Here is a 72089-nt window from a genome sequence, read left to right on the forward strand (position 1 = left end):
TAGTCTGTTGCACCGGTAGCAATCCCGAGATTACTATTCTATTCGCCTTGCCTTTTAGCTTCCAACCAACTCCCTATATTCACTTTTCAGGTCCTCATCCCTTTCCTTAGCTATGTCATCAGTACCTATGTGTACCACGACTTCTGGCTGCTCAGTTTCCCCCTTAGGAACCCAGTAGACTTGATCAGAGATTTCTGACCTGGGTACACTGTGGCAATACACCATCTAGGAGTCTCATTTGTGACCACAGAGTCTCATGACTGTTTCTATAACCACTGGATCTCCTTTTACTTTCACACTCCTATTTTCCCCTCTCTCTTCCTGAGTCACAGCTCAGTGCCACAGACCTTTCCCTTGGCAGGTTGCTCCCCCTCAACAGTACCCAAAGCAGTATACTTATTATTGAGGGCAATGGCCACAAGAGACCCCTGCACAGTCTGCCTATTCCCTCTCCTGACAACAAGTTGACCCGTTGTCAGGTAACTTGACAGCTTGGGCTGGGAATGAGATCAAAACAGAAATCTCTACCAGCTCAGAAGCAATTCCCCATAGTCAAAACCCACTTTAAATCTGAAGAAAACAAATTCAATTTTCCTTAAATTGTAGGATGTGACTCTTTAATCACAGAAAACTACAGCGCAGTACAGGCCCTTTGGCTCTCGATGTTGCGCCGATCCAAGCCCACCTAACCTACACTAGCCCACTATCCTCCATAAAGAGGAAGAGTCCACCACTGCTACTGGCAGGGCATTCCATGAACTCATGACTTGCTGAGTAAAGAATCTACCCCTAACATCTGTCCTATACCTACCACCCCTTAATTTAAAGCTATGCCCCCTCCTAATAGCTGACTCCATATGTGGAAAAAGGTTCTCATGGTCAACCCAATCTAAACCCCTGATTATCTTGTACACCTCTATCCAGTCACCCGTAAACCTTCTTTTCTCCAATGAAAACAGCCCCAAGTGCCTCAGCCTTTCCTCATACAATCTTCCTACCATACCAGGCAACATCCTGGTAAACCTCCTCTGCACCCGTTCCAGTGCCTCCACATCCTTCCTATAGTATGGCGACCAAAACTACACACAATACTCCAAATGCGGCCGCACCAGAGTCTTATACAACTGCAACATGACCTCAGGACTCCGGAACTCAATTCCTCTACCAATAAAAGCCAGTACGCCATATGCCTTCTTCACTGCACTATTTACCTGGGTGGCAACTTTCAGAGATCTGTGTACATGGACACCAAGATCCCTCTGCTCATCCACACTACCAAGTATCTGACCATTAGCCCAGTACCCCATCTTTTTGTTACTCATACCAAAGTGAATCACCTCACACTTACCCACATTGAACTCCATTTGCCACCTTTCTGCCCAGCTCTGCAGCTTATCTATATCCCGCTGTAACCTGACACATCCTTCCTCACTGTCAACAACTCCACCGACTTTCGTATCATCTGCAAACTTGCTCACCCAACCTTCTAGCCCCTCCTCCAGGTCATTTATAAAAATGACAAACAGCAATGGTCCCAAAACAGATCCCTGCGGAACACCGCTACTAACTGCACTCCAAGATGAACCTTTACCATCAACTACTACCCTTTGTCTTCTTCCAGCCAGCCAATTCCTAATACAACCTTTTCTAAGTAATCCAGTTGTCTCTCTTGCAAGTCAGTATCCAGAGAATGATTTTGGCTTTCCAAATATTATAAACTATATATATATAGCATATGGACAATCTCATCAACCCCTGGTGAGAAACCACTGAATTTTCTTCCCAGTTTTTCTCCACCCAAAACCTATCTCTGTCTAACTGTAAGGAGGAGTTTATAAAACATTAGATTTAATTTGTATCATTATTTGCTGACAGTTTCTAACTGTTTACTTGTAGCCTAATTATTTGCAATAAATAGTAATTCTTGTTAAGTACAGAAATCTGATTCATGCTTTCTAACAAGCCGGGTCTGGAAAGCAGGTAAACTGGTGGTATCTTTAAATCAAATCTTTTAACTTTTGTGAATAATCTGGAGATAATAGTGCTTGATTTTCAAAGCACTTCCCACTGAGTCATGACACTTGTTAATTAAGACAAGCACTACTTAAAACAGAGGCCAACTGAGACCATATCTCACTTATCTTTGGTAGTAGATTTCAAGAATAACTAATTAGATAAAAACCTTCCTCCTTATTGATTCCGTATATCACATGATGTATAGTACTTTTATTTGAAATTAATACAAATCGAAAGGACTGCCATTAGCCTTGTTCTGAAGTTTACTCTAACCTTTTCAAGTAAATTGAATCGTTTTCATTCATGAAACATTATCCAAGCTGGAAGGCTGAGGACAGTGAACAAAATATTGACTTAGGCCACAATGCTACACGGTCCAGAAACTGCAAACCCCTGAAAAGTCAGCAATCACTTTAATATTCTAATGCAGGTAGATTGTACATTTAAAACACTGATAATCAAAAAAAAACCTGCTCTCCTATTAAATGGCATTAATTTTACAACCTTACTGCTGTCAACGTTTAAGTTTTACAATGAGGTTAACAAATTTACAACACTAAATTTATTACATTTTTTGATCTATTTACAGAAAATTTTGTAGATGTTGATTACAGTGTGAAGCACGAATGAGCCAAAGAAAGGCTGTGGAAGATATGTTTTAAAATATTACATTTTGTAACATGCTCTCTAAATGGTTAATAAAGAAAATCACGGTCACTTGTTCCTCTACCTTGAGATCAGTTAACCAGATTTAACTGTCAGTTCCAGCAGAATCTTCATACAATTCCCTCATTTACTTAGACCTTCTTCACACAAGCGGCAAATTCCACAACTTATATTAGATGCTAGTATTCTCATTTTCATTTAAAAAATGCAATTAGTACATATTGGACATGAAAACTCAATTGCAAGTTTGTTGACACACAGACAGTTCCAACTCTGTGAATAATTTATTCCATCAAAATCTCTCCAGAAGCAGGTTCCCTTCAAAAAGGTCAAGAAATTTGCATTTGCAGAAGCAATGTTACATCCTGGAACAATGAAGTACTTCCATACAATCCATCTAATGACTTACTGATAATATGGCCTATATCGTGTCTGATCAGGGTGATGTGGTCCAGGCAATGGAGCCTGTGGAGGTGGGACTTGAATCCTTGGTGGAGGAGGACCTCTGGGAGCAGGCCAAACACCAATACCTGGACTGTGCCCTCCAGGCTGAGTAAATGGAGGACTAAGTGTTCCTTGGTCTTCTGTATATTGTGGTATTGTGGAGGCAGAATAGTGGTGAGGGGGTGGAGGGGTGTTGACAGGAGGACCAGTATGCTGAGGAGGGGGTGGTCCATGGGGTGGATGGTTCAGATATGGTGGCATTGGAGCCAAGATGTGTCCTGGTGGTGGGTTGATTGGAGGTGGAGCAGCTGACAAAGGTGGAGGTGGAGCCTGGTTGTACACCATGTGGGGATTGGCAGCAGCTTGTGCTGGGTGAGGCATGGGGTGACTTATTGGTGGGGGAGGGGGAGGAGGAGGGGCATAGTGTTGTTGTGGAGGCAGCATGTGATGTGGATGAGATACCACTGGATTGTTCTGGTATTCAGGATGATGATGAGGTGCAGCTGTTGGGGGCTCGCGACTTCCTGTACTTGAAGAGTCATCTTGAATAGGAACAGTGATCAGATTGCTGTGTTTTCTTGTTGTGACGGTCGAAATTCGAAAGGTTTCCTGATTCACTGACCTCGGTGGTGGAGGAAGAGGCATCTCAGTGGGCGGTGGACGAATATCCTCATGCGTCTGGCTATAGTGATCATGTGACACATGCTGAAGAGGGGGTGGTGGCATCAAGATGGCATGTTGTTTCGGAGGAAGATGTGAAATATGGTGCTTATCTTGTGGCATCAGAAAGCGCTCAGCAATTTCTGCTGGAGGTCCCATTGCAGGGTGGAGTGGCTCCGGTTGTGATCTAATGACAGCCTTCCCGGTTCTCATATGTCGATGATTGATATGGGCCTGCAAGTCTCTCTGAGAAAGATAGGTCCGCTTGCAGCCTTGGACAATACTACACATGAATAGGGAGCCTCGTAAACACTGCTCGATGCGCTGAACTGGGTCACTACACCTAAAGAAATGAAAATAGGTTCTGTCAGTTTCTATAATATTATATTTCAATAACCAAAACCATTTGGTGTATTAAACATTTATGCCACAATTTAATCTGTTGTACTCAGTTAGCCAGAAAATGCCCGCAAGGAGAGAGCTGAGAATGTCAGTTAAAAGCGGCAATGGGAAGTAAGTGAGATGAGAATGGACGTTTTCCAATAAATAGGAAATAAAATCAAAGTATCACAGGGAAAGAGGCGATTGCTGCCTGAGAATTTCTCTTTTACATTTTTAAAGGTATTGATTTAAATTGGCTGAGACATTAAATCTTTTAAATAGTGTAATTAAATTATGAAGTGAATTAATAAAATTATTAAAACAGTGGGTTTAAAGGTATTAATTAAAAGTCTAAACAAGTCCTGCAGTAGACTCTAAAAGAGAGAATTTAATTTATTTTTCTACATCACAGATGGACAGCTGAAACTGACCAGCTGACTATAAGAAATTTTTTAAACGCCAGTTAATTGGGTTTCAAGATCTTCCATGTTCCTGTGAAAATAAAGGATAGGGACAGCAAGATTCAGGAATTTTGGATGACCAGAGAAATTGAGAGCTTAGTCAAAAGGAAAAAGGAGGCATCCACAAGGTTAAGGAAACTGATGACAGATAGAACCCTCAAAGAACGCGAAGATAGCAGGAAATAACTCAAACAGTGAATTAGGGGCTGAAGGGGGCCATGAATGTCTTTGGTTAACAGGATTAACGAAAATCCGAAGGAGTTTTACTTGTATATAAGGAGCAAGAAGGCAGCTAGAGATTTACTCAAGGACAAAAAAGGAAACTTAGATGTGCAGCTGGAGGAAGGGGTGAAGTCCTTGACTATTTGTCTGATTAGCAAGTTTGCAGATGACACTAAGATTGGTGGAGTAGCAAAGAGTGAAGGGGACTGTCAGAGAATGCAGCAGAATCTAGGCAGATTGGAGAGTTGGGCAGAGAAATAGCAGATGGAGTTCAATTCGGAAAAACTTGAGGTGTTGCATTTTGGAAGATCCAATTCAAGAATAAACTAAACGGAAAATCCCTGGGGAAAACTGACGTACAGAGAGATCTGTGTGTTCAGATCCATTGTACCCTGAAGGTGACAATGCAGTTCGATAGAGTGATCAAGAAGTCATATGGCATGCTCTCCTTCACTGGACAGGGTACTGAGTACAAGAGTTGGCAGGTTGTATAGGACTTTGGTTCGGCCACATTTGGAATACTGCATACAGTTCTGTCACCATATTACCAAAGGACGTGGATGCTTTGGAGAGGGTGCAGAGGAGGTTCACCAGGATGTTGCCTGGTATAGAGAGGCTAGCTATAAAGAGAGGTTGAGTAGATTAGGATTATTTTAATTAGAAAGACGGAGGTTGAAGGGGGACCTGATTGAGGTCTATAAAATCATGAGAGATATAGATAGGCTAAATAGGAAGAAGCTTTTTCCCAGAGTAGGGGACTCAATTACTGGGGGGGTCATGAATTCAAGATGAGACAGGAAAAATTTAAGGGAGATGTGCGAGCAAAGTTCTTTACGCAGATGGTGATGGGTTTCCTGGAACACATTGCTATCGGAGATAGTAGAGGCAGGCACAATAGTGTCATTTAAGAGGTGTCTAGAATGGGCAGGGAGCAGAGAGATACAGATCCTTAGAAAACAGGCAACAGGTTTAGATAGAGGATCTGGATTGGTGCAGGCCTAGAGGAACAAAGGGTCATTCCTGTGCTGTAATTTTCTTTGTTCCTTGGTATTCACAAAGGAGGTGGTCATGGTGCTGTTGATTCTCAGCAGCGATATATTGATATTCTGGATCATAAAAATAAGTGTCGGGTTTTTTAACAAGCATTAAGGTAGACAAGTTCACAGGATCTATCTTAGAATATTGAGGGAAGCTGGTGAAGAAATTTCTGGGACCTTGTACAAAATCTTTAGTCATAGGAGACGTCCTAGAGGACTGGAGAACAGCCAATGTTGTTCCTTTGTTTAAGAAGAGCAACAAGGATAAACTGGGAAATTATTGGCCAGTGAACATTCCATCAATGGTAGAGAAATTATTGGAAAAGATTCTTTGGAATAGGATTTACTCACTTGTGGAAAAATATGGATTTATTAACAATTAGCATAATGGCTTCGTGTGGGGTACAACGTGATTCAAGTTTTTTGAGGAAGTGACAATGATGATTGATGAGGGCGCGGCATTAGATGCTGTGAACATGGACTTCAGCAAGGCCTTTCACAAGGTCCCTCATGGCACACTGATACAAAAGGTGAAGTCACATGGGTTCCACGGTAAGCTGGTAAAATAAGTGTAGAACTGGCTTAGTCATAGAAGACAAAGACTAGCAATGGAAGGGTGATCTTTAACATGAAATCTATTAGCTCAAACTCTTTAACCCTGGCAACATTCTTGTAAAACATTTTTGAAGCCTTTCACATTTCACAACATCTTTTCTATTGCAGAGAGACCAGAATGGAATACAGTATTCCAAAACCAATGCCCTGTACAGCAGCAACATGTCACCTCAACTGCTATACACAATGCACTGACCAATAAAGTCAAGTGTACCAGATGCCTTCTTCACCACCCTGTCTACCCATGACTCCATTTCACAGATATTATGAACCTACAACCCTAAGGTTTCGTTGTTCAGCAAACCTTACCATTAAGTTTCTAATTCCTGCCTTAATTTGCCCTACCGAAATGCAGCATGTCATATTTATCTGCCATTCCTCGGCCCAATTGCCCATCTCTTCAAGGTCCTGTTGTACTCTGCGGTAACCTTCTTGCCTCTGTACTATACCATCACTTTTGGTGTCATTTGCAAAATTACTAATTCACATCCAAATCCTTTGTATGAATGACAAAAAGCAATGGATCCAATATCGATCCTTGAGGCTCACTGCTGGTCACAGGCCTCTGGCCCAAAAAGTAACCCTATACCATGACCCTTTGTCTCCTATCTCGAACTAATTTTGTATCCAAATGGCTAGCTCTCCCTGTATTCAACGTGATTTAACCTTCAAATATTGTCTGGGAGAGTATCACAGGACAGGGTAATGTAATGTGGGAAGGAATTTCAGGATTGAGTTCAACAGAACTTTCTTGATTGGTGTTCTCAGTCCAACTAAGGAGGAGGTATTACTGGAACTGCTAGTGGGAAAGGAGTTGAACTCAGTTGACCAAATGACTGTGGGGAACACTTAGGTGAGTGATCATTGCATGCGAAGGTTCACGAGCTGTTTCAGGGTATATTCCAATAAGGGCACAAGTCAAAGGAATCAAAACCAGAGCTCCTTGGATGAGGGGGAAGAGAGAGCAAGTGAGAGCCAGCAAGCGAGTGTACAATGCAGGTCAAGTAAATTATTAAAGTGAAGCTATATACCACAAATTGATAAGTGAAATGTGGAATGGCAAAGAGGAATATTATTGTGTACAGCTTTGGTCCACTTTCTTGCCATAAAGGGAGCCCAACAGAGGTTCACCAATTGAACCCTAGGGATAGTGAGATTGTTTTATAAGAAATGGGGGAAACTCGGCCAATATTCTCTAGTATTTCAAGGAATAAATGGTAACCTCAGTGAAGTGGGCACGGGCAGGACCTGGCTATTGAGGCTAGAATAGGGGAACATAGTCTTGGGACCAGAGGTTGACCATTCGAGATGGAGGAATTTCTTTCCTTAGAGGGGAGTCAGATTCTGGAATTTACTACTCCAGAGGCTTGTGGAAGCTCAATCATTGAACATGTTCAAGACAGAAATTGGATACCGTGGGCGGCACGGTGGCACAGTGGTTAGCACTGTTGCCTCACAGCGCCAGAGACCTGGGTTCAATTCCCGCCTCAGGTGACTAACTGTGTGGAGTTTGCACATTCTCCCCGTGTCTGTGTGGGTTTCCTCCGGGTGCTCCGGTTTCCTCCCACAGTCCAAAGATGTGCAGGTCAGGTGAATTGGCCATCCTAAATTGCCTGTAGTGTAGGTAAGGGGTAGTTGTCGGGGTATGGGTGGGTTGCGCTTCGGCGGGGCGGTGTGGACTTGTTGGGCCGAAGGGCCTGTTTCCACACTGTGAGTAATCTAAAAAAAAGATTAGATTCCCTACAGTGTGGAAACAGGCCCTTTGGCCCAACCGACACTCTGACTAATGCACCTAACACTATTAGCAATTTAACATGGCCAATTCACCTGACCTGCAGGTGAATTGAACTGTGGGAGGAAACCGGAGCACCCGGAGGAAACCCACATAGACACGGGAAGAATGTGCAAACTCCACACAAACAGTTGCCCAAGGCTGGAATTGAACCTGGGACCCTGGCACTGTGAGGCAGCATGCTAACCACTGAGCCACCGTGCAGTGCCATGGTGATAGCACAGGAAAGTGGCATAGAGGTCAGGCAAACATACAAGGTTTGGTTTCAGTTCAGAACAATCTAGGATTAGCAGGTTTTTCTAAATTCAAGCAGCAAGTATTTCCGTTCTGTTCATAACACACTGAACTTAAAGTTAGTTTAGAGGATGATTCAGGGTAGTAGATAGAAAAGGTTACCTCAGCATAAGGGTTAAGTTTATGAAACTTCCAGACCAGGGAAGTTGGTTAGAAATTCACTGGTTATTAGAACTGAGAAAGTTTAGGCTTTCAGATTTATGGAAAAAATCATTTTGGGAGATTTGGCAAGGATTTCAGAATTGTCTCAATTCATGGCAAGGAAACAGTCAGGAAATCAATTAAGCAGAACTGTAAAGAGTTGAGACAGGGGTGTAATTTATCTGGAATTAAGTCTCTAATGGATAGTGTTAGGAATCCTTCTAAAAATTTGTTTTGCGATGTGTTTTTTTTAGATTAGATTCCTTACAGTGTGGAAACAGGCCCTTCGGCCCAACAAGTCCACACCGCCCCGCCGAAGCGTAACCCACCCATACCCCTACATCTACATCTACCCCTTACCTAACACTACAGGCAATTTAGCATGGCCAATTCACCTAACCTGCACATCTTTGGACTGTGGGAGGAAACCGGAGCACCCGGAGGAAACCCACGCAGACACGGGGAGAATGTGCAAACTCCACACAGTCAGTCGCCTGAGGCGGGAATTGAACCCAGGTCTCTGGCGCTGTGAAGCAGCAGTGCTAACCACTGTGCCACCGTGCCGCCCTCTAACTGCATTGTGATTTAGACATCCTGGTCTGCTTTTCCTTTTTTCTGCACATCAAGCTTTTTCTGCTGTTCCTGGAGACCTGCAGTCTCAGTGACAAATGACAACATTATCTTAAGACAGGACCATGGGTAGACCACTCAGCCCTTCAGCCCTGCTCCACCATTCATGATGAGCATGGCTGATCATCTAACGTAATAGCCAGTTTCAGCTTTTACTCCAATATCCTCTGATTGCATTAGCCCCAAGCGATATATCCAACTCTTCTTGAAATCTTACAATGTTTTAACCTTAAATGCTTTCTGCAGTAGTGAATTTCACAGGCTCACCATTCTCAGGAAAAAAATTCTCATGTTAAGCGTTTGGATGAAGAAGAATTTGTTAAGTGTGTACAAGAAAATGTTCTGATTCAGTATGTGGATGTACCTACTAGAGGAGGTGTAAAACTTGACCTACTCATGGGAAATAAGGCAGGGCAGGTGACTGAGGTGTCAGTGGGGGAGCACTTTGGGGCCAGCAACCATAATTCTATTAGATTTAAAATAGTGCTGGAAAAGGATCGATCAGATCTAAAAGTTGAGAAGTTCTAAATTGGAGAAAGGCCAATTTTGATGGTATTAGGCTGTTTGGGGGCAGATGTTCGCAGGTAAAGGGACAGCTGGAAAATGGGAAGCCTTCAGAAATGAGACAACGAGAAATCAGAGAAAGTATATTCCTGTTCGTAAAGGCTGGGAGGTATGGGGAATGCTGGATGACTAAAGAAATTGAATGTTTGGTTAAGAAAAAGAAGGAAGCATATGTAAGGTATAGACAAGATAGATCGAGTGAATTCTTAGAAGAGTGTAAAGGCAGTAGAAGTACACTTAAGAGGGAAATCAGGAGGGCAAAACGGCGACATGAAATAGCTTTGGCACATAGAATTAAGGAGAATCCAAAGGGTTTTTACAAATACATTAAGGACAAAAGGGTAACTATGGAGAGAATAAGGCCCCTCAAAGATCAGCAAGGCGGCCTTTGTGTGGAGCTGCAGAAAATGGGGGAGATACTAAATGAGTATTTAGTATCAGTATTTACTGTGGAAAAGGATATGGAAGATATAGAATGTAGGGAAATAGATGGTGACATCTTGCAAAATGTCCAGATTACAGAGGACAAATGTCTTGAAATGCATAAAAATGGATAAATTCCCAGCACCTGATCAGGTGTACCCTAGAACTCCGTGGGAAGCTGGAGAAGTGATTGCTGGGCCTCTTGCTGAGATATTTGTATCATCGATAGTCACAGGTGAGGTGCCGGAAGACTGGAGGTTGGATAACGTGTTGTCATTCTTTAAGAAAGGTAGTAAGGAGAAGCCAGGGAACTATAGATCAGTGAGTCTTATGTCGCTGGTGGGCAAGTTGTTGGAGGGAATCCTGAGGGACAGGATGTACAAGTATTTGGAAAGGCAAGGACTGATTAGGGATAGTCATCATGGTATTGTGCATCGGAAATCATGTCTCACAAACTTGACTGAGTTTTTTGAAGAAGTAACAAAGAAGATTGATGAGGGCAGAGTGGTAGATGTGATCTATATGGGCTTCAGTAAGGCGTTCGACAAGAATCCCCATGTGAGACTGGTTAACAAGGTTAGATCTCATGAATATAGGGAGAACTAGCCATGTGGATACAGAACTGGCTCAAAGGTAGAAGATGGAGGGTGGTAGTGAAGGGTTGTTTTTCAGCCTGTGACCATTGGAGTGCCACAAGGATCGGTGCTTGGTCCTCTACTTTTTGTCATTTACATAAATGATTTGGATGTGAGCATAAAAGGTACAGTTAGTAAGTTTGCAGATGACACCAAAATTGGAGGTGTAGCGGACAGCGAAGAAGGTTACCTCAGATTACAACAGGATCTTGATCAAATGGGCCAATGAACCGAGATATGGCAGATGGAGTTTACTTCATATAAATGCGAGGTGCTGCGTTTTGGGAAAGCAAATCTTCACAGGACTTACACAATTAATGGTAAGGTCCGAGGGAGTGTTGCTGAACAAAGAGACCTTGGAGTGCAGGTTCATAGCTCCTTGAAAGTGGAGTCGCAAGTAAATTGGATAGTGAAGAAGGCGTTGGTTATGCTTTCTTTTATTGGTCAGAGTATTGAGTACAGGAGTTGGGAGGTCATATTGTGGCTATACAGGATATTGGTTAGACCACTGTTGGAATATTGTGTGCAATTCTGGTCTCCTTCCTATCGGAAAGACGTTGTGAAACTTGAAAGGGTTCAGAAAAGATTTACAAGGATGAAGCCAGGGTTGGAGGATTTGAGCTATGGGGAGAGGCAGAACAGGCTGGGGCTATTTTCCCTGGAGCGTCGGAGGCTGAAGGGTGACCAGATAGAGGTTTACAAAATTATGAGGGGCATGGATAGGGTAAATAGATAAAGTCTTTTCCTTGGGGTGGGGGAGTCCAGAACTAGGGGCTTAGGGTAGAGGGGAAAGATATAAAAGAGACCTAAGGGACAACTTTTTCACGCAAGAAGTAGTATGCGTATGGAATGAGCTGCCAGAGGAAGTGGTGGAGGCTGGTACAATTGCAACATTTTAGAGGCATTTGGATGGGTATATGAATAGGAAGGGTTTAGAGGGATATGGGCCGAGTGCTGGTAGGTGGGACTAGGTTGGGTTGGAATATCTAGTTGGCATGGATGGGTTGGACCGAAGGGTCTGTTTCCATGCTGTACATCTCTATGACTCTATGTATCCTTAGACTGTGACCCCAGGTTCTGATGCCCCGCCATCAGGAACACAGTTCTTGTGTTTACACAGTGTGGTCCTGTTATAATTTCATTGGTTTCTCTGAAATGGCACCTCTATCTTTCTGAACTCCAGCGAATTCATCCTAAAGCATTCAACCTCTCCTCATACATCAGTCTTATCATCCCAGGAATCAGTTTGATAAATCTCTGCTGCCCTACCTTTGTAACAAGAACGTCTTTTCTCAGACAAGGAGACCAAAACTACACACAAGGCCCTGTATAATTGCAGGAAGACACCCATGTCTGACACTGGCTAATAAGGTTGGCTGGAACAGATTCTAGCTTAAAGATGTTGCTGGAAAAGTGCAGCAGGTCAGGCAGCATCAAAGGAGCAGAGAATCGACGTTTCAGGCATAAGCCCTTCTTCAGGAATGAGGAGGGTGTGTCATCTGCAAATTTGGAGATATTACATTTAATTCCCTCATCCAAATCATTAATATATATTATGAATAGCAGAGGTCCTGGCACTGATCCTTGTAGCATCACTGCCTGCCATTCATAAAAAGACCTGTTGGCTGATTACGTTTGAACACTGTGTCACATGTGCCTAGTGTTGAATTGTTAAAACAGTTTGAAGTCTATGCCATTCAGCAAGGTGCTAATGCCACATAGCATGACATCTACAACGTGAAGATAGGATTTTGTCTCAAAGGGACTGTGTCCCTCTTACCTATATTAGTACGGACACAGGGCAGATTGCTGAGGATGATATCAAGTGTATTTCTTCCTCTTGTTGGTTCATTCACTATCTGCTGCAGACTAAATCTAGCAATTGTGTCTTTTAAGATTTGACCTGCTCAGACAGTCATGGTGCTTTTGAGTCCTTCTTGGTGATGGGACACTGAAGTCCCTCACCCAGTGAACATTCTACATCCTTGTCACCTTCTTTCAGCTGGTGTTCAACGTGGAGGTGTACTGATTCACAAGCTAAAGATGTGTGGTGGGAAGGGGAGCTTGATGGGGTCTGGAGTCAATGTTAAGGGCTCCCAAGGTAACTTCCTCCTTGCCAGCATACAGCATTTCTGCTATTCTTCAGGGATAGGGTGTCTGGGATAGTATAAGTATGTTTCCATCAGTATGACTATATGAACGGTTGCTTGAAACCACAATATCGTTCTTTCAATTTTGGTATGAGCCTCAGATGTTAGTGAGGACAAATTTGTGGGATTGACACCGTTTGCCAAGTTTATCCAGCATGCATCAGACCACACATGGATCAAGCGATAAACATCATTTTGGTCTCTGAATTGAACAATGGCATAATCCAGGTGGTGTCAAGGTTTTGATCTAAAATCAATGTTCTGTACTTGTCCCTCTGACAGAATTAATTCTAACAAGTCTAACCTAGGCACACCTCATCAATAGGATAATATTTGTATTGTCTTTTCCCACCCCATTTTTCCCAGGTGGGTCCTCTCCAGAAATTACAGTCACTGGCATTAATGTTCTCCATGAAGGATGATCATCTTTCTTTTGCGGTAGCAATGAGGACTTCAATATCCACAGGGGCGACTGATACTCTCCATACTAGCATCCAGAACATTGTGGTAGGATTCCAAAGACAAATGACCATTCATGAGAAAGCAGCAACAAGCAACACAAAGAAAGCAGAAAGGAATATAAAGAAAGCAAGAAAGAACTCATGCAGGAAATTAGGAGAACAAGAGGGGGCCATCAAATGTCCTTGGCAAGTAGGGTTAAAGAGAATTCCAAGGCATTAGAGACATGTGATGGCTCATTTAGAGATGTGATGTCTCAGTTAGCTAAGATTAGATTAGATTAGATTAGATTCCTTACAGTGTGGAAACAGGCCCTTCGGCCCAACAAGTCCACACCGCCCCGCCGAAGCGTAACCCACCCATACCCCTACATCTACATTTACCCCTTACCTAACACTACGGGCAATTTAGCATGGCCAATTCACCTGGCCTGCACATCTTTGGACTGTGGGAGGAAACCGGAGCACCCGGAGGAAACCCACGCAGACACGGGGAGAACGTGCAAACTCCACACAGTCAGTCGCCTGAGGCGGGAATTGAACCCGCCGCCTCTCAGGCGCTGTGAGGCAGCAGTGCTAACCACTGTGCCACCGTGCCACCCACACTTGAGAGTTGAGAGTTACAAGTTAGCCAGGAAAGACCTAAAGAGTGAGCTAAGAAGAGCCAGAAGGGGACATGAGAAGTTGTTGGCAGATAGGATCAAAGAAAACCCTAAGGCTTTCTACAGGTATATCATGAATACAAGAATGACTAGAGTAAGATCAGGGCAATCAAGCATAGTAGTGGGAAGTTGTGCATGGAGTCAGAGGAGATAGGGGAAGTGCTAAATTAATACTTTTCATCAGTATTCACACTAGAAAAAAACAATGTAGTCAAGGAGAATACTAACATACAACTACTAGATTAGGTGGGATTGAGGCGCATAAAGAGGAGGTATTAGCAATTCTGGAAAATGTAAAAACAAATAAGTCTCCTGGGCCAGATGGGATTTATCCTAGGATTCTCTGGGCAGCCAGGGAGGAGATTGCCGAGCCTTTGGCTTTCTCGTAGGTAGTACCGCAAGGATGTGTTTGAGGGTCCACTATTGTTTGTCATTTTCATAAATGACCTGGATAAGGGCACAGAAGAATGGGTTAGTAAATTTGTGAATGGTTAGTGAGTTGTGGATGGTGACAAAGGATGTTACAGGTTACAGAGAGACATAGGTAAGCTGCAGAGTTGGGCTGAGAGGTGGCAAATGGAGTTTAATGCAGAAAAGCGTGAGGTGAGTCACTTTGGATGGAGTAACAGGAATGCAGATTATTGGGCTAATGGCAAGATTCTAAGTAATGTCGATGAGCAGAGAGATCTCGGTGACCAGGTACACTGATCCTTGAAAGTTGCTACCCAGGTCAATAGGAGTGTTAAGAAGTCATATGGTGTGTTAGCTTTTATTAGCAGAGGGACTGAGTTTCAGAACCATAAGATCATGTTGTAGCTGTACAAAACACATTTGGAGTATTGTGCACAATTCTGGTCACTGTATTATAGGATGTGAAAACTTTGGAAAGAGTTCAAAGGAGACTTACTAGGATGTTGCCTGGTTAGGAGGGAAGGTCCTGCGAGGAAAGGCTGAGAGACTTAAGGCTGTTTTTGTTAGAGAGAAGGTTGAGAGGTGACTTAATTGAGACATATAAGATAATCAGAGGGTTAGGTAGGGTGGACAGTGAGAGCCTTTTTCCTCGGGTTGCGATGGCAAGCATGAGGGGATATTGCTTTAAATTGAGAGGTGATAGATATAGGACAGATGTCAGAGATATTTCCTTTACTCAGAGTATTAGGGGCATGGAACGCACTGCCTACAACAGTAGTAGACTCGCCAACTTTCAGGGTTTTTAAATGGTAATTGGATAGGCATATGGATGAGAATGGAAAAGTGTAGATGGGCTTCAGATTGTTGCACCGACCTGTGGAACCATCGAGGGCTGAAGGGGATGTAGTGTTCTATGTTCTATGAAATAAATTAAAAGCAAGAGGATATATTTAGGATTGACAGAACCTTTATCCTCAGAGTTGAAATGTCCATCACTAGATGGCATGCATTTAAGGTAAGGGGAAAGTTCAAAGGAGAAGCGAGGGGCAAGTTTTTGTTTTAACACAGAGAATGGTAGGTGCCTAGAACGGAGTGCCAGGGGTAGAGTTGGAGGCAGATACACTTGGGGCATTTAAGGAGCTTTCAGGTAAACACATGAATAAGCAAGGAAAGGAGGATGTAGACCATGGGCAGGCAGAAGGGATCAGTTTAATTTGGTGTCATGTTTAGCACAACGTTTGGGCCAAAGGGCCTTTTCCTGTGTTGTACTGTTCTATGTTCTATAACAAGCAATCAAATTATTGAAAAAACAAGTCTGTGACCTCAATGGATTCTAACTAAAGTCACAGTGTTATACAGGTCTGAAATAAATCCTTTAGTCCAATTCATGTACACTGACCAGATATCCAAAACTGATCTAATTTCATTTTCCTATTCAAATACCCACCCAGATGATATTGTAATTGTACCAGCCTCCACCACTTCTTCTGGCAGTTCACTCTATACACGCTCCACCCTCTGCATGAAAAAGTTGCCCCTTTGGTCCATTTTGAATCTTTAACTTCTCACCTTAAACCTATGCCCTTTAGTTTTGGACTCCCCTACCCTGGGAAAAAGACCTTGGCTATTCACTCTATTCATGATCCTCATGATTTTATAAACCTCTATTAGGTTACCCCTCAGCCTCCACTGTTCCAGGGGAAAAAACCTTCAGCCTATTCAACCTCTCCCAAAAGAACAAACTCTCCAATCCCAATGACATTCTTGTAAATCTTTTCTGAACCCTTTCAAGTTTAACAACATCTTTCTTTTAGTAGGGAGACGAGAATGGAACACAGTTCTTAAAGTAGCTTCACCAATGTCCTGTACAGCTGCAACATGACATTCCAACTCCTATACTCAATGCACTGACCAACGAAAGCAAGATTGCCAAATGCCTTCTTCACGATCCTGTCTATTCATTTTCAAGGAACTATACACCAAGGTCTCTTTGCTTGGCAACACTCCCCAGGGCCCTACCATTAACTGTATAAGTCCTGCTATGGTTTGCCTTACCAAAATGCAACACTGCACAGTTATCTAAATTAAACTCCATCTGCCACTCCTTTGGTCCACTGGCTCGATTGAACAAGGGCCTGTTGTATGAAGATGATCTTCTTCACTGGCCTATGCACCCCAATTTTGGCATTATCTGTAAACTTACTAAGCATACCTACGATAGTCACATCCAAATCATTTATATAAATTATGAAAGCAGTGGACCCAGTACCGATCCTTGTGAAATACCGCTGTTCACAGGGCTCTAGTCTGAATAACAACCCTCCTATTTCCTACCAATAAGCCAAATTTGTATCCAATTGGCTAACTCTTCCTGGATTCCATGTGATCTAATCTTGCTAACAGTCTACCATACAGAACCTTGTTGAATGCCTTGCTTAAGTCCATAAAGACGTTTACCGCTCTGCCTTCATTAGTGTTCTTTGTCACTTCTTCAAAAAATTCAACCAAGTTAGTGAGACAAAATTTCCCATTCACAAAGCCAAGCTGACTCTCCATAATTAGTCCTGGCCTTTCGAAATGCAAGTAAACCCTGTCCCTCAGAATCCTCCACCGGCAACTGACCTCTCGTTCACCAGTCTATAGTTCGTAGCTTTTCTTTACCACCTTTCTCAAATAATGGCACCACGTTAGGATAATGTAGGATAAAAGGCTGGCACAATGTCGAAGGCAGAAGGGCCTGTACTGTTCTATGTTCCATTAGCCACCCTTCAGTCTTCTGTATCTCACCAATTTCCATTGGTTCCATACGTAAACTGCCTTGATGATCTTTAAGAGGCCCTATTCTCTCCCTGGTCACTCTTTTTCCCTTAACGTATTAGTAGAATCTCTCTGGATTTCCATAATCCCATAGAGTCAGAGTCCTACAGCATAGAAACAGGACCTTCAGCACAAACTGGTCCATGCTGACCAAAATGTCCATCTACACTAACTCCATTTCCCTGTACTTAGCCCATATCCTTCTAAACCTTTCCTATCCATGTATTTGTCCAAATGCCTTTCAAATGTTGTTAATGTATCTGTCTCAACCACTCCTGTTGGAAGCTCATTCCTTATGAGTACCACCGTCTGTGTAAAAACGTTGCCCCTGAGCTTCCCTTTTATTCTTTCCCCTCTAACTGATGCCCTTTAGTCCTCAATTCCCCAACCCTGGGAAAAAGACTGAGTGCATTCACCCTATCCATGTCTCTCATGATCGTATACACTTCTAGAAGATTCCCCCACAGTCTCCTAAACTCTAAAAAAAAGTCCGAGGTTGTCCAACCTCTGCCTATAATTCAGACCCTTTAGTCCTGTAAACATCCTTGTAAATATTTTCTGCACTCTTTCCAGTTTAATAACATCCTTCTTATAGCAAGGTGACCAAAACTGAACACAATGCTCCAAGTGTGACCTCACCAATGTCCTGTATAACTGCAACATAACTTCCCAACTTCTATATTCGATGCCTAGACTGATGTGCCAAAAGCCTTCTTCACTGCCCTCTCCACTTGTGACTCCATTTTCAATGAACTGTGCACCTGACCTCCAAGCTCACTCTGGCCCACTACACTCCTTGAGCCCTTGCCGTTCACCATGAAACTCCTATCTTGACTTGACTTTCCAAAATGCAAGACCTCATACTTATCCATATTAAACTCCATTTGCCATTTCTCAGCCCACTTCCCCAGCTGATCAAAGCCCTGCTGCAATTTCTGATAACCTTCCTCACCGTCCTGGATACCACCTATTTTACTGTAATGTGCAAATTTACTAATCGTGCCTTGTACATTCTCATCCAAATCACTGATATAGATAACAAACAGCAACCAGCCCAAGGCCTCCACTAGTCACAGGCCTCCAGTCCGACAAGCATCCTTCCACTATTACCATCTGTGTCCTACCATCAAGCCAATTGTGTATCCAATTTGCCAGGTCCATGGATTCCATGCGATCTAACGTTTCAGAGCAGCCTACCATGTGTAACCTTATCAAAGGTCCACATAGGTACATCTACTGCCCGCTCTTCATCAACCTTCTGGTCACTTCTTCAAAGAACTCTTAACAAATTTGTGAGGCATGATCTCCTATGCCCAAAGTCATGCTGACAGTCCTAATCAAACCCTGCCTTGCCAAATGCATGTATATATTATCTCTCAGAATTTTCATGTGACTTACCTACCACAGATGTTAGGCTTATTGCTCTATAGTTCTCCCTTCTGCCTGATTTCCCTCTTAAGTCACTGTGTATCAACGTGGGTCCAGGAGCCTGTTTCCATCCTGTATTACTCTATTACTCTAAGTAGACTCCTCATACCCAACAAGGGATCCATTTGATCCTAGCTGTTTGTACCTAATGTATACCTCCTTAATTTTCTTGATGAGAGCCTCAATTTTTCTGATCATCTGGCATTCCCTGCACCTACCAGCCTTGTTCTTCGCACGAACTGTCTCTGAACTCTCGTTATGTTATTTTTGAAGGCCTTCAATCAACTTTTGAAAGTTCCTGCCTCATAACATCAAAATTAGCCTCATATAAATTTAGAATTTTAACTTATAGATCAGGTCTATCCTTTCCCATAACTATTTTAAAACTAATAGAATTATGACAACTTGCTCCAAAGTGCCTCCCCACTGACACCTCAGTCACTTGGCCTGCCTTATTTCCCAAATTCTGCTCATTCTCCAGTCGGTACATCCACATATTGAACAACAACATTTTCTTGTACATACTTAACAAATTGATCTCCATCTAGGTCCTTAACACGATGGCAGCCTTTGAACATGGTGGGCTTTTGCTCACATCAAGATAATCATCCATTGAATTTGGGAGGAAAAAGAAATCCTCCATTATCAGGAATATAGAATTGTAACTACTGTCAAGAAGGGATCATGAGAGGTATTTTCCTGTTGTCTGTAGCAGAAAAAAATCTGATCTGCCTAAATCACCGACCTCCTGTTGTTGAGGAAATCCTACCAGCGACAGTGAAACTTTAGACATACAACAGCTATTGATGCCAAAGTCTTTGTTACCAAACACGTCCAGAGAAATGCCAAGATACACTTGGTCCATCAAGCCTACATGCTATTAGATATGATTTGAGCTGATCCTCTATCACAACGTTATATTTATTTGCTTCCCAAATCCCTTGAACACCTTTATCCTCCAAAAAGTCTATTCCTCTCCCAAATATATTCATCAACCACATCCATAGCCTTCTGTGGGACAGAATTCAACAGATTCACCACCTTCTAAGTGAAGGAATTTCTTATTTTAGTCCAAAATAGCCTGAGTACCCTGAGATCACTCTTCTTATTCTGGATTCAGTAGTCAGAGTAAGCATTACCTCTGCATTCAGTCTGTTTAGCCTTGTCAGAACTTTACACATTGACTGAGATCTCCTCTCATTATTCTGAAGTCCAATAGTTCTCTGTATGACAAATCTGCCATCCCAATAATCAGTCTGATAAACTTATACTGCACTCAGAGCTGTATATCACGGAAACAGACCTTTCAGTCCAACTTGTCCACGCCGACCAGACATCCCGATCTGAGCTAATCTCATTTGCCAGCATTTGGTCCATATCCCTCTAAATACTTCCTATTCATGTACCTATCCAGATGCTTTTAAAATGTTATAATTGTATCTGCCTCCACTGGCAGTTTGTTCTATACATACACCAACATCTGCATGAAATAGCTCCCCCCATTTACTTTTTAAATCTTTCCCCTGTCACCCTAAACCTATAATTTTGAGCTCCCCCGAACTCTCAGAAAAAGACCTTGGATATTCACCCTATACATTCTTTTGATTTTACCCATTTGGGTAGTTTATCTGTTATTTAGTAAGGAAACCTGCACACAACACTAGGTGTAGGCCTGAGCAAGGCGTTTTACATCTGAACTAAGAATTCTTTGCTCCAGTAGTCAAACCCTCTTGCAATGAAGGCCAACATACATACTCCTTTCTGTTTACTGAACCCACATACTTGCTTTCAGTGACCACTGTATATGCACACCCATGTCTCTTTGTAGATAAACACAGAATCAGATTAACCCTACAGTGTGGAACCATGCCATTTGGCCCAACAAATTCACACCGGCTTTCAGAAGAGTGTCCCATCCAGACTCAGCCCCTATAAAACCTGATTTCCTATGGCTAATTCACCCAACCTACACATCCCTGGACACTAAGGGCAATTTAGATTAGATTAGATTACATTACATTACAGTGTGGAAACAGACCCTACGGCCTAACAAGTCCACACCAATCCGCTGAAGCGCAACCCACCCATACCCCTACATTTACCCCTTACCTAACACTACGGGCAATTTAGCATGGCCAATTCACCTGACCTGCACATCTTTGGACGGTGGGAGGAAACCGGAGCACCCGGAGGAAACCCACCCAGACACGGGGAGAACGTGCAAACTCCACACAGTCAGTCGCCTGAGGGGGGAATTGAACCTGGGTCTCAGGCACTGTGAGGCAGCAGTGCTAACCACTGTGCCACTGTGCTGCCCAATTTAGTATGGCCAATACACCTAACCTGCACACCTTTACACTGTGGCAGGAAAGCAGAGCACCCAGAGAAAACCCTTACAGACATGGGGAGAATGTGCAAACTCTATAGTCTTCCGAGGCTGGAATTGAAACTGGGTCCCTGGCACTGTGAAGCAGCAGCGCTAACTACTGAGACGTAAGAACTTAGGAGCAGGAGTAGGCCATCTGCTCTGAGCCTGCTCTGTCATTCAATAAGATCATGGCTGATCTTTTCATGGCATCAGCTCCACCTACACATCTTCTCACCACGACCATTAATTCTTTTAATGTTTAAAAAATTACCTACTTTAGCTTTAAAAACATTCAATGAGGAAGCCTCAACTACTTTACTGAGCAGGGAATTCCACAGATTCACAATCCTTTGGGTGAAGAAGCTTTTCCTCAATCCAGTCCTAAATTTGCTGCCCCTAATTTTGAGGCTAAGCCCTCTTGTTCTAGTTTCACCTGCCAGTGAAAACATCTTCCCTGCTTCTATCTTATCTTTTCCCTTCATAATTTTATATGTTCCTGTAAAATCGAACCTCCGCCCCTCCCATTCTCCTAAATTCCAATGAACATAATCACAGTCTTCTCAGTCTTCCCTTGTAAATTAACTCCTTCAAATCTGGAATCAACCTTGTGCCGCCCCTTTTATCAGAGAATCCCTTCAGTGTGGAAAACAGGCCATTTGGCCTATTGGCTCCGCACTGACCCTCCGAAGAGCATCTCTCTCAGACTCATCCTCTACCCTATGGCTGTAACCCAGCGTTTCCATGACGAACCCACCTAACCCTCACATCCCTGGACAAGACAGGCAATTTAGCATGGCCAATCCACCTACCTGCACATCTTTGGATTGTGGGGGAAAACTGGAGCACCCAGAAGAAACCCACGCAGACACACGGCACAGTGGCTCAGTGGTTAGCACTGCGGCCTCACAGTGCCAGAGGCCCAGGTTCAATTCCCACCTCTTGTTTGCACATTCTCCCTGTGTCTGCGTGGGTTTCCTCCGGGTGCTCTGGTTTCCTCCCAAAGTCCAAAAACGTGCAGGTTAGTTGAATTGGCCGTGCTAAATTGTCTGTAGTGTTAGGTGAAAGGGTAAATGTAGGGGAATGGGTGTGGGTGGGTTGCTCTTCGGACGGTTGGTGTGGACTTATTGGGCCGAAGGGCCTGTTTCCACACTGTAAGTAATCTAATATAGTAATCTAATTTAACTTGCAAACTCCACACAGACAGTCGCCCAAGGATGGAATTGAACCTGGATCCCTGATGCTGTGAGGCAGCAGTGCTAACAATGAGCCACTGTACCGCCCCAGGTCTGAAACATCACCTGACGAAGCAGCAGTGCTTCAAAAGCTTGTGATTTTAAAAACCTGTTGGACTATAACCTGGTGCTAGATATGCCCATGGCTAATGCAGCAGAACAGGCTGACAGCAATTCGAGAACTTGGGATTATATTTGTTCAGTGTAGTCTTCGCAAGTAGACTGTAGACTCAAATTTCCTGTTTGTGCAGTTGCAGTTGCTTGCACATAACACACATATAAGAAAATTTCACACAAGACATATATAAAAACATTTCACACTAATTAGTTGTTTCTCTTGAATTATGTAATCAATCTATTACAATACTAAGAGTAAGTTTTAGTTAAGATAGTTCAAATAGATTTTGAAGTGGTTGTGGATCAACCTATATACAAAAAAAATCACTAAACCATCAAAGGAAAAGATTCGCACCAGTTTGAGATACTAAAAGCAGCCCTCATATCATTGCCAGGAGAAATGAATATGGTCCTGAAATGATAGGCAAGTATCCAGTCAATTGTTGACACAGTGCAGCTGGCAAAGGTTACTTGAATGCAGTATCCATTATGAAAAACCTCAAGAAGGAAGAGAAACAAGTTTGGGAAACATCAGGAATGACCAAGGGTGGACCACAAGCCTATCAATCTCTTTGTCCTTTAGTGATATGGTTTGCTTAATTGGAAATATGTTGAAATTGCTGAATGTGGCAATATTTCCGTTGGGTTAAGGACTATCAACAGTTAAACTGTGTACAGCACATAAGTAGTTGAGGCACGCTTGACTTGTATAAAATGCTGTATCAGACAGCCAATTACAGCCAAAGGGATAACTCATACCGCTGACCAACAGTAATAAAAGGGAGGTTGGGGTGGCATGCATGTTCCAAGTTTAAAATGTATCATTAAGACATTCGGAACCTTTTGTGTGCCTTATTGCTCTGGAGAAATGAAGCAGTAAATCACAATAAATGTTACCTGAAACCACCCCACGACTCAGATTCTAAATGAATAATATGAGACCCAACACTTGGTGCCCTGTGACTTCTGACTTTGCCCACCCCAGTCCAACACCTCCACATTTGAGCTAGAGGGCCTGGGTTCAGCTGTCACTTGTCCCAGAGGGGTGTCATAACAGGTTGATTAAAATAATATGGACTGCCAATGGTTGTACATGAAGTGTACTGCTCAGATAGTCTACATGATATAGCATGAATTGATCAAAGCATTTGTGAAATAACTAGGAGAAAGTGAGGACTGCAGATGCTGGAGATCAGAGCTGAAAATGTGTTGCTGGAAAAGCGCAGCAGGTCTGCGCTTTTCCAGCAACACATTTTCAGCATTTGTGAAATAATTGGCAATATTACTGAGCCAGGAATTGTGCTGCTAAAGGCCAAGTGTTATGAAGTGAAAATAGTTTAAAATATTTTCAATACCAAGAGAGGCACAGTGCAGTGAAAAGCTCAATACAATCAGAATACATCTTACCCAGGACACATCTTGTCACCCTTTTTCTCTTGCAAACTTGCACAGGTGAAACAAAACACATGTTTGCATGGAATCTGTGAAGAAATACACATTTGAGGCAACACATTAAATTCTCATTTGTTCTGTACATCACACAATGGCAAGACTTTACAGCAAAGTCAATTTTGGGTTCATTGTTTCAACTTAATCCTAGACTTGGAACAGAGTGAGCTTGTGTGTAAAAGACAGAGAGCAAAAGAGTGACAGAGAGAGAGCGAAACAGTGAGAGAAAGGGGAAAGAGAGAGCAGAAGAGTGGGAGATAGCAAAACACTGAGTTTGAAAGAGAGTACGAGGGCGCATGAGAGCAAGGGCACGCGACAGCATGGGTGTGTGTGTCAGAGAGAGGACGTGTGCGTGCATGTGTGAGAATGCGTGTGAGTACATGAGAGAGAGACTGTGTGAGAGAGAGGGAGCATACGAGTGAGAGGAGGCGTACTTGTGAGAGACTATGTGTGTATGAGCAAGAGTGTGTGTGCGGGCAAGACTGTGTATGAGAGCGAGAGGGTGTGTGAGTTTGTGTGTGAGTGAGCGAGACAGTGCGCGTGTGTGAGAGAGAGAGAGGGTGTCTGAGAGAGGCCATGTGATTCAGAGATTGAGTGTGCAAAAGCGAGAGTGTGCCAGAGGAAGTGAGACAGTGTGTGAGAGTAAGGGCGTGTGTGTGAGAGAGAATGAGTGTGTGAGAGAGAGAGTGTATGTGTGAGAGAGAGAGAGAAAGAGAGCCTGTGAGTGTATGAGAGTGCATGTATACGAGACAGTGTGTTTGAGAGAGAGTGTGACAGGCATGGTCTATTTTCTAAATTGGAAGAAGATTCAGAAGTCTGAAGTGCAGAGAGATGTGGACTTCTAGTCAAGGATTCTCTTAAGGTAAACATGTCGGTTGAATGAGTAGTTAGGAGGGCAAATGCAACGGTGGCATTTATTTTAAGAGAACTTGAAATATAAAAGCAGGGATGTACTTGAGGCTTTATATGGCTCTGGTCAGACCACAATTGGAGCATTGTGTGCAGTTTTGGGCCCCATTTCTCAGGAAGGATGTACTGGCCCTGGACCATGTTCAGAGTAGGTTCATGAGAATGATCCCAAGAATGAAAAGCTTAACATATGAAGAACATTTGAAGACTAGTTCTATACTCAATGGAGTTGAGAAGAATGAGGGGGGAATTTAATTGAAGTATACAGATACTGAATAGCCTGGACAGAGTAGATGTTGGGAAGAGTAGACATTGGTAAGATAGACTAGGACCCAGGGGCATAGCCTTAGACAGAAGACCTTTTAGAATGGAGATAAGGAGAAACTTCTTCAGCCAGACAGTGGTGATTCCAACAGAATTTGTTTCCACAGAATGCTGTGGAGGTTAGGTCATTGAGTATATTTAAGACTGAGATAGACAGGTTCTTAAATATCAAGGGGACCAAGTATAATGGGGAGAAAGTGGGAGAACGGGGTTAAAAAACTTATCAGCCATCACTGAATGGCAGAGCAGATTCGATGGGCTGAATAGTCTAATTTCTGCTCCTATGTCTTGTTGTCTTATGTGAGAGAGAAAGCGTGAGAGACAGAAAGAGAGAAAGGACACAGCGCACGTCAGAGAGAGTGTGTCGGAGAGAGAGTGCATCAGAGAGAGACAGCACTCGTCAGAGAGAGAGAAAGAGTGAGAGAGAGTCAGAAAGAGAGAGAGCATCAGAGAGACAGCGTATCAGAGAAAGAGGGAGAGCGTCAGAGAGAGTGCGTGTTAGAGAGAGAGAGAGAGAGCACGTGTTAGAGAGAGCGCGCGCATCAGAGAGAAAGAGCGCGTCACACAGAGAGAGTGCATCACAGAGAGCGCATCACAGAGCGAGCGCATAAGAAGAATGTGTGAGCGTGTGTGAGAGAGAGAGACAGTGTGTGTCTATGGAGGTAGGAGGGGGCGGGGGGAGGGAGAATGGAATAAGGTTCTGAGCCATATACCTTCAGTCTTCAGTAAAATTTTTGAAAAAAAATATATATAATGATTTCCAATATTGAAAGACATATTAATACAGAGAATATTGGTAGATGCAGGATTCTTATGAAAATGACACACTTTGAGGGAGGAGCCCCAGTCAATAGAACTAGGTTTGAAGTTCACACAGTGTATTTGGAAAGACTTTAAGCTAATTTGATTGGGCCAATTAAGACCAATAGAAAAGATAAACAAAGTGTATAAAGGAATGACAGCCATACAGTACTAGAAAGTACAATTGCAAAGGGAGTATCCGAGGGGTGCAGTATCAAGATATGGTCAGAATACATTCAGAAATACATGAAGTATGAATTTTCTTTACAAAGGTTGGTGAATCACAGAATTAACAGCTGTATGGGAATATGATGTACTGGCAATAACAGAAACACGTCATTAAAAATTGAGGGAATTGGTATCGTTATAGTCAATACTAATAATGTTCAGAACAGAACAGGAAAGAAAAAAACAGGATGTCCTTGAAGAGGCAGAGATAGAATCCATTCGGTTGGATTGGAAAAGTTGAAAGTACAATTATCCTGCTGGGAGTAATCTAAAGGCTGCCAAATATTGAGATATGGAGCAAATTGGTAGAGTAATCAACGAGATGTGCAAGGACCATTAGAATGGTGTGAGTTCTCATTATTTTTTGTTTTTGTACTGAGGAACCTTGATTATCCGAATATCAATTATCCAAATTTCGGATTATCTGAAGAAGGTCTCAAAGTCCTCATAGAAACATTACATCAAAGAGATGTTTCCAACACTGATCACGCCTTTTGTTTACAAAGATTAAAAATGAACCCAGCTTGTTGAAATGCTGCCGAGAACAATCCTGAACATCGATGGGAGCAAAGGCACTGCCTGCAAATGACTGATTACCCGCCCTCCCTCTCTGTCCCCGCACTTTCCCTGGAGTTCTACACAGGTGTGCAGCCTAAACCCCTCCATCCTCAGATAATAATCTCTCCAACAATAATCTCTCTGTACAGGGCAAAGTGTTGCAGTGAAAGATGTGTGTGCGAGTGCGCGCTATTTTGAGACTCACCTCCCTCTCCCGAAGTCCAGTCTGGCTGCCCCGCGGGGTGGGGGGGTGGGGGGGGAGGGGGCGCATGGTTGTTGGGTGGGGTTGGTCAGGGGCGGGGTAGGATGGGATTGGGGAGGGCGGTATTGGACAGGGTGGATGTTGGGGGGGGTTCTCCTGCACAGCATTCTGCTGCTTAGTCTCCTGAACAGGGAGTGGACTTAGCAAATGCTCGCTGTGTCAATCCCATTGAACTGATTGAGGGGGCGGGGGGAAGCAATGAAAGCTTCAGCAATGCTGTAAGTTACACACAACTGTGTGTCTCTGCTCAGAAACAAACCCTGAGACAGAGAGAGGGAGCAAGGCATGCAGAGCGAGGAAAAAGGAAACTTCAGAAAACTCCTAGCCCCAGAGGATAGGCATTGAATCAATGAACCAAATAATCAATTATCCAAATGAAATAGTGCCCACCCATCTCGTTCGGATAATCGATGTTCCTCTGTATTTGAGTTGGAACTCCGAGTTGAAGTCATGAATTGAACTTTGAATAACAGCTTGTTTTAAAGAACAGGAGAACAAAGACAGATGTTCGCACTTGGTAACTGGCCTAGAAGACAATGAAACTTATTGCTGTTCTAAAGACACTCCAGATGATTTGGTGCCGAGCTGTTGCTATGCTTCGGGCTGCCAACTGGTTGGATATTCAACTGGTCAATCACAGGTGGGCTCTGCTCCCAGGAGGACCAGTTCCACCACAGAACTCACCAGATGGCCTCCTTCTTTAGAGACCGCAATTTCCCTTCCCACGTGGTTAAAGATGCCATCCAACGCATCTCGTCCACATCCCGACCTCCACCCTCAGACCCCACCCCTCCAACCGTAACAAGGACAGAACGGCCCTGGTGCTCACCTTCCACCCTACCAACCTTCGCATAAACCAAATCATCCGCCGACATTTGCGCCACCTCCAAAAAGACCCCAAAATATATTTCCCACCCCACCCCTTTCCGTCTTCCGCAAAGACCGTTCCCTCCGTGACTACCTGGTCAGGTCCACGCCCCCCTACAACCCACCCTCCCATCCTGGCACCTTCCCCTGCTACCGCAGGAACTGTAAAACCTGCGCCCACACCTCCTCCCTCACCTCTATCCAAAGCCCGAAAGGAGTCTTCCACATCCATCAAAGGTTTATCTGCACATCCACTAATATCATTTATTGTATCCGTTGCTCCCGATGCAGTCTCCTCTACATTGGGGAGACTGGGCGCCTCCTAGCAGAGCGCTTTAGGGAACATCTCCGGGACACCCACACCAATCAACCACACCACCCCGTGGCCCAACATTTCAACTCCCCCTCCCAGTGTTGCTGCTGTGCTTGGTAAGTAGTGGGCAAGGTTGAGTAATTTGTTTAGTTTATCGTTTGTAGTTGGTAAGGATCATAATGGCAGGAGAATTCGGTCCTGTGGAATGCTCTTTCTGTAAAATATAGGAAAGCAGGGACACTCCCAGTCTCCATGGTGACCTTGTTTGTGGGAAGTGCATTCAGCCACAACCCCTAATCAACTGCATGGAGCAGGTGCAGCAGCAGATAGACTCACTATGGAGCATTTACAAGATTAAGAACATCATAGATAATACAGGTGATGTGAGGTAAATGTAAGGGCTGGACAGGAAGTAAAGCGTTGGGTAATCACTAAGAAAACCAGTAGGCATGGACAGGTAGTTCAGAAGTCCCCTGCAGCCATCCCCCTTTCAAACTGATATACTGAGTTGGATACTGGGGGTGGGGAGTGGGATTGCCTCTCAAGGGAGTGCAGCAGGCTCTTGCACAGCAGGGGAGGAAAAAACTGCGACCGCTTACTAAGGGAGACTTAATTCTCAGGGGAACTGATTATGAGTGGTTATATGGCTACAAACGAGACTCTCGAATGGTACGTTGCCCCCTGTGCTCGGGTCAGATACGTCTCATAGCAGCATTCTGAAGACAGAAAGGGTGAACAGCCAACAGTTGCTGTAAATGTTGGATGCCAATGACATGGATAAAAAAATAAATTAGGTCCTGCAACCAAAATTTACAGGTGAAAGAGGAGACCTACAAGGCTGTAATCTCAAGATAACTTCCAGTACTATGTGCTACTGAGTATAGGATTAGGCAGATAGGTCAGATTAATATGCATAAAAAGGGATGGCATAGGTCGGAGGGAAGGCTTTGGATTTTTTAATCATTGAGACAGTTCCAAGCTGATGGGTTGCACCTGAAACAAAATGAACCTCATATCCTTGCATGAGCTTTGCTCATGCTGTTAGTTTTAAACTAATTTGGCAGGGAGGTAGGAACACAGCGGATATAAAGCTGGGAGCAAGATGTCGAAGGAATGCTCGGACACTCCAGCAGACAGAGAAGACATATGCATGATAAGGCATATGAGAGAACTGGAAGGCTAAATTGTACCTATTTAAATGCAAGGAGCCTGACTGGTAAGACTGATAAACTTAGAACACTGAACAGCATGTCATATCCGTGGCACGGTGACACAGTGGTTAGCACTGCTGCCTCACAGCGCCAGACAAATTTGCCTCAGGCAAATGTCTGTGGGGAGTTTGCACATTCTCCCCATGTCTGCGTAGTTTACTCCGTGTGCTCCGGTTTCCTCCCACAATCCAAAGATGTGCAGGTTAGGTGAATTGGCCATGTTAAATTGCCCATAGTGTTAGGTGAAGGGGTAAATGTAGAGGAATGGGTCTGGGTGGGTTGCTCTTCAGAGGGTCACTGAGAACTTGTTGGGCCAAAGGGCCTGTTTCCACACTGTAAGTAATCTAAAAGAAATATTGTTGCAATCACTGAGACATGGTAGAAGGAATGGCAGGATTCAAGCATGAAGAGTTGGGGTGGGGGGAAGGGTAATGAATTTACGAGACTGGGGTGGACAAAGTTAAAAATCACACAACACCAGGTTATAGCCCAACCGATTTATTTGGAAGTACTAGTTTTCAGAGTGCTGCTCCTTCATCAGGTAACTAATGGGGCAGGATCATAAGACACAGAATTTATAGCAAAATATCACAATGTCATGCAATTAAAATGATATAATGAACAAACTAGTTTGCTGTTAAGTCTTTCATCTTTTAAAATGGTTTTCTTGAGAATGTGACTTAAAAATAATTCTGGGATTTAAATATTATTGAACCAAAACCTTTCATCTAAAAGATGAAAGACTTAACAGCAATCTAGGTTTGCCCAACATAGCGTTTTAATTGCATGACACTGTGATCGTTTGCTATAAATTCTGAGTCTTATGATCCTGCCCCATTAGTTACCTGATGAAGTAGGAGTGCTCCGAAAGCTAGGACTTCCAAAAAAACCTGTTGGAGCCCAGAGAGAAAGAGAACAGTGACTGAGTAGACAAAGGGATGGCTAAAAGTCAGACTGGGAGATTCAACAGCTGGTAATGAGGACCGTCAGTAGCTGACAATGGGTTGTTTGTGGAAGTAGCTCATGTATTGACAAGGCCCAGTATGTAGAGGTTAGGGTAAGCACATAGGAAGAGATGTTCAGGCGCTAAAATTGTTGAACTCTATATTCAGTCCAGAAGGCTGCAGGGTTCCCAATCAGAAAATGAAGTGCTGCTCGAGCTTGCACTGAGCTTTGCTGGTACACTGCAGCAAGCCCGAGGGTAAATATGTTGACCAGGGTACATGGTAGTGTTCGTGGTCTTTGTTAGCAAGGGTACAAGCCCAAACTACTCAACACGCCCTCATGAGAAAATCCCTCCATAACTTGAATGAATAGAGCACCTTCTTTACACTGTTGCCAATGCCAGTTTATCCTTCCTTCGACCTTCATAGAAATGCAGGTGTACTTTGACTAGTGTCTTGTACAGTTCTAGCAAACTTTCACTATTATTGTATCTCAGTTCTACTGTAATAACTAGAAGGTCATAATCATTAACTTCTATTTGTGGCATTAATTCATTTATTTTGTCTTGAACACTACGCACAGTTAAGTGCTATTAATTTTGCCTTTTTACTATTTCTTTCCCGACTTTTACCCTCTTTGCTTCTGTTTTCTAATGATTGAATGCTCTATCTCTTGAGCCTCATTCGAGAGATGAACTGCAGACTCTCCATATCTTTTGACCTGTATATCCCCGTCTCCTGAGTTTTCCCCTAAACAGCTTTTCAATTCGCCACTTTGCAGCATGGTTCAAGTGTTTTATCCCAACACTGGTAGCAGTATACATGGACTGATCAGGAGTCAATCAGCTCACCACATTCATCAAATGATTAAAATTACCACGATGGAAGAATCCTGTAACAATTTACGAGAGATGCAGTGGTATTGATGGACAAGAATAGAGATACAACAATTCAGCCAAAGAATACTTCTAGCTGCAGTGACTCATCATCACAGAAGCCAGCTGTAATGGAGTAACTAGAAAAGAAAATTTCAACACGGTTTAACTTCCTTCAATGGGAACCTTTTTTATCATGTTCCACGAATAGAGCTAGACTTAAGAACATAAGAAAAAGGAGCAAGTGGTTATTCAGCTCTTCGGGCTCACCCTGTCATTCAATGAAATCTTGGCTGATCTTCTATCTTAATACCACCATCTTGCACTATCCCGAGATGCTTTTAATAAGTAGAAGCTGCAGTAATTATAACGCGATCAGCCAGGTGGCCCCTCATTGAATATGTTTCCTGATTGGGGCTATTAATGGGCGGCACGGTGGCACAGTGGTTAGCACTGTTGCCTCACAGCGCCAGAGATCCGGGTTCAATTCCCGCCTTAGGCAACTAACTGTGTGGAGTTTGCACGTTCTCCCCGTGTCTGCGTGGGTTTCCTCCGGGTGCTCCGGTTTCCTCCCACAGTCCAAAGATGTGCAGGTCAGGTGAATTGGCCATGCTAAATTGCCCGTAGTGTTAGGTAAGGGGTGAATGTAGGGGTATGGGTGGGTTGCGCTTTGGCGGGGCGGTGTGGACTTGTTGGGCCGAAGGGCCTGTTTCCACACTGTAAGTAATCTAATCTAATCTAATCTGGTCTAATCAGGGAGCTCCTGGCTGACAGACATAAACAGGCATATCAGAAGTTCTGTTCACTCAGAGCTAGCTCTGAGGAAGCTAGATCGGTTTTAAGGACTTGCCATGTCTAAATAAGGGGTGACATTTGTGACAGATTATCGGCCTCTGTACAATTACTTCAGAAACCTATCACTTCCTTCAGCATATTCATCGACTAAGCTTCTGCAATCCTCTGAGGTACAGAACTTCAAAGACTCACCTCTCTCTGAGTAAAGATATTTCTCATCTTAGCCCTAAATGATCTGCCCTCATTCTGAGAGTGCCCCCCCACCCCCAAATTTAGATATCCCCAGTCAGACGAAACATCTACACTACTGACCCATGCAAAATAATGTTGCATGTTTGAATGAGATCACTTGCATTTCATATAAATCCCGAAAATGTGTACCTAGTCTGTCCTTCATCGGACACCCCATTATCCCTTCCCCGTCTCCAACCGCAGGAATCTGCCTGATGAATCTTTGCTGTATTTCCCCAATGGCAACCATACCTTTCTTTCAATAAGGATACCAAAACTGTACATGAGACAATGCCATTCAATGTTAATTTGAAAGCTGAGCAACTTGAAGCATTAACTCTGTTTTTCTTGGCATAGATGCTGCTACTGAACCTGAATTTTGGCAGCAATTTTTAATTTTATATCAGATTCCCAGCATCTACAGTATTTTACTTGTCTTGTTTGATTTTGCTTCTTAAAACAAAACTAATGTTAGGAATTGTCTTCTTTTGCAGGATTTTCCTGTTCTGGCAGGGTTGGAACTGCAGCTTAAGAGTCTTAATGTCCATCTGATTAAAGTTTCTCACCCAATTAGAAAGCAACAATTTGTCACATCCAATTTGAAAAGAATGAACCGGCAGTAGCAAAATTTGTTGAACAACTCTTGTCGACACAGGTTAAGAGACCATTTGACAAAGTATCTCAAAAAAGGCTGTTTAAAAACATTGAGGCTCATGGAAGAGAAGAATCAGTATCAGCTTGGACAGAAAGAGGCTTAAGATCAAAAAAAGGTAGGCTATAGAAATTGGCGGCTTTTCAGACTGGAGGACTGCAGATTGTGTTTTCCAATGCTCATAGACAGATGTCTACAGCTCAGAAAAAGGCCCTTTAGCTCATCAAATCAATTAAATCATTGGATTTGATTTTTTTTTACAAGCACTTAGTTTTGATTTGGTGCACATGTAAAGGTGATATTTCTTCCCAATTAAAGTCCATTACATAAATTAAAGATTAAACTGTATAAACCTAGGACTTCTTGTTTTAATTTTCAATGTTTTCTGTGACTGATTCATCAGAATCTATGTTGACTTTAACTTGCTTCCCCTTCAGTTTATAGATGCCATCAGGTTCAACTCCTTTGAGTTCTGCCACCTTCAGTCGTTATGTCCAGGGTCAGTTTTGCTCCTGCAGGAAGTGTCACTTTGGCTACCACTGATTATCTTATGGTGAGACATCTCACACAGATCAAAATGCTTTTTCTACAGTAAGGATTGAGTAAATTAGTTCCTACAGCTCACTGGGCACCAGTGACAGCTTGCCGATCATTACCCTTCCACCTATTGTCTGCGGTCTCAAGATTTTCCAAAGCTTTAGCTTGCACTGCCTTTGCTGCAATGCTTATACCAATTCCAGTCTCATGGTCAGAGCTAGTTCAGCTTTAATACAAGTTTTTAAACTGATATACTGAATATTGGATTAGAGAGTAATATGTCATATTTGCTGATAACACAAATTCTTTAAAAATGTTTTCATAGGAAATGGGCCAGCATTTATTGCCTATGTTTAACTGCCTCTGAACTGAGCATATGTTTGGTCGTTCCAGAGATAGTTACTGAGTCAACCAGATTGCTCTGGGTCTCACCCAGACAAAGGATGGTGAATTTCCTTCTCTACAGGACATTAGTGAACAAATGGATTTGTTCAGCAATTGACAATTGCATCATCACTAGCAGTTTAATTTTTAATTCTATAATTTTATTGTATTCAAATTTCACCATTTGTCTAGGTGGAATTTGAAGCTACATTGCTAGAATATTAACCTGGGGTTCTGGAATACTAATCTGGTGACATTTACTTACCACTTACCTGTATTGGAGGTGTAGCAGTGAGGATGATAGCAATTGACTAAAATTGACAATAGGCTAAAAGAATGGACAGTTAAATGACAGATAGATTTTAATAGAGAGATTTTGGCAGAGAGGGAAATGGCAGGGCATTCAGTAGTTCAGTTTGCTGGATGGTTGGTTTGTGATGCAGTGACATCAACAGCGCACATTCAATTTCTATATTGCTGAGGTCATTGTGACAGCCGCACTTTCTAAATCTTGACCAAGGCATGGAGACTGTCAGGTTAAACTCATCACCAACCATCTCTCCCTCTAATAAGAGAGCAGATTATCTCCTCTACACTCACCCTATGACAGAAGATTAATTCATAGTTAAATTAGATTGCTTAAGTGTTAGCTTACAAACAAGGTTATCTGCAGGAAAACTTATAGCTCTCTAAACCTGCCAGATAAAATTAAAGAATCAGAGTTCACACTTTTCAAGACAATTGTAATCTCGATGAACTGCTCCCAAGTAACTAGTTAAATGCAACATATGAAAAAAAACATATTTCTTTTAACTAAAAATCTACTACAATATTCAGAGGATGTCACTCACCATGCGTCCATATATCTTAATTGGCAAGCCACATTTATCACAGAAATGAATGGGAGTGTCATCTTTCTCTCCAAGCAAATTTATCTGTAAAGCAGGTTTAAACATTATGATTTATGAAAATATTTCAAAATCAACATGTACAGTTTTTTTAAAGAAAGTTACCTTAAAATCCCAGAAAAACTGCAGAGGAAATCGATGCTGGCTTCCAAACACCTCTCCAGATTTGCATTCATAGCTCCCATCATCGTTATAGTCAAATCCTTCTACATGATATCAAAAGCAAACATTTCACAATAGAACATGACTTCCATACGTAAAAAGTAACAAATTTTGGATTAACTAAGTAATACAAAAGTAAGAAATAGAAGCAGCAGTAGATCATTCTATAAGGAATGAAAGGAAAGCAGGTCAGTTATAATACATAAATTGAAACAGCAGAGCATTTCAAAATACACACGAACAAATTGTCCGTATGGCTTCGCTAAGAGAAAATCATGCCTGATAAATTTATCAGAATTCTTTGAGGTCGTAATAGGGGATAAAGATAAAGTGAAAGGGGAAGTGGTGGATGCAACATATTTGAATTTTCAAAGGCATTTGATAATGCATCACACATTAAGATTATATTTGATAATGTAGTGCGCACACACTTTCTAAGAGCCCTTGGTGTTGGGGTTGTACATTAACATGGACAGAGGACTGGCTAACTAATTGAAAACAGAGTTAAGATAAGGGGGTCACTTTAGGATGGCAATCTGTAACTAGTCAAGTGCAGCAGGAAACAGTGCTATTGCCACAATTATTTACAGTACCTAGCAATAATTTTGATGAGGAAAGTGAATCTTGTATAACCAAGGTTGCCAATAACTCAAAAATAGGGAAGGCAACTGGTTGGGATGACACAAAATCATATACCTGCAGAGGGATATATACAGGTTAACAGAGTGGGCAAAAACTCAACAAATGGAATATAATGTGGAAAATGAGAGGTTATGCACTTTGGCAGCAAGATTGGACAACAGGATATTCCTTAAATGGAGAAAAACTGCAGAAAGCAAAATAAGAGAGGGATATGGGAGTTCTTTATCCTTAGTCACAAGAAGTTAGCATCCAAGTTCAGCAGATGACAGGGAAGGTAAATGAAATATTGCTCGTTATTTTAAGGAAATGGAGTGTAAAAGTAGGGACTGGTTAGACCATAATTGGAATAGTGAAACTGGGCCGCTTTTCTAAGAAATGTGTACTAGCATGAAGGCAACCGAGATAATTTTAGTAGTTTGACTTCTTATGCAGAACAGTCTTAGGAAGATAGGTTGAGTAGGTTGGGCCTATGCTTATTGGAATTTAGGAGCAAGAGAAGAGACTTTATTGAAACATTCCTGGTGGAATTGACAGGGTAAATGCTTAAAAGGTTATTTCTTCTTGTAGGACAATATCAAACCAGAGGGCATAATCTCAGAATAAGGGGTCGCACATTTCGGAATGGGAAGAAAACAAAGTTCCAAAGTACCAAAGTTATGAAATTCTTTACTGCAGAGGGATGTCAATTCTTGGTTGCAAAGTATGTTCAAAGCTGAGATTGATAGATGTTTAATCAGTAAGGGAATCAAAGGTTACGGGTGAAAGGCAAGAAACTGCAGCTGAGGACAATCAAAACAGATACAATCTCACTGAATAGTAGAACAAATTTGGCTGAATGGTCTACTTCAGCTCTTATGTCTTATAATCGATTCTCCATTTCTGAATGGTTTCCAACCTTATCTCATTGCTGTGAGGAGGCCCTGGAGAGAGGTCAGAGGTCATCCAGAGATGGTAGAAAACACAAGATGCAAACTGCCCACCAGTTCAAACAGTGTAACACAAGGAAAGTAAGGTATTACATACTCATTTTTAAAAATAATCCTTGACAAATTTATATTCAAAACTTTCAAATGCAATTGAACTGCTGCCTATTTTGCCATCAACTGGGCAACATCATCTTCCTTGACAAATATAGATGCAATTACCTCAGTTGTGCTTCTTATCTCCATGTGATATTTCTCTCATTGGTCCCTTATCAGCCCCATTCTTCCTTAAACCAATCCTGTCAGAATTATTACAGTGCAGAAAATATCATTCTGCCGATCATGGCTTTATTAGTTAGTGCCAGCCTGTATCCACATTTATTTTACCCACCTGATGTTGTTACAAGTACATTCTTTATCAACTAGGTAAAAACAAGGGCTGCAGATGCTGGAAACCAGATTCTAGATTAGAGTGGTGCTGGAAAAGCACAGCAGTTCAGGCAGCATCCGAGGAGCAGGAAAATCAACGTTTCGGGCAAAAGTCCTTCATCAGGAATATTCCAGCACCACTCTAATCTACATTCTTTATCAACTTGTACTCATCCAGCACCTCCCATTTCACACAACCATTCCAAGGTGCTTCAAGGGAACATTATGAAACAAAATACTGAGGCATGCAAGTCATTTTAGTCAATATGGTTAAAGACTTGGGCAAAGTGGTTGGTATTAAGGGTTTATGAAAAGAGCTAAGAGGGGTATAGAACTGCAAGGTGGAAATTCCAGTTAAAAGGACCAAGGCAACTGACAGTCAGACCACCAATGGTGAGGTGATTAAAATTATAATTGCATAAGAGCCCAGGATTAGAGAGCTAGAGAGATCCTGGAGAGCTTTGGAATTATACAGGTTTGAGAATTTTCAAATCAAGACATCCCTTGGCCTGTATAGATCAGTAAGTACAGGAATTAAGTAATGACAGTGCCCCATTATACCAATGGGTGTATTCTGTAGGTCACGAACTAGTTGGAAAAGTAAAGATGGAAAATTTCAGAAATAAAATACAGAAAACTAAAGAGTACTGACACTGGAGAAATTCAGTTCTCTTAACATCATCTGGTACAGAAATACTGAATAAGATACTTATAATCACAAACATTGGTTTGGCCTCAAATGGAGCATTCAAATTTATGCAGGGTACTGCACTTCAGGATGTGTTTGAAGACTTCAAAACACAAACAGATTGATTAAAATGGGATTCTTTTTCTGGAGTAAGTTGAGGACATTTGACAGAAGAGTTAAATTTCTTTAAAGGTCTTTTCCAAGTAGGCTGGCACTGCTGCCTCACAACGACAGGGAGCCAACTTCAATTCCACACTTGGGAGACTGTCTGTATGGATTTTTGTACTTTCTTTCATATCTGTACGAGTTTCCGCCGGGTGCTCCGTTCTCCTCCCACAGTTGTGTAAGTTAGATGGACAGGTCATGCTAAATTGGATAAAGTGTCCATGGATGTGCAGGCTAAGTTAGGCTACAGGAATTGGGTGAGTTTGGTGATCCAATTTAAGTGGGTTAATCTGTGTCTGATTGGTGAAATGATTCAAGAACAGAAAATACTAATTTAAAGTGGATAGAGAAAGAACAACGCTAAGTGGGCATATTTTTAAAAGACAGTGAGTGGTTAGGATCTAGAATGCCCTGGCTTAACAGATTTTGGAGGCAGATTCAATTTTTGCCAAAGGGATAAGGTGTTAAAAAGGTTGGCAGAGTTACAGGTGAGCTGAATTATTCTGCTGTAATCATTCTGTAATTCTCCCCAGGCATGTGCACCTAACAGGATCCACAGCACTTTTTAACCTGATTTTGCAATGAAGCTATCGTCTTGTCACCTTCATCTGCAGTTAGAGACTTTGTAGAATTTCTGCTCATATTTCTCTGAATGCGGGATGAGATCCTATTTCGGTTAGACTGTTTAGAGATTAACTTGATGGGGATACGTCTTCGAACATCAACACCACTCAGACATCCAGAACCATCTGTGCCTTGCAGATCTTTATCTTTTGAAAATAAAATAAAACATGTTTAAATAAATGAATGCTTGTTTAAACACAACACCATAGGCTGGAGGACAGGGAAGTGCATGGGGAGGGAGACGAATGGTTAGATAGAAGAATGGGGAGAGGAGGAAGGGCAAGAATGGGTTGGGGAAGGTGAGGCCATGGGGACAAGGGGGAAAGGGCGAGGAAGAGGTGAGGAAAGAAGGGGAGGACAGAAGAGGGAGTGGGGAGGATGGGGTATAGGGGGAGATTGGGAATGGGCTGTAGCAGAACAGGGTGTAGGGAAAGAGGGAGTGGAGGAAAAGAATAGGGGGAACATCAGGGAGGACGATGGGGGGGGAGGGGGAGGGAAAGGACGGGGACAAGACGCGGAGAGACCTGGAGGTAAACGAGGGTAGGTGGAATAAATGGGGTGGGGGGAGACAAGGAGGGGTAAGATGGGAGACGTGGGGAAGACGGGAGAAAGGGGGAAGACGGGAGGAAGGGGTGGAAGACGGGAAAGTGGGGGAGGGGAAGACGGGGGAAAGTGGGGGGGAAGACGGGGGGGGGGAAGACGGGGGGGGGGAGACGGGGGGGGGAGGAGACGGGGGGGGGGGGGGAAGACGGGGGGGGGAAAGACGGGGGGGGGAAAGACGGGGGGGGGAAAGACGGGGGGGAAAGACGGGGGGGGAAAGACGGGGGGGAAAGACGGGGGGGAAAGATGGGGGGGGGAAAGATGGGGGGGGAAAGACGGGGGGGAAAGACGGGGGGGGAAAGACGGGGGGGGGGGAAAGACGGGGGGGGGAAAGACGGGGGGGGGAAAAGACGGGGGGGGGAAGACGGGGGGGGGGAAAGACGGGGGGGGCAGACGGGACAGGGAAGACGGGAGGGGGGGAAGACGGGATGGGGGGAAGACGGGAGGGGGGAGGAGAAGACGGGAAGTGGGGGGGGAAGACGGGAGGGGGGGAGGGGGAAGACGGGAGGGGGGGAGGGGGAAGACGGGGGGGAGGGAAGACGAGGGGGTGGGAGGAAAGACGGGGGGGGAAGAAAGACGGGGGGGAAGAAAGACGGGGGGGAAGAAAGACGGGGGGGAAGAAAGACGGGGGGGGAAGAAAGACGGGGGGGAAGAAAGACGGGGGGAAAGACGGGGGGGAAGAAAGACGGGGGGAAGAAAGACGGGGGGGGAAGAAAGACGGGGGGGAAGGAAGATGGGGGGGGAAGAAAGACGGGGGGGGGGGGGAAGATGGGGGGAGGGAAGGCGGGCGGGGGAAGGCAGGTGGGAAGGCGGGGCGGGGGGGGGGAAGACGGGGGGGGAGAAGACGGGGGGGGGGAGAAGACGGGGGGGGAGAAGACGGGGGGGAGAAGACGGGGGGGGGGGGGAGAAGACGGGGGGGGGAGAAGACGGGGGGGGGGAGAAGACGGGGGCGGGGAGAAGACGGGGGGGGGGAGAAGACGGGGGGGGGGAAGACGGGGGGGTGAGAAGACGGGGGGGGTGAGAAGACGGGGGGGGGGAAGAAGACGGGGGGGGGAAGAAGACGGGGGGGAGAAGACGGGGGGGGGGGAGAAGACGGGGGGGGGGAGAAGACGGGGGGGGAGAAGACGGTGGGGGGGAGAAGACGGGGGGGGGGGGGAGAAGACGGGGGGGGGGGAGAAGACGGGGGGGGGGGGGAGAAGACGGGGGGGAGGGGGAGAAGACGGGGGGGGGGGGGAGAAGACGGGGGGGGGGGAGAAGACGGGGGGGGGGGGGAGAAGACGGGGGGGGAGAAGACGGGGGGGGAGAAGACGGGGGGGGGGAGAAGACGGGGGGGGGAGAAGACGGGGGGGGGGGGGAGAAGACGGGGGGGGGAGAAGACGGGGGGGAGAAGACGGGGGGGGGGGGGGGGGAGAAGACGGGGGGGGGGGGGGAGAAGACGGGGGGGGGGGGAGAAGACGGGGGGGGAGAAGACGGGGGGGGGGGGAGAAGACGGGGGGGGAGAAGACGGGGGGGAGAAGACGGGGGGGGGGGGAGAAGACGGTGGGGGAGAAGACGGGGGGGAGAAGACGGGGGGGGGGGGGAGAAGACGGGGGGGGGGGGAGAAGACGGGGGGGGGAAAGACGGGGGGGGGGGAGAAGACGGGAAGTGGGGGGGAGGAAAGACGGGAAGTGGGGGGGGGGAAGACGGGAGGGGGGGGAAGACGGGAGGGGGGGGAAGACGGGAGGGGGGGGAAGACGGGAAGTGGGGGGGGGGAAGACGGGAGCGGGGGGGGGGAGACGGGAGGAGGGGGGAAGACGGGAGGGGGGGGGAAGACGGGGGGGAGGGGGAGGGAAGACGGGGGGGGGAGGGAAGACGGGGGGGGGGGAAAGACGGGGGGGAAGAAAGACGGGGGGGGAAGGACGGGAGGGGGGGGAAAGACGGGCGGAAAGATGGGAGGGGGGAAGATGGGAGGGGGGGAAAGATGGGAGGGGGGGAAAGATGGGAGGGGGGGAAAGATGGGAGGGGGGGAAAGATGGGAGGGGGGGAAAGATGGGAGGGGGGGAAGATGGGAGGGGGGGAAGATGGGAGGGGGGAAGACGCGGGGGAAGACTGGGGGGGGGAAGACTGGGGGGGGGGAAGAGGAGGGAAGACAGGGGAAAGTGGGGGGGAAGACGGGGGAAAGTGGGGGGGAAGACGGGGGAAAGTGGGGGGGAAGACGGGGGAAAGTGGGTGGGGGGAGTGGGGAAAAAAGACGGGGAAGATGACAGGAGGGGGGGACGACAGGAGGAGGGGAAGACGGGTGGGGGGCAAGATGGGAGAAGGGGAGATCAGGGTGAGGGGGGGAGATCAGGGTGAGGGGGGGAGATCAGGGTGAGGGGGGGGAGATCAGGGTGAGGGGGGGGAGATCAGGGTGAGGGGGGGAGATCAGGGTGAGGGGGGGAGATCAGGGTGAGGGGGGGAGATCAGGGTGAGGGGGGGAGATCAGGGTGAGGGGGGGGGAGATCAGGGTGAGGGGTGAGATCAGGGTGAGGGGAGGAGATCAGGGTGAGGGGGGGGAGATCAGGGTGAGGGGGGGAGATCAGGGTGAGGGGGGGGAGATCAGGGTGAGTGGGGGGAGATCAGGGTGAGGGGGGGAGATCAGGGTGAGGGGGGAGATCAGGGTGAGGGGGGGAGAAGATCAGAGTGAGGGGGGGGAGATCAGGGTGGGGGGGGAGATCAGGGTGGGGGGGGGAGATCAGGGTGGGGGTGGGGGGAGATCAGGGTGGGGGTGGGGGGAGATCAGGGTGGGGGGGAGATCAGGGTGGGGGGGAGATCAGGGTGGGGGTGGGGGGAGATCAGGGTGGGGGTGGGGGGAGATCAGGGTGGGGGGGGAGATCAGGGTGGGGGGGAGATCAGGGTGGGGGTGGGGGGGAGATCAGGGTGGGGGTGGGGGGAGATCAGGGTGGGGGGGGAGATCAGGGTGAGGGGGGAGATCAGGGTGGGGGGGGAGATCAGGGTGAGGGGGGGAGATCAGGGTGAGGGGGGGAGATCAGGGTGAGGGGGGAGATCAGGGTGGGGGTGGGGGGGAGATCAGGGTGGGGGTGGGGGGAGATCAGGGTGAGGGGGGGAGATCAGGGTGAGGGGGGGAGATCAGGGTGAGGGGGAGATCAGGGTGGGGGTGGGGGGGAGATCAGGGTGAGGGGGGAGATCAGGGTGAGGGGGGGAGAATCAGGGTGAGGGGGGGGAGATCAGGGTGAGGGGGGGAGATCAGGGTGAGGGGGAGATCAGGGTGGGGGTGGGGGGGAGATCAGGGTGAGGGGGGAGATCAGGGTGAGGGGGGGAGATCAGGGTGGGGGTGGGGGGAGATCAGGGTGGGGGGGAGATCAGGGTGGGGGGGGAGATCAGGGTGGGGGTGGGGGGAGATCAGGGTGGGGGGGAGATCAGGGTGGGGGGGAGATCAGGGTGGGGGGGAGATCAGGGTGGGGGTGGGGGGAGATCAGGGTGGGGGTGGGGGGAGATCAGGGTGGGGGGGGAGATCAGGGTGGGGGTGGGGGGAGATCAGGGTGGGGGGGAGATCAGGGTGGGGGGGAGATCAGGGTGGGGGGGAGATCAGGGTGGGGGTGGGGAGATCAGGGTGGGGGGGGGAGATCAGGGTCGAAGGGTGGCCAGGTTGGGAGTGGAGGGGGAGGTGAGGGTGGCGGTGCCGGAGAACGGGAAGCGCTGCGACAGGCACTTTACCGCGGGGACTCCGGTCGGTCTAGGCCGCTGTCGGCTCTCCTTAGCCGCTCCGGTCCCGTTCGGTCGGAGGTCGAACACACTCAGCTCCGTTCACAGTCGCGGCCGCAGCGGCTACCGGAGAGAACCCACGGGGCCCACACACAGAGCCCAGAACAAGAGGAAACCAAGAGAGAGAGAGAGAGACAGAGCGGGAAGGAAACCTCCATTACCTTGATCCATGGTGAGCGGAGCATTGTGGGACAGGAGGGGGCGGCCTCCTCACCAGGACAACGGCTGAGGAGGGGGAGGGGCAGGAGGGGAGAGAGGAGAGAGAGGAGGGGGAGAGAGAGGAGGGGAGAGGGGAGAGAGGAGAGGAGAGGGGAGAGAGGAGAGGAGGGGAGAGGGGAGAGGGGAGAGGGGGGGGAGGGGAGGGGAGGGGAGAGAGGAGAGGGAGGGGGAAGGGAGAGGAAAGGAGGGGTAGGGGAGAGGAGGGGGAGGGGAAGAGAGGGAGAGGTAGAGGAGAGGGAGAGTGGGAGGGGAGAGGAGGAGGACGGAGTGGGAGCAAGTATACACACTTGATAGTGCAAAGGGATGGGTTAAAGTGTGTGTAAGAGTGATCAACTCAGAGCATGGATCAGTGCTTGGAGCTATGATGTTGTGGCCACATTGGATACATGGATATCCAAGGTGCAGTCAAGTTTTAATGGGTAGCTAGGAAAGAACTCAAAATGGTAACTGAGGAGAGCTAGGAAGGGACACGAGAAAGATCATTGGTTAGGCCACTGTTGGAATATTGCATGCAATTCTGGTCTCCTTCCCCATTGGAAAGATGTTGTGAAACTTGAAAGGATTTAGAAGGATGTTGCCAGGGTTGGAGGTTTTGAGCTATAAGGAGAGGCTGAACAGGTTCTCTGTTTTCCCTGATGGGGAGGATTAGTGAAAAGCCAAAAGCGTTCTACACTTACGTGAGGAATAATAGAATGATCAGAGAGAGGTTAGGGCTGATCATGGATAGTGGAGGGAACTTGTGCCTGGAGTCTGAGGAAGAGGTAAGGCCCTAAATGAGTTTATTGCTTCAGTATTCACTAGAGTGGGGGACCTGATTGATAGTGACAATACTTTGATAATACGAAAATGGATGTGCTGGAAATTCTGGGAAGCAGCACGATAGATAAGGCCCCAGGGCCAGCCCCGATTTATCTAAGGTTACTGTGGGAAGTGAAGAATGCGATTGCTGCATTCTGGCGATAATCTTTGCATCCTCACTTTCCACGACAGTAGTATCAGATGATTGGAGGGAGATGAATGTTGTTGCTCTATTCAAGAAAGGGAATAGGGAAATCCCTGGGAATTACAGACCAGTCAGTCTTACATCTGTGGTATGCAGGGTACTTGAAAAGATTCTGAGAGATAGGATTTATGACTATTTGGAAAAGCATAGTTTGATTAAAAATAGTCAGCATAGCTTTGTGAAGGGCAGGCTATGCCTCACAAGCCTTATTGAGTTCTTTGAGGATGTGACAAGACAAGTTGGTGAAGGTTAAGCAGTGGATGTGGTGTATATGGGTTTCTGATAATGTTCCTTATGATAAGCTCATTCAGAAAGTTAGGAGGTATGGGATACAGGGAAACATGGCTGTCTGGATGCAGAATTGGCTGGTGAAAGAAGACAGGGACTTGTAGTGGATAGAAATTATTCCACCTGGAGGTCAGTGAGCAGCGGGTGGGATCTGTTCTTGGGCCTCTGCTCTTTGTAGCTATTATAAATGTCTTGGATGAAGAAATGGAAAGGTGGGTTAGTAAGTTTGCCAATGACACAAAGGTTCATGGTTTTGTAGACAGTGTTGAGGGCTGTTGCAGCTACAGCAAGACATTGACAGGATGCAGTGCTGGGCTGAGAAGTGACAGATGGAGTTCAACCTGGATAAATGCGAAGTGATTCATTTTGGAAGGTCGAATTTGACTGTTGAATACAGGATTAAAGACAGCATTTTCAGCAGTGTGGAGGAACAGCAGGATCATGGGGTCCATGTACATAGATCCCTTAAAGTTGTCACCCTAGTTGATGGGGTTTTTAAAAAGGCATATGGTGTTTTAGCTTTTAACAACAGGGGCATTGAATTTAAGAGCCACGAGGTTTTGCTGCAGCTGTATAAAAGCCCTGGTTAGACCACACTTGGAATATTGTATCCAGTTCTGGTTGCCTCATTGTAGGAAGGATTTAGATGCTTTAGAGAGGGTGCAGAGGAGATTTACCAGGATACTGCCTGGATTGGAAGGCTTGTCTTATGAATAGAGATTGAGTGAGCTAGAGCTTTTTACACTGGAGAGATGAAAAAAGAGAGGTGACTTGATAGCAGTGTACGAGAGGCATAGATAGACTAGATATGCAGAGACATTTCCCCAGGGCAAAAAATGGCTATCATGAACAGTCATAATTTTAAGGTGATTGTAGGAAGGTATAGGGTAGGTGTCAGAGGAAGGTTCTTTATGCAGAGTGCTGGGTGTGTGGAATGCTCTGCCAGCAGTGTTACTGACATTAGGAACATTCAAGCATCTGCTGGACAAGCACAAAAATGGCAATAAATTGAGTTGTGTGTAGTTTAGGTTGATCTTAGATTAAGATAAAGGCTTGGCACAACATTGTGGGCCAAAGGGCCTGCACTGTAATGTACTGTTCTATATTCTGTGTTCTGTGTTCTACATTCTATCACAGTTACTGTTTGATGGACTGTACACAACTCTTACTAATGTCTTTTTCCCTTTGGTGTTCCACAGCTCCAATCATACAGATTCCACATCATCAATGTCCTCCCTTACTATTGTGTTAATCTCTTCTTTAACCAATAACGGTACCCTACCTTACTTTCCTTTCTGTCTTTCCTGAAAATTGGATAATCTTGGGTGTTGAATTCCCCTCCTTGGTCACTCTGGAGTCAGCTCTCTGTGAACTCAATTACATCGTATCCATTAATAACTGTTTGCACAGTTAATTCATCCACCTTATTGCAAATGCTCCTCCCACTGAGACACAGCCTTCAGGCTCATTTTGTTGATATTTATTGGCCTTTTAATGAAAGGTGACCCTCTTAAATTTTTGTTTTTGGTTTCTCTGTTTTTAAATTTCATTTTTCCTCATTGATTCTGACCCTATTTTACTTCCCTCTGACTTCTTGCATTGGTTCCCACGCCACTGCCATAACAGTTTAAATTCTCCCCAACAGCACCAGCAAACACTTCCCCTAGGATCTTGCTTGTAGTCTTGCCCAAGTGCACACCATGCGGTTTGTGCTGGTTCCACCTCCCCCAGAACTGGTTTCAATGTGCCAGGAATTTGAATCCCTCCCTCTTGCACTATCCTTCAAATCACACATTCATCTTAGCTATCCTGCCATTCCTACTCTGACTAGCATGTGGCACTGGTACCAATCCTGAGATTGCTACGTCTGAGGTCTTACATTTTAGGTTAACTCCTAACTCCCTAAATTCAGCTTGTTGGACCTCATCCTTTTTTTTATTTATATTATTGGTGCATATGTACACCAGACAGCTGGCTGTTCACCCTCTGTTACCAGAACGTCATGCAGCTGCTCTGAGATATCCTTGACCAGGAAGGTAACATTCCATCCTGAACTCTCATTTGCGGCCACAGAAATGCTTATCTATTCCACTTACAATTGAATTCGCCATCAATATAGCTCTGCCACTCTTTCTTCCTGCCCTCCTATGCAGCAGAGCGAGCCACAGTGCCATGAACCTGCCTGCTGCCATGATTCCCACAGCCTTGCGGATACTCCAAAGTGAATCTAGCTGCAGCTCCAGAGTTGTCAATGTCTCCTCCTCCTCCTCCTCCTCCTCCTCCTCCTCCAGTGACCATGCATGCTGTTAAAACTTTTTTATGAATAAGCTATGTCTTTGGAATAATAAAATGTCAGTGAGAGTGAGAGTTTGTCGCTGAATGATATCTGTGTGTCCACGTGTGGGTCCGTGCATACATATTGTAGTGTACACTATTGAGTGATGTGTTATCTGCGATCAACACGTCCAGTGCGGGTATTCCAGAAGACACTTTCCCTGTGTTTGATGAATGAACTCTATGCACATCCAGTTGCTTTGAGTGAGCACCCACAATGACTAAGAACATTGAGCCCATAAAAGGCCTGCATAGTCAATGTGTAACTGAGTCCAGGGCTTACCCAGCCATTCCCTCAAGTATGGGGAGCTGCTGATGGTAATTTTTGTCTTTGTTGGCAATGTAATGTTAATTTATCAAGTAGCTAACCCCTTCAGACTTCCATCCTAGTGGAAGACCAGAAATCAACTTTCAACAAATTAAAAGCAGCCTTGCCAATGTCCAGGCCTTCAGGAGACCACTGTATGACAGAACCTTCCAGCTGTATGCCAGTATCCTAGAGGATTGCGCAACCGTTGTTTTAACCCAGACCCATGGAGATCGCAAGAGGCCAGTGGCTTATTACTCAACTCACCTTGACCCTGTTGCCTTGCTCACAAATTCTGCCAGCTGTCTACTTCCTCGTGACAGCCACGTCCAATATAACCCTGCAGAAACCTTTGACCGTCTTTTCATTGCACCCAATCATAGCCCTCCTCACTTCCCACCAGACCCAATACCTTACTCAACTGTTATGAGGTAGCCCTTCTTAAGAACCCCCTTGTGACCTTCTACTGCTCGACCGTTAACCTGGTAACTTTCCTCAGTGCTTCTCCAGAGGAGCGTCCCATCCTCCCCATGACTGCCTTTGGTACAACCACTTCCTGACCTCTTCAGGCACTCCTATTTACAGTACACTTTATGTCCAACATCCTCCCCCAAAATAATTAGCCGTAATCAAATGCGTTGCCCATTAGATTAGATTACATTACAGTGTGGAAACAGGCCCTTCAGCCCAACAAGTCCACACCAACCCGCCAAAGTGTGACCCACCCATACCCCTACATTTACCCCTTACCTAACACTATGGGCAATTTAGCACGGCCAATTCACCTGGCCAGCACATCTTTGGACTGTGGGAGGAAACCGGAGCACCCAGAGGAAACCCACACAAACACTGGGACAATGTGCAAACTCCACACAGTCAGTCGCCTGAGGCGGGAATTGAACCCGGGTCTCTGGCGCTGTGAGGCAGCAGTGCTAACCACTGTGCCGCCCGTTTCACTGACCATACAGATGTCAGCCATGGCAATGCCAGACCGAGCCAACAAGCACGCAGCAAGGGTTTGCAATTCAATTGTCTCTAGTATTAACCGACATGCGCCCAACTGAAACCCTACCTCAAAAACGAAGGCATGGGGCACACCTGATTCAGAAAAACAGATATGGAAGACACATGAAAGCTCTCAATCTGTGTCAGGAGACCTCTGGATCACTCCAGTTAATCAAGTATGTATACCTGATACCTTGTCACCAATGCTTATTGACTGCCTTTGTAGAGTTTGTACTCCCTTTTTGATTTTCTCAAAAACCTCCTCCTCTGCTTTTGGTTGCACTTCAGTCCCATGCTCCTGATCTTCGGGCACCTGGTACAGAGGAGAGAGGGTAGGTCTGAAGACCTCCTCGTGGGTCTGCTCCTGGGCCTGGCCATAAACAGGTCCAGGCAGCGGGCCGTGGAGGGGGTCGTTAGGGCCGACTGCCTGCCCCTCTTCCGCAGTTACGTTAGAGCCCGGGTGTCTCTGGAAAAGGAGCACGCGGTATTCACCGACACCCTGGAGTTGTTTAGGGAGAGGTGGGCGCCTCAGGGAGTGGAGTGCATTATTTACCCATCCGACACTATCTTGATTTAATCCCTGCCCTCCCCTTCACTGTTTGATCACACAGCATTGCCCTTTGATGTGAAGGGCACTGCTTGTCACTGGACACTTGGGTGTTTCTTTTCCTGGTGGTGGAAATTTGAATAACGATTCATGCACCTTGTGTCTTTCACTGCCTTTGTACTGATACACATCTTGGGTGAAATGAGTAGTATCATGTTGCAAACCTGACTGGCCAAGGCAATTCGAAAGCGTGTCAGATCATGCTTGATATGTCAAGGGGTAGAACATAGAACATAGAACAATACAGCACAGAACAGGCCCTTCGGCCCACGATGTTGTGCCGAACTTCTAACCTAGATTAAGCACCCATCCATGTACCCATCCAAATGCCGCTTAAAGGTCGCCAATGATTCTGACTCTACCACTCCCACGGGCAGCGCATTCCATGCCCCCACCACTCTCTGGGTAAAGAACCCACCCCTGACATCTCCCCTATACCTTCCACCCTTCACCTTAAATTTATGTCCCCTTGTAACACTCTGTTGTACCCGGGGAAAAAGTTTCTGACTGTCTACTCTATCTATTCCTCTGATCATCTTATAAACCTCTATCAAGTCACCCCTCATCCTTCGCCGTTCCAACGAGAAAAGGCCGAGAACTCTCAACCTATCCTCGTACGACCTACTCTCCATTCCAGGCAACATCCTGGTAAATCTTCTCTGCACCCTCTCCAAAGCTTCCACATCTTTCCTAAAGTGAGGCGACCAGAACTGCACACAGTACTCCAACTGTGGCCTAACCAAAGTCCTGTACAGCTGCAACATCACTTCACGACTCTTGAATTCAATCCCTCTGCTAATGAACGATAATACTCCATAGGCCTTCTTACAAACTCTATCCACCTGAGTGGCAACTTTCAAAGATCTATGTACATAGACCCCAAGATCCCTCTGTTCCTCCACCTGACTAAGAACCCTACCATTAACCCTGTATTCCGCATTCTTATTTGTTCTTCCAAAATGGACAACCTCACACTTGGCAGGGTTGAACTCCATCTGCCACTCCTCAGCCCAGCTCTGCATCATATCTAAGTCCCTTTGCAAACGACAAATGCCCTCCTCACTGTCCACAACTCCACCTATCTTCGTATCATCTGCAAATTTACTGACCCACCCTTCGACTCCTTCATCTAAGTCATTAATAAAAATTACAAACAGCAGAGGACCCAGAACTGATCCCTGCAGAACTCCACTTGTAACTGGGCTCCAGGCTGAATACTTACCATCTACCACCACTCTCTGCCTTCGACCGGTTAGCCAGTTTTCTATCCAATTGGCCAAATTTCCCTCTATCCCGTGCCTCCTGACTTTCCGCATAAGCCTACCATGGGGAACCTTATCAAATGCCTTACTAAAATCCATGTACACTACATCCACTGCTCTACCCTCATCCACATGCTTGGTCACCTCCTCGAAGAATTCAATAAGACTTGTAAGGCAACACCTACCCTTCACAAATCCGTGCTGGCTGTCCCTAATCAAGCAGTGTCTTTCCAGATACTCATAAATCCTATCCCTCAGTACCCTTTCCATTACTTTGCCAACCACAGAAGTAAGACTAACTGGCCTGTAATTCCTGGGGTTATCCCTATTCCCTTTTTTGAACAGGGGCACAACATTCGCTACTCTCCAGTCCCCTGGTACCACCCCCGTTGACAGTGAAGACGAGAAGATCATTGCCAACGGTACTGCAATTTCCTCTCTTGCTTCCCACATAATCCTAGGATATATCCCGACAGGCCCGGGGGACTTGTCTATCCTCAAGTTGTTCAAAATGTCCAACACATCTTCGTTCCTAACAGGTATCTCTTCTAGCTTAACTAGGGTGTAGTGTGTAACAGGAAAATCTCCCTTGCCAAGGGGTACATTTGAATGTATTCAACTTGATTTAATTGAATGTCGGCGTATACATTGCTGTAGCTCACTATCCCGTGCCTACAAAATGCTCCTACCCACCGCAGGATAAGAGCCCCACCCGTTACTGAGAGATTCCATGTGACTGGAGGGACCCAATAACTCTGTGGTCCTCTCTGGACTAGGGGTTCCTAGGAATACTAGGGGAGGGGTGTGTGGGGGTCAGTGGGGACGATCACAGCAAAGAACAGAAATGACTTCATTCATGGGTTGACCATTCTCAGAAACAGTACCATAAGGGGATTAAATGCAGTTAATCACGAATTGACACAACAGACCAGATACGCTGTTGACTATTTACTAGCCCAACAGGGAGATGTCTGTACAATTGTGGGAAATAAATGTATTACCCACAGTATGGATGAATTTTACAACATAACACACACCATTCAATTCATTCAGCACCAGCTAGATGATATCGGTCAGAACCCTCAGAAGGTACAAGGCTGGTTTCACAGGCTAGTAATTTTTGCTGTCCTACTCATTGGATGTTGCATCTCACTGACTTGTTTAAACACTGGCTGCAGGATCATAATGAATAAGCTACTAAGACCCTTCTCAGCCCACATTTAGGGGAGTTATTAGATTAGATTCCTTACAGTGTGGAAACAGGCCCTTCAGCCCAACAAGTCCACACCAACCCTCCGAGAATAATTCACCTGACCTGCACATCTTTGGACTGTGGGAGGAAACCGGAACATCTGGAGGAAGCCCATGCAGACATGGGGAGAACGTACAGACTCCACACAGTCACCCGAGGTTGGAATCAAACCGGGGACCCTGGCGCTGTGAGGCTGCAGTGCTGACCACTGAACCACTGTGCCGCCGTGGAATGATGAAAGGGAGGAATGTAATGTTAAACGATTAAATGTCTCTCTGGACATTAATGTAATATTAAAGGGTCAGACTGCAACGCTGAACATTTTGGAAGTGGGTGGGAGCAACATTCTGTCTCACAAATAGCATGCAGAATGTGGATGACCACCATTGTAATTTACACTTCATTTAGACAGTCATTTGCTATTTCTCCCCTGCTATTGTCAAGTTAAACTATCATTCAATCTCTTCCATCCAGGAATGCTTTCTGAGCAGAGGTATGTTGGACCTGCGTTGTCTTGGGGAATCACTGAGTCAGGAAATCGTCTGCATAATGATTCCCCAGGATCATGACATTAGCTTTATCTCTGAGGATGATCTCATCCTGCCACTGTACCTGGGCTAACATGTGATTGTGTGTGACTGAGGGTTGTCTTGAGTGGCATATGACCATGGAGTAGTGACTAGGTCATCTGTAGCATTGCCAACTGACTTGTGTAAAGGGGATGTGTTTTCTTTGGAGTCTCTCTTCTGACTCAAGTTTGCGAGCCTGCAAAGAGTATAAGAGGGGTTACCTAGCTTTATGAAACTTTAACAGTTTGCAGAAGTTGGCATGTGCGAATTGCATCTTGTGTATGAAACCTTAGGAAAAGAACTTACTTATCTGAAATGTTTCTCACCAGCATCCTGAAAGAAAGATAGATGGAAATTATGGTTACCCATGCAAAAATGTCAGATAAATTTGATCAAAGGTAACATGACTGCATTACATTCTATAAAAGACCAAAACCTGTAGGCAGAGAAAATCAGCAGGTCTGGCAGCATCTGGAGACACAGAAACATAGTTAAGGGTCACTAGGATTTGTGACAAAACTCTGTTTCACTTTCTCCAGACTGCCAGACTTGATGAATATCTCCAGCATTTTCTGTTTTTTGTTTGTTTCAGATCTACAACATCCATATTTATTACATAACAGACTAGTTTATTTGCATTCAGTTTCAGTACAGGCTTCAAGAGAAAGTCAACAATCAAGTTTAAGAAAGGAGCCTGTAATAAATTTCCATTAGAGTATATTTGTCATTGTAGACCTCTTCAAAATAGCTGATTAGTTAATGGCAGAACAAACATTGATATCCCATACTAAGTTTGACAAAGTCTGGAAGTTCTTGACTGTCGTCTTTGTATTAGGCCTCCATTGTAATGATTCCTGATTTTATTGGAAACTGATGAGTAATTGACCAAACTTGACTTGTCTTTAGGGGTGCCATTGGAGGTAGGTTCTTACTAAGCAGCCTTGCAGTAATTGAAGGGAGCACAAAACACATCAGGTTTCTGGGAGAAAATAAAACAGGAGTGGGATTAGGTCATGAAAGACACTTTGCACCAAAGAGCTTCTCCCATTTCCTTTAGATCTATGCCTGTCCTTTTTTGACATCACCTCCAGGTCAGACAACAGACTGGTACAGTTTAAAAGTTTATTTCATTAAGGAGTTGGACAGGAGTGTTCAGAAAATGATTTTGTAGCTTTATTTCTCCCTTACGACCTGGAAAATTTTATTTTCAAGTCGAGATTTTGGGCTGAATAGATGATTTTAAATGTTGGGATGATGGAGAAGTCACTGTTGTTTTAGTTAAATGAATGTGGCAGAAATTTGTTGATCTTTGTTGGTCATTAATTTTCCCTTTAAAGAGAAGCTCACAGTGCAAAGAAGAGATAGTATGTCACATAGTCCTTAAATCTACTATGATGGGTGAGAGAGACAATGAGAGAAGGGTGAACTGTATTGGTTGAAATCATGGAGGTTTGAACTAATGGGAGTTTTGATAGAATCAGGTAAGATGTCTGATGAGACTTGGCATCAGATTATGTCGCTCCATATTGATGGCAAGTCAGAAGCAGTTACAAAGTATGAGGGAATTATAGCTTGTTAAGCACTTAATTATTGGTATAACACACCTTGTGCTTCGTATCCTATTCAGCTTCCTATCTTACCAAATGTGTTAAATAAACGAGGTGTTGAGAATTGTCTAGAATGGGTCAAAGAGCAAGTACCTGTGACCTCAGCTACTGCTTGCCCTGAAGGAGCTGCCTGGTGAACAACAGACCCCAATATCTCAGGGCACATTCCAGGGCACATTGCACACACAACCCCATATCCATGGATAGGAGCACCCGATATGTGCCATATGAGGGTTCTCACAGGCTGGCACATGTCTGATCCACTGACAGCAAGATTCTGCAATTCTGTATTGCATTGGCAGCTGTCATTGTAACACTACAACAGAGGTACTGTGAACTCAGGGACATACATTCAGCTCATAATTTAGACAAGGCTGCATCTCTTCATTAATGGGCATACACAATTCCAGCCTTCTATTGCCTGCCTTTTTTGGGCTTTGTCCCTGAGCCAAAGATACCACACTCAGTTCTTCCATCAATTCTTGTCCTTTAATGCAAACCCAACCCAGGAAGCTTGTCTAGTTGTTAGAAGATCTCAGAGAAGTCAAGAGGGCAGCCTTTACTCAGGATATCCCAACTAGTAAGTCAAGTGCAGTCCCTGAAACCAGTTTGGGGGTTTCGACACAGTCAGTTAGCCACAGAGGATGTTCAGAATCGGGATGCTCTCCATAGGAAGGGTTAGCGTGCTAAATGTTCGGTTGCCCACCACCAATATGACTTTTTTCTGCCTTACTGGAGCAGCTTTGCTTCTGAATGAGAGATGGATAAATGAGTGTCACTATATTGGTGGAGATAGGGAAAGTAAGTAAGCATGCAGGCTTGGTGATATTGGGTGTTGGAGTTGACCAGAGCGAGTGGGCAAGATGTTGAAAGCAATACTGAGAATGATACAGCATAGACTTTCTTCCCAAATTGTTACATATTCCTCCAGATGACAGATTGCTCTGACCTTGGTTGCAACCTTGGACTGGCAGACATGGCCTGATGTTGTGATAACCTGGAAGGTGGCGGGAAGAGAATGTTTTGATCTACAACATTCCTATCCAACAGAACCTCCAGGTCTTTGCCCGAAAAGAGGACCATTTATTATCTAGGGCTACTGAGATCCTGGGCTATCAGACCTGTGAGCTTGGGGAGGAGGGTTCTTGGTAGCCTTTTATTAAAATCTGAATGGAGCTGAGAATGGGAAGGTGCAGCATATCCATAACTCAGAAGGAGCTTATTCAGCCCATTGTGTCAGCATTGGTCAACAAAGATCTGACTCCAATAATCTCATTTTCTGGCTCTTGGATCTGAGCCCTGGAGGCTGTGGCAATGCTGTCAAATATCTAAATGCTGTTTAAGTGTTATGGTCAAAGCATATAGGAACATAAAAAACATACATCGTGTTTGAACTATAAGCTGCTGATACATGTTCTGAGTATGAAACTGATGTAACAGTGCCATACAGCAAGTCTGATGACTGCTGACGGGTATGACAAACTTCCTTCATTAAAAGGCGATGAAAGGGAAGGCAAGACAGGGGTGTTGTGAACATCTAAGCATGTTCAAAGTAAGTGTTAAGACAGTAAGCGATCAGTCTTGAGATGGAGCGTTATCAGCCCAGGCTCACACTGTGTTCTTTCAGTGACATTGCAATGATAGGTGCTGGTTCACATCAAAAGTACAGCATTAAAAAGAGCAGAGAGTTTTACAATCAGATAAACAGAAGAAGTGGGATAAAACTCCAGGCTTAATCCGACAAGCTCAAAGTGGCATGTTTATTGTCAAGTACCTACCACATCTGCCTTGATGAATTCCACTGCTATACACCAATCAGAATTAACAAACTTATTACAGTGCTCTTGAAGCTCTTGATGATTGATCTTTTCACAGCCTTCCCACAAAGCATTTTTTATCTGTTCCTGCAAAAACAAAAGCCAGCTGAACTGTAGGCAAGGCACAGTAGAGAGCATATGATGTGCAATAGCAAACTATAGTACAGTACACATACTAAAATACAAACACCGGTTTGGTTTCATATTTGCATTTGGACAGCATACATTCCATCAATTCACATACAGTGGTTCAATTGGACAGGAATTAAAAATTGCTGAAAAATTACAAATTTTGTCACAGCTTTTGATCTTGCACTCATGATGAAAATTCACAAGAATGTCAATTTGAGGGTAATTCCAGACAGTATGAGCAGGGAGTGTTGATTGGTTGGCAAGTGGATTGTCAGTGAAAAGTGTTGCCGTGGAGATCAGAGAAGCTTTTAATCTGTAGGATGGCTTTGATGTATCGGCATCAAGCTTGCACAGGATCCCATTCTTTGTAAGAAAGGGCACATAGAATCAGAGTGTCATAGAGATGTACAACATGGAAACAGACCCTTCGGTCCAACCCAATCTAGTCCCATCTGCGAGCACTCGGCCCATATTCCCCCAAATCCTTTCTATTCATATACCCATCCAAATGCCTCTTAAATGTTGCAATTGTACTGGCCTCTACCACTTTGTCTGGCAGCTTGTTCCATACACATACCACCCTCTGCATGAAAAACTTACCCCATAGGTCTCTTTTATATCTTTCCCCTCTCACCCTAAACCTATGCCCTCTAGTTCTGGACTCCCCAAACCCCAGGGAAAATACTTTGTCCATTTATCCTATCCATGCCCTCATGACTTTGTAAACCTCTATAAGGTCATCCCACAGCTTCTGACGCTCCAGGGAAAACAGCCGCAGCCTGTTCAGCCTCTCCCTATAGCTCAAATCCATTAGCCCTGACAACATCGTTGTAAATCTTTTCTGAACCCTTTCAAGTTTCACATCTTCCCGATAGGAAGGAGACTAGAATTGGCATGCAATATTCCAACAGTGATCGAACCAATATCCTGTACAGCCACAACATGACCTCCTAACTCCTGTACTCAATACTCTGACCAATAAAGACTAGCATACCAACTGCCTTCTTCACTATCCTATCTACCTGTGACTCCACTTTCAAGGAGCTATCAACCTGAACTCCAAGGTTTCTTTGATCAGCAACACTCCCTAGGACCTTACCATTAAGTATATACGTCCTGCTAAGATTTGCTCTCTGAAAATCCAGCACCTCGTATTTATCTAAATTAAACTCCATCTGCCACTTCTCAGCACATTGGCCCATCTGGTCAAGATCCTGTTGTAATCTGAGGTGACCTTCTTCATTGTCCACTACACCTCCAATTTTGGTGTCATCTGCAAATTTGCTAACTATACTTCTTATTCTCACATCCAAATCATTAATGTAAATGATGAAAAGAAGTGGACCCAGAACTGATCCTTGTGGCACTCCAATGGTCCCAGGCCTCCAGTCTGAAAAACAACCCTCCAACACCACCCTCTGTCTTCTACCTTTGAGCCAGTCTTGTATCCAGATGGCTAGTTCTCCCTGTATTCTGTGAGATCTAACCTTGCCAACCAATCTCCCATGGGGAACCTTGTTGAAGCCTTACTGAAGTCCATATAGATCACATCGATCGCTGTGCTCTCATTAATCCTCTTTGTTACTTCTTCAAAACTTAATCAAGTTAGTGAGACATGATTTCCCACTCACAAAGCCATGTTCACTATCCCTAATCAGTCCTTGCCTTTCCAAATACATTTACATCCTGTCCCTCAGGATTCCCTCCAACAACTTGCCCACCACCATTGTCAGGCTCACTGATGTATAGTTCCCTGGCTTGTCCTTACCACCTTTCTGAAACAGTGGCACCACATTAACCAACCTTCAGTCTTTTGGCACCTCCCCTGTGACTATCAATGATACAAATATCTCAGCAAAAGGCCCAGCAATCACTTCTCTTGCTTCCCACAGAGTTCTAGGGTACACCTAATCAGGTCTGAGGGAATTATCCACCTTTATGTGTTTCAAGACATCCAGCACTTCCTCCTCTGTAATATGGACATTTTTCAAGTTGTCACCATCATTCCTACATTCTATATGTTCCATGCACTGATGCAAAATAGTTGTTTAGTATCTCCCAACATTTTCTGCTGCTCCACACAAATGCTACCTTGCTGATCTTTGAGGGGACCTATTCTCTCCCTGGTTACCCTTTTGTCCTTAATGTATTTGTAAAAACCCTTTGGATTCTCCTTAATTCTATTTGCCAAAACTATCTCATATCCCCTTTTTGCCCTCCTGATTTCCCTCTTAAGTATACTCCTACTGCCTTTATACTCTTCTAAGGATTCACTTGATCTATTCTGTTTATACCTGACATATGCTTCCTTCTTTTTCTTAACCAAACCCTGAATTTCTTTAGTCATCCAGCATTCCCTACAGCTACCAACCTTCATTTTCACCCTAACAGGAATATACTGTCTCTGGACTCTTCGTTATCTCATTTCTGAAGGCTTCCCATTTTCCAGCCATTCTTTTATCTATGAACATTTATCCCCAATCAAGTTTTGAAAGCTTTTGTCTGATATCATCAAAATTAGCCTTCCTCCAATTTAGAACTTCAACTTTTAGATCTGGTCTATCCTTTTCCATCACTATTTTAAAACTAATAGAATTATAGTTGCTGGCCCCAATGTGCTCCCCCACTGACACCTCAGTCACCTGCCCTGCCTTATTTCCCAAGAATAGGCCAAGTTTTGCACCTTCTCTATTAGGTACAGCCACATACTGAATCTGACAAGAAGAGAATAAAGATGAGTAAAGAGAATAAAAGCCATTTTTGCTCCTTCACAATCTACAGACCCAGAAAATAACACCGTCTTATTCCTCTACAAAACACTGCTCCAGGTTAAATTAATAGTTATGGCTTACATTAATCAAGAGACGTATCTCAATAAAACACATAATCAAGAAAGAATCCACTTTTACAAACACTGCGCATGTTTAGCTCAACAAAAGATGATAACTAGGTAAAAACAATGACTGCAGATGCTGGAAACCAGATTCTGGATTATTGGTGCCGGAAGAGCACAGTAGTTCAGGCAGCATCGAAGGAGCAGTAAAATCGACGTTTCGGGCTAAAGCCCTTCATCAGGAATAAAGGCAGAGAGCCTGAAGCGTGGAGAGATAAGCTAGAGGAAGGTGGGGGTGGGGAGAAAGTAGCATAGAGTACAATAGGTGATTGGGGGAGGGGATGAAGATGATAGGTCGGGGGCGGGGAAGGGTGGAGTAGATAGGTGGAAAAGAAGATAGGCAGGTAGAACAAGTCATAGGGACAGTGCTGAGCTGGAAGTTTGGAACCAGGTTGAGGTGGGGGAAGGGAAAATGAGGAAACTGTTGAAGTCCACATTGATGCCGAGGCGGAAGGTGAGGTGTTCTTCCTCCAGGCGTCTGGTGGTGAGGGAGCAGCGATGAAGGAGGCCCAGGACCTCCATGTCCTCGGCAGAGTGGGAGAGGGAGTTGAAATGTTGGGCCACGGGGTGGTGTGGTTGATTGGTGCGGGTGTCCCGAAGATGTTCCCTAAAGCGCTCTTGGAGGCGTCCAGTCTTCCCAAGATGATAACTGCCATTCTCTCGTTTAATTTCTCAGGGGGAATGCCTTGACCAGAATCAAGCTGCTTAAAATTGAAACAAAGATTGGAAGTTAACTGTTAATCACTATGAACTGGTTAATGCTCCCTGGCAACACTTCTACAATCAGAGATCAGGTCTATTGAGTTTCTCTTTTTGAAACTCTCCCTGATTCTCACTTGATATGCCATCCCAAAATTTAAAAACAGTGCAGAAACAAATTGTTTGCCACCCAGAAACATCATTGAGTTTAACCACTGAACAGCCTGTAGTGGCAATGCCCTAAGTGGTTCAGAGTTGATCACAACATGTGTACACTGTCTGTTCTTTTGCAGTTCAATTCTCATAGGTCACCAACACTGACCTATCATTGTGCACTGTTTCCTTCTAAATTCTGTAGCTTGCTATAGTGATATGCCCTCTGGGATCATATTTGGTAAATGAAGGGGAAATCATGTTATCCACAAGAAGCATGGGCCAAGATTTGTGTCACATGAAAATGGCAGATGTGGCTCAATCCTGGAAGCTTGCTTTAGTATGCAGGACCTCTCACCTTTCCAGAGGACTGAAGATGCATTTAATTCAGTGTTCAAGGGGCCAGCTAGGCATTTAAATTATGAATTGCCTTCACTGAAATGGGATTGCCATAGCATGGACTATGCCATCCCAGTATTCAGACCACAAAGACACCAAGCCCACATCTGCAAAGGGTAGTCTTTGCTTATGTGCTGCAGTTGCCAGTCCTGATGACCTTCCCAGAATAGAAATAGTGTCATAGAGATGTAGAGCATGGAAACAGATCCTTCAGTCCAACTCATCCTGCTGATCAGATATCCGAAATTAATTTTGTCCCATTTGCCAGCATTTGATACATATCCTATTCATATATCCATCCAGCTGACTTAAAAATGTCATAATTATACCTGCCATCACTACATCTTCTGATAGCTCATTTCATACACACATACTACCCTCTGAAAAAATTGCCCCTTAGATACTTTACAAATCTTACCTCTCTCACCTTAAACCTATGCCCTCTAGTTTTGGACTCCTCTACCCTGGGGAAAAGACCTCGACTGTTCACCTATCCATGTCCCTCATACTTAGTAAAATTCCATAAGGTTACCCCTTAGCTTCCGACAGTCCAGGGAAAACAGCTCCAGCCTATTCAACTTTTCTCTATAGCTCAACCTTCCAACACTGGCAACATCCTAGTAAATCTTTTCTGAACCCTTTCATATTTCACAAGATCTTTCCTATATCAGGGAAACCATAATTGAATGCAGTATTCCAAAAGTGGCCTAAACAATGTCGTGTACAACTGCAACATGACCGCCCAACTTCTACAATCAATGCATTGACCAATAAAGGCAGCTGCTATAAACACCTTCTTTACAACCCTGTCTACCTGGGACTCCACTTTCAAGGAGCTATGAACCTGCACTCCAAGGTCTCTTTGTTTAGCAACATTCCCCAGGTCCTTCCTCACCATTATGTGAATAAAGCCTGCTCTGATTTTCCCTACCAAAATATAGCATCTCACATTTATCTAGATTAACTCCATCTGCCACTCTTCAGCCCATTGATCCATCTGATCGAGGTCCCATTTACTCTGAGGTAACCTTCTTTGCTGTCCACTACACCACTAATTTTGGTGTCATCTGCAAACTTACTAACTATATCTCCCATATTCACATTCAAATCATTTATACAAATGATAAAAAGCAGTGGACCCAGCACCCATTCTTGGCAGACACTACTGTTCACAGTCCTCCAGTCCGAGAAACAGTCCTCTGTCAGCACCTTATGACATCTACATTCGAGCCATTTTTGCATCCAAATGGCTAATTGTCCCCGTATTCCATGTGATCTAACCTTGCAGAATCTTGTCAAACGCCTTACTCAAATCCATATAGACAATATCCATTGTTCCAGGGATGTGTATCTGAACAAGTTGATAAGAAAATATCTGAAACCCGTGGATTGATAACCATGTGGCAGTTAACGAGTAAATACACACAGCCAGATTGATGCCAATGCTATATATATGTGTGAAGTTGCTCAGTACCATGACCTGAGAATAAAGGTAAAAATGAGGTTGTATGTTAGAATGGTGCTCACATCTAGAAGACAAACTAAGCTGCTACAATGGGAAGAAGGAAGATCTATAGTTCAGATAGGAGACACTAAGCAAACTGGCCTCATCTCAAAGTCAGAAGCTTGAATGGATAACCCTCCTTGGACCAGCAAAGATTTACAAAGCTTTGCATCGCACCAAGTCATCTTCTACAGACAGATCCCAACAAATAACAAAGTTGTTTTTACAGTGCTTGGCTGTATTCCCATGAACGTCATCCTGAAGATGGGGAGATAATTTCTGGGACCGACGTCTTTCAACCAGCCCAAACTAGAGCTTGAAAAGATAAAATACAATACCTTTGAAAAATGGGAGTAAATTAAAAAACAATTAAAACTCCTACAGTTTGGATTGGCAGCATGATAGCAATCCTTGAAAACTTAAACAGTTCTCCAGATTCAAAGGAAACTTAGAACATAGAACATAGAACAATACAGCACAGAACAGGCCCTTCGGCCCACGATGTTGTGCCGAACTTCTAACCTAGATTAAGCACCCATCCATGTACCCATCCAAATGCCGCTTAAAGGTCGCCGATGATTCTGACTCTACCACTCCCACGGGCAGCGCATTCCATGCCCCCACCACTCTCTGGGTAAAGAACCCACCCCTGACATCTCCCCTATACCTTCCACCCTTCACCTTAAATTTATGTCCCCTTGTAACACTCTGTTGTACCCGGGGAAAAAGTTTCTGACTGTCTACTCTATCTATTCCTCTGATCATCTTATAAACCTCTATCAAGTCACCCCTCATCCTTCGCCGTTCCAATGAGAAAAGGCCGAGAACTCTCAACCTATTCTCATATGACCTTTCTCCATTCCAGGCAACATCCTGGTAAATCTCCTCTGCACCCTCTCCAAAGCTTCCACATCTTTCCTAAAGTGAGGCGACCAGAACTGCACACAGTACTCCAACTGTGGCCTAACCAAAGTCCTGTACAGCTCCAACATCACTTCACGACTCTTGAATTCAATCCCTCTGCTAATGAAAGATAATACTCCATAGGCCTTCTTACAAGCTCTATCCACCTGAGTGGCAACTTTCAAAGATCTATGTACATAGACCCCAAGATCCCTCTGTTACTCCACCTGACTAAGAACCCCACCATTAACCCTGTATTCCGCATTCTTATTTGTTCTTCCAAAATGGACAACCTCACACTTGGCAGGGTTCAACTCCATTTGCCACTCCTCAGCCCAGCTCTGCAACATATCTAAGTCCCTTTGCAAACGACAAATGCCCTCCTCACTGTCCACAACTCCACCTATCTTCGTATCATCTGCAAATTTACTGACCCACCCTTCGACTCCCTCATCTAAGTCATTAATAAAAATTACAAACAGCAGAGGACCCAGAACTGATCCCTGCGGAACTCCACTTGTAACCGGGCTCCTGGCTGAATATTTACCATCTACCACCACTCTCTGACTTCGACCGGTTAGCCAGTTTTCTATCCAATTGGCCAAATTTCCCACTATCCCATGCCTCCTGACTTTCCGCATAAGCCTACCATGGGGAACCTTATCAAATGCCTTACTAAAATCCATGTACACTACATCCACTGCTCTACCCTCATCCACATGCTTGGTCACTTCCTCGAAGAATTCAATAAGACTTGTAAGGCAAGACCGATCCTTCACAAATCCGTGCTGGCTGTCCCTAATCAAGCAGTGTCTTTCCAGATACTCATAAATCCTATCCCTCAGTACCCTTTCCATTACTTTGCCTACCACAGAAGTTAGACTAACTGGCCTGTAATTCCCGGGGTTATCCCTATTCCCTTTTTTGAACAGGGGCACAACATTCGCTACTCTCCAGTCCCCTGGTACCAACCCCGTTGCCAGTGAAGACGAGAAGATCATTGCCAACGGTACTGCAATTTCCTCTCTTGCTTCCCACATAATCCTAGGATATATCCCGTCAGGCCCGGGGGACTTGTCTATCCTCAAGTTGTTCAAAATGTCCAACACATCTTCCTTCCTAACAAGTATCTCTTCTAGCTTAACAGTCCGTTTCACACTCTCCTCTTCAACAATACGGTCCCTCTCATTCGTAAATACTGAAGAAAAGTACTTGTTCAAGACCTCTCCTATCTCTTCCGACTCAATACACAGTCTCCCACTACTGTCCTTAATCGGTATATGTTCACATTCAAACCAATAAAGGCAGTGGACCCGCCACCAATTTTTGCCATATACTGCTGTTCACAACATTGAAGATATGTCCTGTCCAAACCATGGAAGAAACCTTATTGCAATTCACCAAGGCTAAGGCCTTCATTTCTTAGCTATAACGGATGGAACCTGGGAAATCCAATTTGATGAAAGCAGTTGCTTTCTAAACAGACAGTGGATGCCATGTATGGACAGAAATGACTGTATACGTCTTTTCATTGTTCTGGAAAAGCATCATGCAGGCAGCATGAAATAATCCACAGGGTGAACAAGAGGACTGCAGATGCTGGAGATCAGAGTCAAGATTAAAGTGTTGCTTGAAAAGCACAGCAGGTCAGGTAGCATCCGAGGAGTAGGAAAATCAATGTTTCGGGCAAAAGCCCTTCATCAGAAGAACCTGCTGTGCTTTTCCAGCACCACTCTAATGTTGAAATAATCCACAGTCTGCCAGAATGCAAAGGATTGTGAATGACCTGATACTCTTTGGTTATGGAGGTACAACAGAAAATAAGATAGAACAGATCATGGGACCGAAGATATTTGAGGGAAAGTACACAGAGATTCAGTGAGGAAGTGGCTAACGAACATCAAAGACAGTGCATCACTTTGTTGGATTTGTGAACCACCTAAGGTCTTTTCCAGTTTACACATTTCTGTAAATGAACTTCGGGCCAAGCTGACTGCAAAGAATATTCAGTGGTACCTCTCCAGAGCTTTCCTTCACCTTCTTGGCAACAAGTTTCATGTTAGTTATACACTTCTCACAACTACTGTCCATCTGAAAAAGAAAAAGATTGTTGTTTGCAATGAATACCCCCCTATTTTGTTTGTGACATAACCATTTACATGAATTATCAAAACCACTTGAATTATTCCACAAATTCTCTCCACAGAATGCTATAAACAAACAGGTATATCTTTTAATACAGCGTGCTGGTGAGCTGTGGCATCGTAGTCTATATCTGCACATAAAATAAAGAAGGAAAGTAGTCCTCTGCAGTATCAACATTTTTGTGCCCTTAAATGGTTTTACATTAAAGGGTTACTTTTTGTAGTACAGTCACTTTTAAGTCCCATATCCTGCAGACTAACTAGAATGCTGCAAGTGTATAAAACATTGGTTAGATTGCACCTAGACTGGTGTTTGCAGTCTGAAATCCACATTATAGGAGGGATGCAATAGCACTGGAGAGGGTGCAGAGTAGATTTACCAGGATGTTGCCTGGCCTGGAGAGTTTTAGTTATGAACAGAGATTGGATAGACTAGGATTGTTTTCCATTGAGTCAAGGGGACTGAGAAGACATTAATATGTAAAGATTAACAGGTATAGACAGAGAAGAAAAGAAATGAACTTTTCTCCTTTGTGGGCAGATTAATGATCACAGCCATAGATTAAAAGGAAAGGAGCAGAAACTTTAGTGGAGATGTAAGGAAAACCTTTTACACCCAGACAGTGATGGAAATCTGGGACTCACTGTCTGTAAATCTGGTTGTTTTCTGAAACCTCAAAATTTAAGAAGCACTTAAATGAGCACAAAGCTGACAAACCATGGGCAAAGAGCCAGAAAATTGGATGACAATGGTTAAGTGGTTGTTTTTGACTGGTGCAGATGCGATGAGCTGAAGGGTCTTTTTGTGTGCTGTAGACTTTAGTAACACTAAGTCTGTAGCTCCTCTTGTCATTGGGATGGAGGACAGACAGGGCAGAGACTGGGACGTTGGCACACACTGAACAGTCAGGGCAGAGACTGGGATGGCTGCCCATGCAGGACAGTCAGGGTAGAGCAGTACTGACGACAGTGAGTCTGTCAGAGGGGCTGAGGTACGGTAAAAGTGACTTAGGCTTGGCTACTCAGGAACCAGGTCGAGAGACTGAATGAGTGACAGTATGTCTGGAAGAGGTAGAGTATAAAGAGACAATAGACAATAGATCCAGGAGTAGGCCGTTCGGCCCTTCAAGCCAGCACCACCATTCGTTATGATCATGGCTGATCAAACACAATCAGTATCCTGTTCCTGCCTTATCCCCATAACCCTTGATTCCACTATCTTTAAGAGCTCTACCCATCTCTTTCTTTAAAGTATCCAGAGACTTGGCCTCCACTGCCTTCTGGGGCAGAGTATTCCATACACCCACCACTCTGGGTGAAGAAGTTTCTCCTCAACTCTGTTTTAAATGGCCCACCCCTTATTTTTAAGGGGTTCTGGACTCAACATCAGCAGAAACATGCTTCCTGCCTCCAGAGTGTCCAATCCTTTAATAATCTTATATGTCTCAATCAGATCTCCTCTCATCCTTCTGAACCCAAGTGTATACAAGCCCATGTGCTCAAATCTTTCAACATACGATAGTCCTGTCATTCCAGGCATTGACCCTGTGAACCTACGCTGCATCCCTCAATAGCCAGAATGTTGTTTCTCAAATTTGGAGACCAAAACTGCACACAATACTCCAGGTGCAGTCTCACCAGGGCTCTGTACAGCTGCAGAAGGACCTCTTTGCTCCTATACTCAATTCCTCTTGTTATGAAGGCCATTAGCTTTCTTCATTGCCTGCTGTACCTGCATGCTTGCTTTCATTGACTGATGCACAAGAACACCTAGATCTCATTGTACTTCCCCTTTGCCTAACTTGACTCCATTTAGATAGTAATCTGCCTTCCTGTTCTTACCACCAAAGTGGATAACCATACATTTATCCACATTAAATTGCATCTGCCATGCATCCGTCTACTCACTAATCTCCGTGAGGTTTTGCTACAGCTCTCCAAGTCCCTTGTGAGACCACACTTGGAATATTGTGTCCAGTTCTGGTTGCCCTACTATAGGAAAGATACAGAGGCTTTGGAGAGGTTGCAAAGAGGTTGCAAAGAAGGTTTACCAAGATGCTGCCTGGACTGGAGGTCTTGCCTTATGAAGAAAGGTTGAATAAGCTCAGACTTTTCTCTCTGGAGAGAAGGAGGAAGAGAGGAGACCTGATCGAGGTATACAAGATAATGAGAGGAATAGTTAGAGTCAATAGCCAGATACTTTTCCCCAGGGCAGGATTGACTGGTACAAGGGGGTCATATTTTTAAGATATTAGGAGGAAGGTATAAAGGAGATGTCAGAGGTAGGTTCTTTACACAGAGAGTTGTGAATGCATGGAATGCATGGTGGTGGAAGCAGAATCATTCGGGACATTGAATTGACTGCTGGACATGCACATGGATAACAGTGAGTTGAGGGGTGTGTAGGTTATGTTATTATATTTTACATTAGAATTAAACCTCAGCACAACATAGTGGGCCAAATGGCCTGTTCTGTGCTGTACTTTTCTATTTTCTATGTTTCATGTGTTACATCTGGGAGATTGCTTGTGTCTTCCCCAGTGAAGAGTGAAGACAGATCCAAAGTATCTATTCAACTCTTCTGCCATTTCCTTGTTCCCCATAATAAATTTACCCACTTCTGTCTTCAAGGGCCCAATTTTAGTCTTAAACATATTTTTTTCAAATACCTAAATAAAGCTTTTCCCATTCTCCTTTATATTTTTGGCCAGTTTGCCTTTGTACCTCATTTTTTTCCTCCACGTATTACCTTTTTAGTGATCCTCTGCTGCTCTTTAAACATTTCCCAGTCCTCCGGCTTCCTGCTCATCTTTGCTATGTCATACTTCTCTTTTATCTTTTTACAGTCCTTAACTTCACTCGCCAGCCACGGTCACCCCTGCGTCCCCTTAGGATCTTTCTTCCTCTTTGGAATGAACTGATTCCGAACAATTGGACTGTGGGAAGAAACCGGAGCACCCGAAGGAAACCCACGCAGACACGGGGAGAATGTGCAAACTCCACACAGACAATTGCCCAAGGCAGGAATTGAACCTGGGGCCCTGATGCTGTGAGGCCGCAGTGCTAACCACTGTGCCACCCCACAAAGATCAGTACTGGGATCTCTTTTGCTTGTGATATATAAAAATGATTGGTAGTCTGATTAGGAAGTTTGCAGACAAAACAAAAATTTATGGAGTTGTGGGTGGAGAAGATGGACATCAAAGGATGCAGTAAAATATAGATAAGCTGGTAAATTGGGCAGAGAAATGACAGATTAATCTGGACAAGTGTGAGGTGATGCATTTTGGAGCGCTATGCAAGAGGAAAGAACAATAAGTGGCTGGATTCTCCAAAGAATTGATATATCATAGGGATCTTGGGGTCAAAGTCCATAGCTCGCTGAAAGTAGCAACACAAGTGGATAAAATGGTAAAATACTCACGCTTGCCTTATTTGGTTGGAGCATTAATTGAAAGCTGGTAAGTCACATTGCAACTTTTGAAGACTGAGACCATGTTTGGAATAGTGTATACTGTTCTAGAAAGATGTGGAAGTTTTAGAGAGGGTGCAGAAGAGAATGTTGCATGGATTGAAGTATATTAATTACAAGGAGTTGGACAAACTTGGATTGTTTTCGCTAGAGCACCAGAGCATGAGGAGTGATCTTATAGAAGTATATAAAATTAGAAGGGGCATGAGTCGGGTGAGTAGTCAGAGTCTTTTTCCCCAGGGTGGAAATGTCAAATTCTAAAGGAGCATAGGTTTAAGGTGGTAGTGGTGGTGGGGTGTGGGTGGATGGGTTTGGGGATTGGTGATGGAGAAGGGAAGGCGAATGTTTGAAGGAGATATGCGAGAAAAAAAACTTTTCTTTTTACATAATGGATGATAGATGCCTGGAATATGTTGCCAGGGAGGCGGTAGAAGCAGATACAAAAGCAAAATTTTAAGGGACATTTAGACAGACATGAACAGGCAGTGAATAGAGGGCTAAAGACCATGTGCAGGCAGATGACATTTGTTTAGGATAGCATCATGGTCAGCACAGACATGGTGGGCCTTGTTTCTGTGGTACGCTGTTCTACATTCTATGTTCTATGTTCTCAGTCTGTACTCTTCCTGTCTGTGCAATTTTCCCTTATTCTGAATGAGTTACTAAGTGGGCCAAAGTTGAATCTGGATCCAGAAACTTATTCAACAGAAATGGCAAATCAAGAGGAAACATTATAAGGACATCAATCACATCCAAGCCTTTAAATATTTTGTAGATTTCAACAAGATCATTCTGAGACACTACAGAATTAGCCCAGATTTCTCAATCTCTCTTCATAAGACAACATTCATGTCCCAGCAACAAATTTGGTGAACTTTGTTGTATTCCTCTATGACAATAACATCCTGCCGACCCCAGGAATAGTCTAATCAAGGCTCTATACATGTAAAGCTAGACTTTGCTTATCCTATACTCAAATCTTCTGTAATAAAATGCCACTATTCCTTGAAATTCTGTTGTAACTACATGTCAGCTGTCAGTGACTTATTAACAAAGATCTCCATGTCACTTTGTGCATCTATAATTGCCATTTGAGAAATCCACTGCACATCTGTACTTTCTACCAAGGTGAATAACCTCAAATTTTTCAATGCTATATTCCATCTGTCATATTCTTGCCCACTCAACTGCACTTTGGACAATTAAGACGGCAATTATAACACTTACCAAGACAGCAATGCTGAAATCATGAAAGACTCTGGCTGACAAGAAGGAAGCAATCTTCAATCTTTCCAACAACATTATCTCCTGTTTCATGAGCTTTAATTTGGTTAACTAATTTCCCATAGGGAACTTGATCAACAGCCTTCTGAAAAATCTAAGTATGCTATGTGTATCAACTCATTTTTATCAATTCTGAAATGAAGATGCTGGTGATGGATGTGGGGAAGAAAAGCGTCACCTGACAAAGTGCTCTGAAAGCTTGTGATTTCAAATAAATTGTTGGACTATAACCTGGTGTCAAGAGACTTCTAGCTTTATCAGTTCTGTTTGTAATGTCCTTGAAAGATTCCGAACAATTTTTCACTCATGAATCCATGCTGACCATGGGCAATCAGATTGTTATCTCAGTGTCTATTTACTGTATCCTTATCACACCCTCCAGGATTTTCCCCACTACATATGCAAATTGTTCTGTTTATACTCTTCCTCTTTTCTGACATAGTGGGGTGACATTTTCTAACTTCTAGTGCACAGGAACTAATGCAAAAAGCAGTATGGAAGATGCATTGATTAACTCCATTGTGATCCCTTTGGTGACAATGGGATGCAAAGTGACAAGTTCCATAGACTTTTCAAGTTTTAATCTCATCAATTTCTCTAGAACACAGCCTGCTTACTCATTAATTTCCTTCAATTCCCAATTCTCCCTCCAGCTTTGTAATGAGGTCAGTCAGGTAGACCTCAGAATATGATCTGTTAATCTGGTCAAATCAGGGAGCCCTGGCTGACAGATAAGAACAGTAATGATTGAGGCTGGGTGTCCTTGGAGAGGATGCATGTGGTGTCCACCAGTGCTCTTGATGCTTTTAGGGAGAGGTGGGTGATGCAGGCATTAGAGAGCTTTATTTCCCCTTCTAATTCTATTTGAGTTTAATTCCTACCCTTAACCTTCACTTTCTTCACATAACCATTACCCTTGTCAACATTTTACAACCTACATGGATTTTACAAGATTTCTTGATGATGGAAAATATGGAATGGAATTTGTGTACAATGGTGTCATTAAAACAAAATGACAGGGTATTGGTGAGAGGTTATGCCTGTTGGTCAGGATTGGACACAGCCATAGCCACATTGGTGGGCCATTGTCCAGAGGGCCAGCAAGGATAAAATTTACCACCAGCAGCTCTACTACATTTGTCGGAATGGTCTCAGTTATGCAGGTCTTTACAATGTTCTCAATCACTGTGGACGCCACTCAAAGTGGCTGGACATGCATAGAGGTCATTCATCAAACATGGAGAATTTGTTAGAAAAACTGCAAGCATCTTTTGCAATGTAAGGATTCCTAGAAGTGCTGGTCACAGATAATGGGCTATCATTTACCAGCCGAGAATTTGAATATTTCCTAAAATTGAATGGTATGATTTTGAAGGTTGGCCTTAAGAAACAGCCTACAGTTTCACTAGGTACAACACTGTCCCTGTTCCTACTTGATTATCGGACCACCCCTCAAGCAACGAAAGGGACAGCTCCAGCAGAGAGAGATTGCACACAAGAGAGGGGGAACGCGAGAGAGAGAGAGAGAGAGAGAGAGCATGCAAAAGAGAGCATTATGAAGTTGTATATGTTTACTATACCTTTAAGGGAGCTGAAATTTCTGGCTGGCACAGAGTGTGCTGAAAGATTTAAAAGTCTAACACTTGATTGAGGCAAATATCTGGAACAGCGTTGCCATGGTACAAAACAAATTCAAATTCGGCCAGTTTAAATTATGACTGAAATACCAAAATCCAATCGAACTTGAATATTACAGTTTTGGAATGTATCAAACCAATGAAATGATCTGATGTTTTGGGGTAAAAAATCAGACAATTTGGACAGTTAGAGGGAGAACAGCAAAGAGCTGCTAAGCGACAAAACAGTCAGCAGAAATGTAACTGTACATAAGAAATTTGTGCAGCAGAATACCAAAGGTGACCTTGAGAAATCTACAGAGAAAGTTCAACATCTGAAGATGATAACTGGTTTTAAAATTGATTTGCTGTAAAGTTAAGAGTGAATTTATCAGACGGTATTGTAGAGTGGGAGGTAAAAGATCGGTTGAAGAGAAAGGAGCTATAAATAGTTGTTGTTTAATGTTCTCATTTGGACTTAAAGAATAAAAATTGACAATTTTTTTGTTTATATCGTGATATTTGGGATAATTCTTTGCCACTTGAAATTTAACAGATTATGGCACAAGGTGAGCTTTTCTGAGTCTGGTTTAAATTAGCAGAGGCATTTACCAAATATCGTAACAGTTGGGGGCTCATCACCAGGATTTTAACAGTTTGGGTCTTGGATTCATGATTTGGATAGGTTTATACAGATCCAGTCTGAGATTTGGACAGATTTGAGTAGACTTAGGATACAAGAAAAGGTCAGGAGATTTAAGTTTTGCAGGTTAATGTACTAGATATTTAAGTAAAACGGAGTTGAGACAATTTGTTTAATTTTGGTTGGTTAAATTAGAAGTGAGAGAAATGGCTCTTAAAATTGCTAAAAAAAATTGTCTTTTTCCTGTGTGAATACTGATAAAAAAATTCACTTAACGTGTCTCCTATCTCTTCAGACTCCACGCACAATTTCCCACTACTGTCCTTGACTGGCCCAAATCTTACTGTAGTCTTCTTTTATTACTGACAAAGCTATAGAACGCTTTAGAATTTTCCTTAATCCTACCTGCTAAAGACTTCTCATGTTCCCTCCTGGCTCTTCTTAGCCCTCTTTTTTGGTCCTTCCTGGCTAACCTGTAACTCTCTAGCACTCTGACTGATCCTTCACATCTCATCTTTCTTCCTCTCAATAAGAGATTCAACTTCTTTAGAAAACCACAACTAACTTGCTCAACTTCCTTCCTGCCTGACAGGTCCATACTTATCAAAGACACACAGTAGTTATTCCTCAAACAAGCTCCACACTTCAATTGTGCCCATCCCCTGCAGTTTCCTCCCCCATTCTGTGCATCCTACATATTGCCTAACCGTAACATAACTGCCTTTCCCTCAGCTATAACTGTTGCCCTGTGGTATACACCTATCCTTTTCCATTGTGAAAACTAAACGTAACCGAATGGTGATCACTATCGTCAAAGTGCTCACCTACCTCCAAATCCAACACCTGGCCTGGTTCATTACCAGTACCAAATCCCTCGGTGTTACATAACGTAGCCCATGTTAGGCTCATTCGGGAAGTAAGAAGGTATGGGATACAGGGGAATTTGGATATCTGGACAGAGAATTGGCTGGCCCATAGAAAACACAGGGTGGTAGCAAATGTAAAGTATTCAGCCTGGAGCTCGGTGACCAGTGGTGTTCTGCAGGGATCTGTTCTGGGACCTCTGCTCTTTGTGATTTTTATAAATGATTTGGATGAGAAAGAGTAGGTTGGTAAGTTTGCCAATGA

The 72089-nt window shown here is 44.4% G+C and overlaps 1 protein-coding gene across 2 annotated transcripts; it reads right to left on the reverse strand.

The window, feature by feature from the left end:
* Nucleotides 1–2410: 2410 nt before the first annotated feature.
* On the reverse strand, nucleotides 2411–43111 carry LOC140466797 (E3 ubiquitin-protein ligase Hakai-like). 2 transcript variants are annotated; one of them, XM_072562438.1, is made up of 6 exons: nucleotides 43011–43111; nucleotides 38484–38651; nucleotides 34978–35078; nucleotides 34816–34899; nucleotides 24032–24105; nucleotides 2411–4129 (listed from the first exon to the last, which is right to left on the reverse strand). In XM_072562438.1, the coding sequence occupies exons 1-6, from the start codon at nucleotides 43018–43020 to the stop codon at nucleotides 3088–3090; spliced, it is 1479 nt and encodes a 492-aa protein (XP_072418539.1). In that variant the 5' UTR covers nucleotides 43021–43111; the 3' UTR covers nucleotides 2411–3087. The 2 variants fall into 2 exon arrangements, with proteins under 2 accessions (XP_072418539.1, XP_072418540.1); XM_072562439.1 differs by lacking the exon at nucleotides 43011–43111 and adding an exon at nucleotides 42802–42958.
* Between the last annotated feature and the right edge of the window lie 28978 nt (nucleotides 43112–72089).

This window comes from Chiloscyllium punctatum, chromosome 44 (genome assembly GCF_047496795.1).
Source record: "Chiloscyllium punctatum isolate Juve2018m chromosome 44, sChiPun1.3, whole genome shotgun sequence".
In the NCBI taxonomy this organism is placed as follows: Eukaryota; Metazoa; Chordata; class Chondrichthyes; order Orectolobiformes; family Hemiscylliidae; genus Chiloscyllium; species Chiloscyllium punctatum.

Bases quoted from the DNA above. Each gene is read 5' to 3' on its own strand.
- LOC140466797 (XM_072562438.1), bottom strand. The intron at 24,106-34,815 runs GTGAGTGACATC...ATTTCTTCACAG, and splicing joins TTAAGATATATGGACGCATG to ATTCCATGCAAACATGTGTT. The intron at 4,130-24,031 runs GTAAGATGTATT...TCATTTCTTTAG, and splicing joins GGTGACAAGATGTGTCCTGG to GTGTAGTGACCCAGTTCAGC.